General features: G+C 43.6%; 1 protein-coding gene across 2 annotated transcripts; it reads right to left on the bottom strand.

Moving 5' to 3' along the window:
* Positions 1–21276: 21276 nt before the first annotated feature.
* Positions 21277–63991, bottom strand: LOC147634108 (EH domain-containing protein 1-like). Of its 2 annotated transcripts, none has more exons than XR_015266975.1 (16): positions 63522–63989; positions 30258–30337; positions 28786–28854; positions 28616–28673; positions 28406–28458; positions 28216–28255; positions 27921–27982; positions 27552–27665; positions 23860–23962; positions 23681–23730; positions 23377–23505; positions 23022–23273; positions 22836–22915; positions 22492–22660; positions 22257–22400; positions 21277–22147 (listed from the first exon to the last, which is right to left on the bottom strand). XR_015266975.1 is itself a non-coding variant. In XM_086805217.1 (16 exons), the coding sequence occupies exons 1-16, from the start codon at positions 63604–63606 to the stop codon at positions 21962–21964; spliced, it is 1632 nt and encodes a 543-aa protein (XP_086661343.1). In that variant the 5' UTR covers positions 63607–63991; the 3' UTR covers positions 21277–21961. The 2 variants fall into 2 exon arrangements, 1 of the variants encoding a protein (XP_086661343.1); XM_086805217.1 differs by having other exon boundaries at positions 22534–22660; positions 63522–63991.
* Positions 63992–72089: the final 8098 nt, after the last annotated feature.

Genomic DNA, 72089 nt, shown 5'->3' with positions numbered 1-72089 from the left:
ATAAACATTAGAATCATTTAATCATCAATTATCTTTTTAAGGTATTTTAAACATTAAAATCAAGTATGAATGATTGTTTTTTTGAAATGAATATTACTTTTGTGTTTCTTGCAATGCATTTAAAGTATAATGCTAAAACTATGTAAAAAATAATAAGACAATGTTTTGAAAAAAAGAACAATGCAAAAACTGTGTCAAAAATAATAATACATAATGTTTAGAAAAAAGAACTTTTGTCACATTTTCACAATCAAAATCACAAAAGAAAATTAGATAACTTCAAGGGGGTAGTCTCCTTGTAATGTATGGACTTTTGGAAATGTATGTTGTGGAACAAGGATTTGATCTCCTTCAGTGTCAATGGAACCTCGTGTTTTCTTTAGGGCCTATGCAATATTGAGATAGGTCTTGTCACCAAAATCTTTAAAATCATCCTTCTAAATCCTATGTGCTTCACTCTAGTCTATGCCTTCTCAGCCTTCTTGGGTGATGACCTCTACTGGGTCATAGCATGTATTGGTGGTACCAAAAGACATTCCTTTTCACGTAGTGAATTCAATGGAAATAAAGAAAAGATTTTTTTTTTGGTCTGTAAATAATTGCAACTACATGCCCACGACCTCCTTGGTTAATGACCATCTTTCACTCTCCCTCCTCTCTCTCTCTCTCTCTCTCTCTCTCTCTCTCTCTCTCTCTCTCTCTCTCTCTCTCTCTCACACACACACACACAGGCAAGACATCTTCCATCATTATGCATATCTCTCTCTCTCTCTCTCTCTCTCTCTCTCTCTCTCTCTCTCTCTCTCTCTCCCTTCCTCTCTCCCATGCAGAGTCAAGACAAACAGTCAACTTCCTTCCTAGGGAGCTAGAGGATCTACATGGGTTACACCTAATGGTGATAGGCTCCCTAAGGTCGTTCCCCCATGAATGATTTGTGTTTTACCTTCTGATACCAAGGAGATTGGTTATAGTGAACTTAAGTCCACATGGGATGACTCAAGCTCTCAAGCATCAATAGTGGTGAGGGGTCTGAAACAAAAACTGAAAACGACACCAACTCCTCAGTCACATCACCACAAGAAAAATAGAACCCACAACATCTAAATAAACTGCAGGGAGTAGCTCTAAATTTGATACGGATTCCCAATCTGCAAAAAGGGATGGAGTTCATCACCACGATGCCAAGGAGCATCTTCGAAGATGGCAGAGACATAAACACTATGTAGTGAATCATCATAAAAGGTTGCAAGAAAGAACCACTACCGCCCAATGGCTCTAGTACATGGGTGCAGTTGACTTACATCATCCAAAGTTTATAGACAATTGGAGAGAAGAGTTACAAAAGGTCAAGTATTTTAGACCACCCCCACTTGATATAGCTAAGGTGGAAGTGTCTGATGAACAAAAACCAAGTCGCTCCACTAGAAGGAGACAAAATCGTGAACTTGCACAGAAGAAATGAGAGGTAAGGCTACAACTAAAGCAGTTGATGAAGGAAAGGAAAATGATCCTGATTTGTGCGTAGCACCTGAGCATCACAAGTCATACACCATAGGGGAATGCAAGTTAGTGTTTGATAATGCCAAACATGAGAGTGGAGGAGTCTATGATGGGCCTGCAAAAGGTCAAAGAAGTAGACTTGGCTGAACCAAGAGAAGATCCTAAGCCTATCTGCATAGCCAAGGACTTAAATAAGGCCGAGGAGGGTGAACTTGTAGCTCTCCTCAAGTATTATAGGTATTGGTTTATGTGGGCATACCATGATATGAAGGGAGTTCCCACAGAAGTGGTACAACACACCATCTCCATGGTACCCGAAGTTAAACTAGTCCAACAACAACCCTATCCAATGAATCCCAAATATGCAAGCATTGTTAAGGAAGATATCAATAAACTCATTAAGTGTGGATTCATCTATGAGATTGAACACTCAGAATGGGTCTCACCCATTATGGTTATGCCTAAGAAGAATGGAAAACTTAGAGTGTGTGTTGATCTCAGGAAGGTGAATGCTACCACGTGCAGGGATCACTACCCCTTGCCATATTCAAAACATGTGCTTGAACAAGTTGTAGGCAAGGAGGCTTCTAGCTTTTTGGATGGATACTCAGGCTATAATTAAATTTTTATCGCACCTGCAGACCAAGCAAAAACAACACTTTTCTCACTGAGCATGATGTATATGCTTATAGAGTTATGCCATTTGGTCTAACCAACGCACCAACCACGTTCCAAAGGCTTATGAATACTGCTTTTAAGGACTTCTTAAGAAAGTTTCTCAAAGCTTTCTTGGATGATTTTTGCATTCATTCATCTTGGAAAGAGCACCTAGTGTGCCTAAAAAAGGTGTTTGAAAGGTGTCAATTTTATCGCATATCCTTAAACCCTTATAAATGCCAATTTTGGTGAAACACGGACTTATTCTTGGGCATATAGTGTCCAAAAATGGGATTTCCACTTACAAGAGAAAAATCACTGAGTTATTCTTGGGCATATAGTGTCCAAAAATGGGATTTCCACTAACAAGAGAAAAATCAAGGTCATCTGGAATTACCCCCACCAACAAATTACAAGGGAGTCTAGAGATTCATGGGCCATGTTGGTAGCTACTACCGTCAATTTATTATTTTCTATGCAGAAATAGCTCGCCCTTTATACAAGCTATTGATTGTATTTATATGGACCGAGGAGTGTCAACAAGCTTATCATGCGTAGAAGCAAGCATTGGCCAGTGCTCCGATCTTACAAACACCTAAATAGGATCTCATTTTTCATGTGCACATTGATGCCTCTAATTTTGTAATTGGATGTGTCCTAGCATATCTAGGGGAGCACAAATTAGACTATCCTATAAGTTTTGCAAGTCGGCAACTAGATGAAGCCAAAATCAATGACACCACCACTGAGCATTAGGGGTTAGCAAGAAAGTTGCTAAAAGAGAGTGCACCTTACAAACTTATTGCTAAAAGAGAGTGCACCTTGCTCGAACTCTTTATAGAGATGAGGTAAGGATGACATACTAAGACACTGCCCCAGGGAGGATGAATACTTATACATCATCAAACAAGCACACCAAGGGGTAGTTGGTGGACACTTTGCAGCGATGTTACAGCAAGAAAAATACTCCAATCGAGGAATTGGCGGCCCACGATCTTCAAATATTGTTCACTATTTGCTAAGGGATATGACAAGTGCCAACATTGTGCAAAGCCACAAAATAAGGACATGGTGCCCCTGCATCCTATCAAAGTCAACCAAGCTTTTGAAAAATGGGGCTTCAATTTCATTGGCCCTATTAGTCCTGCTACATGTGGCACACAAGCACGCTTCATCATTGTTACCACAAATTATGTAACCAAATGGGCTAAATCAAGAGCTTCATGGAAAGCAGATGCCATGGCGACTACTAAGTTTCTATATGAGAACATCATTACACGCTTTGGATGTCCATTTGAGCTAATGAGGGATCAAGGTAAGCATTTTATCAATGATGTAATAAAAAATCGCACTAACACATTCATGATCGCTCACCGTAAGTCAACACTATATTACCCACAAGAAAATGGCCAAACAGAAAGCACCAAACAAGGTTCTTATTTCAATACTAACAAACAATGTTGAAGCTCGATGCACTGATTGGGAATCTAAGCTCACAGCAGCTTTATGGGCCTATCGCACATCATACAAAGTTGCTATTTGGTTGCATGCCTTTTACAATGGTGTGTGCACTTGAGGTGGTAATGCCTTGGGAGTTCATGATACCTGGCTTAAGGGTAACCATAAGTGAAAATTTGGATGGTAATGAATTGGCTAATCGATTATTTATTTTAGAACAACTAACCAAGGAGAGACAAATTGCAGTGCAAAACACGCTGACAAAAAAGGATTGAAGAAAGAAGTGGTTTGATAGAAATCTCAAGGACAAGGAGATCAAAGTAGAAGATCTTGTACTTATGTATGGGGTCTGTAGTAGTGAAAAGAAAAGGCTTAAATATACTGGAAAGGGACCATTTAGGGTTTGTGAAGTTACTCCACAAGGTACTATACGTGTTGAGACTATTGACGGAGTTGAAACTATTGGTTTCCTTAATTAAGTTTAAAAAATACTACGCACCTCTTACCGAAGAATCATTACATGCTTCTCATGACAAGAAAGCCGCCAAGTAAAGGGCTGTTCAAAAGAAGACCCAAGCCCAAGAGGAGGCAAGGGAAACATGAGCCAAACTGCAACAACGTCATGAAGGAAACCTTAGACATGCTGCAAACAAGCCTTTTTGGGAGAGGTTGTAGGGGACACATAGGATCACATAGCACCTCTACGAACAACCATTCAAGTGCCTAGCCCTTATGATAAAGTCCTTTATAATGCATTACTTGATATATGAGGGCTAGTCACAATCTAATTTCTTTCAATGTATGGAACCAATTGGGAAAACCCCAACTCGTAGATACCTCCTTAAAGATGAAAGGTATCCATGGTAGAAATACCAAGGTTCTTGGGCTATTACAAATAGAGATATAATGTGATGGCAGCAAGCAACTGGTGGGAGACTTCCTAGTTATGCCTGCCAAAACATTACCTGAACTAATAATACTTGGTCGTACATGAATGAAGGCTACAAGATGTATAATTGACTAGTCGATAGGCTGTGTCTCTGTGGGTGAATTCACAACTGAACAATCTACTCATAAACCCCTGCCACCTCTCACTATTATTGAGGGTCGCAAAGTGGAGAAAGCTTCAAAATCCACAAAATCTATGGAAACCCCCTCCACTTCAGCATCCAATATTAAAAAAAACTCTTGATTCTTCTACCTCCAAACAGATACGACGAGCGACAAAGTGGCAACCCAAATCTACCTTTGAATGGGTTCCCAAGATTTCTCAATCCATAACACCTCAACTAACCGAGGAAGGAGAACCTCAACACAAGAATCGGTGCAAGAAGTCCAGGTTACAAGCTACCCCAAAATGGATCCCCAAACACTTATTAAAAGCTCAAGGCTACTATAAGGGTAACCATGGTATTTAAATACCAAAACATAAAAGTAGTCTCACTGCTGCCACTTACGAATTCCCAAACCTCCTCATCAATGATGGAAAAAGGATTCAATAGCTTAAATGCCAACAAAGGAAAAGCTGTTGTAAAAGAACCTTCACCACCAACGCCAGAAAAATCTAGATCCAAAAGAGAAACCCTATCACATGAGACAGGGCGATCGATGGTGAAAGCCTCTACATCACAAAAGGTTACAAAACCATTGTTGGCTATCTTAGCCCTAACCCCATTGGTCTCCTTAGAGCGTCCCACTATGAAAGTGTCAACTCCATTGCTCATCTATAAGGGTGAACCCATAATCTCCATCTGGTCTTATGAGAGCCCTTTGCTGCCATTAAAGCTGGAATACCTTCCGCGAGGTCAAGATATGATAGAAAGCAAGAAGGGGGGACTTATGCTAATATCATTACTTTTACCCTCCACATGTCCATATCAAGAGGGAGCCTATTGGAAAAAATCTAACCCATGATAATATAGCTTGAACCAACAGTGTACAACAATATAGAGACTATAAACATACTAAAAATCTAACTAACCATACAATTATTTTTGTTTAAAGATGATGAGAAGGAGCACATATCAAATAGAAGAATGAAGTACAACTCTGTTGTTGTGACTACTACAGGCCGTGAGCATGGACTTTTTGTGGACCGACACGAGTGACCCTATCCTAGACCCGGATTGCCAGAAATGGTACTATCAAGAGCAGCTAAGTAGAGGCATCATATGTTGTACGCAACATCCTACTTATGTTGGCAGTGGAGATCTTATTTTAGGTGCTATGGAATAGGACTATTACAGTCGATGGTAGGAGAGACACCACAACGACACAATTACATGAGTGTACGTTACCCAGTGGGAGGACCCTATCAAAATAGAACTACATGAGAGCAGCTTGTAGATCAGTGGAGGAGGGCAAGAACTTATGGACAAACACCATCATTTTTTGGAATAAAATGTCCAACTCATTTTCCCTTCTGGAGGAGCATGGTGGGTGATTTCCGAGATAACTTAGCTCACGGTAGCTACTTGGATCACTGACCTATAGTACCCATGCCATTTCACAGTGAGAATGCACTCAGACTATTGCCTAGTATACCAGAGGACACAAATATATATAGAGCACGCCCAAGTGAGGAGAAAAATCAACCTATTGATGAAGAATTGGAGCATGCTTACACACTATGGCTGTCTAAGGATGAGCTTTCTAGATGAGTATTGAATTACAGGTTAGAGGTGCCGTCATGTAGACCAAGTCCAGAATTACAACATGAGGTGGATGTGCAACCTCAATATGGATAGGATTTTTTCTCATTGCTCAGGTGTATTTTAACACATTCTCACCTTTTTCTATTGTTTAAATATTTTTATGATTCTCCATTTATTGTTTTTTTGAGTGCTTGCTTGCATTGTTAGGTAACTCCTCTATCAATTTTCTAGTTATTACTTAGGTTTTAGTCCTAGTTCAATCTTCCTTGAGATCGATCTTAGAGTATGCCAAGTACTCCACCTTCCTTAGTGTGCCCTTTTTAGTTAGAATAGAGCCTCCTAAGTGAATTGTGAAAGTGAAACTAGATTATTCTTTAAAAAAAATAAAATACAAAAAAACCCATAAGAAGATAACCATCGCCATGTGCGATCTAGGTAGGACTTTTGGCTCTTAGTGATGGAGCCTTGGGACCATAACCTTGATCTCCACCATGGGATGGGACCTTGTGGCTCAAAATCTATCAATAAAGGGATTTTTAAAAAATCATCGTTGTAGAGGTACTTAGCGGCTCTTTGATACTCTTGTATGAGGTCTTTGGACCATTGCTTGGGTCTCTGCAGGATGGTGCCCTACTTTTCTATTTTTAGAATAAAAATGAAACCTTATAATAATCACTTAATAATTTCAATTATGAGGCTAGATAATAGCTAGAGATGGTTTCATCAAAAGATAGTGTGTCGAGACTAAGGTCATAACCTGAGGTATAATTTAGCTAGAGATGGTTTCACCAAAAGATAGTGTGTCGAGACTAAGGTCATAACACCTGAGGCATGCTTTTTACTCCATCTTAGTTTAGATTGAATTTGGACCAACCTTAATATTACCCTTGTCTTAACTAGATAATTTGACCAATCGTAAATATATTTCCTCACTCCTTGATTGGTGTTTGCATTATGCTTAAATGAACCTTACTCGTGGTACCATCTTGCCTTACAGACCTTCCAGGACCTTTGACATTTCATGCATCCAACAATAGCCTCAACCAATTTGCATCGATATATTCCAAGGATGGAATCTACATTAGGAAGGGGGGCATGTTAACCCTCATTGGACACCTCTCTAGCGTCATTGTATATTTACGTGTGTGATCTCCGCACTTGTCTATGAAGCCACAGGATTAATTATGGACATTGTATTCTTAAATTAAGTGTTTACACAAGCCTAGGTAGCTATGGATAGCCATGGGCCTATTTTTAAGTATGGTCACCCAAGGTGTGAAGGCGGGGGCCAAGATAAGGGTCATTTTGTAGTCTCACCACTCATTCTCTTATGCTAATTCAATAGAGTGCTCTTCTTATCTACTCTCCTATGCTATTTCTTTCTTGCTTGCCTCTTTCTTGTTTGAGCTCTTCTTTGCTTTCTTGCATGTATGTGAGAGAGTGAGTGTGTGTGATTAAGTGAAAGGAGGGTTGAGCTTCCATTGGAGTGAGGAGGCAGCATTGGAGTGAAGCTTAGAGTGTGGCTATGTGACAACATCATCTCCTACTATGGGAATCCGAGCACAAGCATTCACAAGGTGAGTGACACATCTTGCTTATGCAGTTGTGGGCTAGGTTATGGTAGATTAACTTCTCGATTTGAGCTATTTTATGCTCTCGACGAGTGTAGTGAGGCAAAGCCCCACAACATTGGCTAGTCCCTGCACTCTTTCTATGGTGCAAGGGCTTTCTAGGTAGATTGATTGTTCATTCTTGAACAACTTGAGGAAGAAAGATAGTTTTTTGTGCAAAACATGTTAATCAAAAAGGATCACTAGAAAAAATGGTTTGATAATAATCTTAAGAATAAATAAATTAAAATTGGAGATCTTGTACACTTATGTATGGGATTTGCCAAACAAGAAAAGAAAACTCAAATATACAGGAAAAGGACCATTTAGAGTTTGTGAAATAATGCCTCAAGGTACCATCCGTGTTGAAACTCTAGATGGAGTTGAAACAATAGGTTTCCTTTATGGGAGAAAATTCAAAAAGTACTATGGCCCTCTCACTGAAGAAGCCTTATGAGTTGCATATGATAAGAAAGCGGCCAAGGAAAAAGCCGACTTAAAAATATCCATGCTCGACAAGAAGAAGAGCAACAAATCCAATAGTAAAAACGATGAGAAGCTAGCCTCAAATGTGCAAAAGCCTTCATCGAAGATGATAGATGATCACATAGCACCTCTTCAAACATCCATAGAGTTGACTAGCCCTTGTGGTAAAGTTTTCTATAATGCATTGCTTGATACTAAAGCTAGTAATTTACTCTCTTTCAAAATATATGAACCACTCACCTTCATCCATCTACATGCTCATACACTCATGTTGCATTGAGCATAAGTGACACTCCACTTTCTCTTTCAAAATATATGAACCACTTATCTTCATCCATCTACATTCTCATACACTCATGTTGCATTTAGAATAAGTGATGCACCACTTTCTCTTACTTTGCTCACCTAAAGTAGATGCATAATTCCCTTGGTTGTATCTCCATTCTTTCATATCTCTATCCTTTTGATAATACTCTCTCAACTTGTGCACAATCTTCCCAAAATAATGACACAATAGCCACTTTGATCTTGACTTGCACCATTTGCATACTCTTCTTGATATTCACACCTTTAAAGCCTCTACCTCAAGCTCTTCTTCTAGAGTATCCACATTCTTTGTTCTCTCCTTGACCGTGAGACTCTCCATAGTCTCTTCAACATCTAGGTTCTCCTCTACCTCGTCCTCTTCCTAGAGATCCACTAAATTGATGATTTTCATCATATGTACCTCTTCCTTGTTGGCCACATGTTCTCCCACTTGGTCTTCTACTTCTCTACTTGTATATAATAGGTAGACTCATAGTAGGCATGTCTAGACAATGATGAAGAACCCTACATACTTGTATATAATAGGTAGACTCATAGTAGGCATGTCTAGACAATGATGAAGAACCCTACATACTAATCATTATTGGTACTAGATCCTTAACTGTTAGTAGCTCATCTCTTGTTCAAATTGATGTAGGAAAATTTCTATATGACCTTCCAAGACCCTATAAGCATGCTTACACTATTTTCTCTTCCGTCTCCAATGAGATATCCAATCAGTGCAAGTTGATCACACAAAGCTTTTTGGCCTTTGAAGCATTCTCATAAAGTTTGGCTAGGCCATCCCACAACTCTTTCATTGTTGCATAATCTTCCACATGTGGTATTATAGTAGAAGAAAAAGTCATAGTGATGAGATAAATTACCTTTTTATTATTGAGTTGCCAAATGTGCATCTCACACCATCCAAATGTGGCTTCCGAGGAAGCTGCATAAACTGACTCTGCAATCCAACAATATAGTTCAAATCCAGCTTGGTGATCATCATGTAAATTAAGCTACCCACTATCTTCCTGTACATAGTGGGGTTCTCCAAAATCTCACCCGCAACAACTGCACTCAACTTGCCATTTGAATCTAATGGCATAGAAATAGATTTATAACCAACCAGACCATATTTGGATAGCATGCCCAATGTATACTGCCTCTATGAGAGCCATATGTCCTTGGCCGTCCTAATGACCTCAATGCCACAAGGAAGTACCTCAGCTCACCCAAATCCTTCATGTCAAATTTTTGCTTGAGGAGACATTTCCCACTCGCAACTTCCTCTCCACTATCACTCCCAATAATCAAGTCATCCACATAGATTGTGATGACCATACAAGACCCTTAACACTCTTCCGCACATAGAGTGAATGATCAGCATCTTCCACATGAAAGACAATGGTGATAAGATATTGTGTTATCTTATCATGCCATGCTCTCAATGCCTATTTCAAGCCATATAAAGCTTTTCGTAACTTGCATACAAAATCAGGGTGACCCATATCTTCATAACCTGGTGGCTGATCCATATACACTTGTTGCAAATCACCATGCAAGAACGCATTCTTAACATCCATTTGTTGTAAAACACGTCCTTTTGATGCAACCATCGCAAATAATAGCTCTCACGGTTGCCATCTTGGTTGGCAATGGGGCTGAATGCCTCCTCTTAAAATCAATGCCATAAGTTTGAGCATAACCTTTGACAACCAATCTTTCTTTATACCTGCTAATATTTCCATCTGAGCTATGCTTTATTTTGTACATCCACTTGCATCCAATAGCCTTCTTGTCCCCTCAAGCAATGGCACCGATTCCCAAGTCTCATTTGCATGCAATGCAACCATTTCTTCATCCATGGCTTTTTTCCAATCTAGATTCCCAACAGCTTCTTCAAAACATGTGGGTTCAACATCTTGCATAACTTTAGCCATATATGCATAATGATGAGCAACATAATCATCATATGTCAACATGTCAACAAGTTTTCTAAATCTCCTTGACTTGCGTTGTCTATGATCACTACCTTGTATTTTTGCAACTTCTCTTACCTTTCTTACACCAAGTGCTCTAATAGCTAGAATCACAAGCTCATCATCAAGACTCTGCTCTGAGCCACTAGATTCTCCATCAACATAAGAATGCCCTGCAAAAATGTCAGGCATACCAAGCGGCTCACCATCCTTCTCTTTTCCTTTTTGTGATGTACCAACTGCATTCTCAAAACTGGTATTTTGACGCAGCCTACCACTCCATGGTCTATCAACAAACACAACATAAGAGGACTCTCCAAGTCCACTCAATGACTGTGATTGCTGACTTGCATTTTTTGTAACCACATTTCTAGTTACATCAACCCCAAGAGCATCTTTTTCAGTAACATACCAGCTGATTTCATCAAGCAGCACATCTCTGCTTACCCTCAACTCACGTGTAGTATTAGGGTTATAGTATCTATATCCCTTTTGTTCAAGGGAATATCCAATAAACACACATTTTTATGCCTTTGGATCCAGTTTTGTACGCAACTCAGAAGCTCATTCTTTTGTTCCTTGGTGTTAGTGTTATACAGCTTCACCAAGGTGTCCCATGCCCCTTCTTGGGTGACTTGGCATCCTATATATGCCCAATTATGGTGTCATGTATGCTAATAGAAAACCATTACATGCTTTCCTTGCTCCTTTATTCCAATCCTTGTATTCTTTTACATCTACAATAGTTGGATTAATCTCAAGTATCTCTGGTGCCTCTTCATGTTCACCTTTAATGTAGTCTCAGTAGCCTTTTCCCATCAAAAAATTTGTTAATCTAAACCTCCAAGCACGGAAGTTGTTCTTACAAAGCTTCTCTACAACAATCTAGTTAATTCTATCATTCGATATCTTGTTTGCAACACAAACTCACCAAAAATAGCACTTTGTTTGTCCTGCACAAATTGGTGTATTCTCTGCAAATGGTACTATACTACACCCAAACTATCATAACCAATGATCTCAATTTACATACATACACCCAATGGCAACTGTAAGACCTCTTTGCAAAACACAGTGTCTGCACAACAACCAATTTCCCTTCCTGTAGTTCAAAAACAGAAATCTGTAAAAAAATCGAAACGTACCCGCAGTGCACGGTGAACGCCTGCGAACTGAAAAATGAAGGTCCTTTCAAAGGACAGTGTAGTTGCCCTACAGCTCCTCTCCAGCAAATAAATCTCCTCAATCGGAGTTCGTTCCGGTGCCTCCCAAAGAGCTCCCCACAAGGGTGTAGTAGCCAACACAAAGGAGGGAAGAGTAGATGAAGCTCTTACCCTCGTACCGCTTCATGTGCTTCTCTTGCTTTCTGCTCAGCTTCTTAGCATGAACCAGGCTCTCATACCATGGAAAGATGTAGAGAGGAAGAGAGCTTGAGCTCTTTCAAGCACACAAACTCGCAAACCGTAGAAGAGGCTGAAAATTTACTTTTCTTCTTTACAACAAAAGAGTTCTAGCAAAAGATAAGGAAAATGCAACATAAGTACTAAAGTACTATGTACTGCGGTCCATAGGGTGAACACGTTAAGTGAGTGAGCTGGCAAGATAAGTATGCCATAACTCAATGGTGGACTAGTTTCTGGTGTAGTTCAGTTGTAGAATCACTATGGCAAAGATCTATCATGTCAGCATCCTACCAAACATGCCAGTGATGTAAGTGGCAGAAATGGCCACCCAGGCATATCATAAGTGTCAGCTCGTGTTGAGCTTGACATCTCAACATTTGCAACCCAAGTTACAATGGTCATTGACAAGTGAAGCAATCTCATACTAGCTTGGCAAAGATAAGTATCTACTGCACACTTATTCGAGAAGCAAGTCTCATAACAAAAAGCATAGAAGATAGTGTGTGATTGGTTAACCGTCTATTAAGTTAAATAAAGTTTGTACAATTTAAAAAGCATCTACATTAAGTGGTTAAATATAAAATTAATACCCCACATTCATCTTGTAACTACATGAATATTGGCTAGCTCTAGTTTTCTAAGGCCATTTGAAACCGGCCTCTAGTAGAAACCAAAGTGCGGTAGACTAGCAATCACCCAAACCAGTTGTAATCCAGCAAATAAAACAAATATATGGGAGCTAGAGTGCTCCAACACAAAAAGAAGAATGACATCTTTTGGCCCCAAAGCTTGGTACCCCTTTCGGTATTTGTTTATTCAAATTCAATGGAGAAGTTTAAATGAGTGCATCATGGCCATTCATGGCTTGTATGTTTGCATGTCCAATCTACCAATCCTCTGGACCTCTTAGCATAGAGGTTACACACAGCCTTGTGCCCCAAAAACACCACACTATTATCTCCTCTAATCAGCCAAGATAGTGCGCATCTAACTGGCCCATGAACATAACCACAAACTCAACCCTGAAATAGTCCACAAACTCTTCCAAATCAGTTCAAAAACTTTTCCTGTTTCCACCCTCCAAACTACCAAACCCTTCCTCTCACAAAGGGCCACTCTGAAATAGTCACGAGCCAATGAAAAGAGATACTAAGTTGTTAGACACTTCCTGCAGTCCCACCTGCTCATAAAGAGAGAGAGAAACTTATAGTCCTTGTGTCACTTTCCACTAGAGAAAGAAAGAGAGAGAAAGTACACAATGGCTGGATGTCCCTGCTCAGCAACACGCCTCTATGTCTCCTGCAGTCTGCTGCTTTTCACAAGAGAGAGGAGGTGTGAGAAAAACTATGTTCTGTCCTGCCCTCCTGTCTTGCAGCCGCCTGCAGTCTAGCACCTATTTCCACGTGAGAGAGAGAGAGAGAGAGAGAGAGAGAGAGAGAGAGAGAGAGAGAGAGAGAGAGAGAGAGAGAGAGAGAGAGAGAGAGAGAAATGCATGGGTGAACCTGTTGTTAGCCCTGCACTTCTTGCAGTCCAACCCGCCAGTTCACAAGGAGAGAGAAGGTGTGTCCCTGGTTGTAGCCCGACTCCAAAGAGAGAGAGAGAGAGAGAGAGATTCAGTCTGTGCCTCTCCTGCAGTCCACTTCTCTGTGTCCAAGCTCACCTGCGTGATGCACAAGAGAGTACACTTGTGCACCTGTGTGTGCTGCAGCACAGCCGCCAACCTCTTGCCAAAAGCAAGAGAGAGAGAGAGAGCAAGAGAGTGTGCTGGCCCAACTCCCTCTCCAAAAGAAGTGTAGGCCCCAAAATAGCCTAGGGGCCACGATGCTCCAAAAAGGGGAGTGTTCTTTTATTTTTTTTAAGGTTTTAAACCTTTGTTCCCTTTTGTCCCCTCCACACATGGGGTTATTTAAATAAAACATTTGCCCCAAGTATGAACCTTAAACATATATCTTGCTCACCGGCCACCATTCTCATACTTATGCTGCACAAATTCACAGGGTCATGACATACCCCCCTCTTGAAAAATGGCACGCATCCTCAATTGCATTCTAGTGATACAGCAAGACATCCAAAGCGGAACCACTGATAACGAAGGTTGCCCATATAGTAAGATATCAGCCATGTGATCCAACTAAAAGTGAAAAGTACAATATGGCAAGATCAGCGTCCCAATCTCTCTAAGCCATGTATATGTAGCAACATTCACTGCAAACCAATGGTGTAGTAATAGTCCAAGTTGTATACCACTATGAACCATACACAACCACAACATCAATGTGACTAGTACACATACATCATATAAGTCCCATAAGCAGATGTATTGTCAGCTATCAGTACCTTTGGGTGAGACAAAAGCTGCACCAAGCGACCTCTAGAGGACATCTGAGCCTGTCTGTAGTAGTATCAAGGGAGGGAGGTGCTACCCCCCTCTTAATAAGCATCAGGCAATGCTCCAAACCTATGCTCTACTGAACCTGAATGAGCCGTAGCAAGAGTCGGCTCCAACTCAAAGGCATCAAGATAAAACTGCAATACCTGAGGCGAATCTGCTAAGTCACCCTCGTCCGTCCACTTCGCATCCATCAGTGTGAGTGAGAATAGTTCTTGAACTTCACAAGATAGCGAGACGGGAAACTTTACCTCATACCTTTCTTTCCTTATGTGCCAGTATCTGCTCGAGAATAAGAACCTCATCAAGTTCCTCCACTTCCGATTGATCCTCATCTGATACATCCTCAGGCACATCCCCATGGAAAGGTCTAAGTAGCACATGAAATGCATTGTGAATCCTCTAGTGATCTGGTAGCTTCAAATGATAGGCTACCTCACCGATCTTTTTCAATATCTGAAAAGGTCCATAATAGCGCATGCTCAACTTAGGGAATAAGCGCTCTTTACCCTTCATCTTTTTGAGCCTAGCTTTCTCAAATCGCAAAAGAACCCAGTCACCCAATGCAAACTCTAATGCATGCTATGACGGTCTGCTGCCTTCTTTTGCTTTTGTTGAGTTTTTTGGAGTGCCAACTTAACTCTCCTATAAGCTTCATTCATGTTCACATACTCGTCAGCCTGAAAGATCTTATCCTTTGTGTGCAAAATGGGTGGTACCTTCTTCCCTCCTTCCACAATCTCAAAAGGCGCCTTGCCCGTCGAGGTATGGATGGTGTTGTTATAAGCAAACTCCACCAAAGGAATATACTTTTCTCATTGTTGCTTGTGCTCATAGCACTTGACAAGATCTAACACTGTGGAATTAGCTTCTTCCGAGACTGCCCATCTGTCTGTGCATGAAAACGATGATGAAAACTTGAGTCGTACCCATGTTGTCAAACAACCCTCTCCAAAATAAACTCGTCATCCAGGATCATGGTCACTAATGATTGAAATGAGCTTGCTTACTGAACCTGCATATGATAGTCCAAATGCCATCATTCCCTGTTTGTGTCCTCGGAAGATCAAATATGAAATCCATGGCAATACTCTCCCATGGTCTATCTAGAATAGGTAAAGGTTGAAGTAACCTTGGTGTCTTCTGATGGTCAAACTTCACCTTCTGACATATGATGCATTTCCTAACAAAAGCATCAACATCCCTTCTCAAGGTCGGCCGGTAAAAGAAAGCCTGAACTGACTTTACCGTGGCCTCAATGCCCCTATGACCTGCATACAATGGAGCATGACTTTCAATCATAACCTTGCCCGTTAACTGCCTGGTAACACACAGTCTACCATGCATCAACAAAAAGCCATCCCTGAGAGTATAATGATCATGCCGCTGACCGTCACACATTTGATCATAGACCCTGCCAAAATCCTCATCCTGGACATACTGCTCTTTCATCTCATTAAGCTCATGATGATAAGCAAGTGAAACTGCTAAGACATGTGGCTTGTGTGACAAAGCATTTGCCACAACATTCTTTTTGCCTTCCACATGTACAATCTGAAAGTGGAACATAAACAAAAAGTTGGCCCATCTCATATGCTTGAGGAAATAACGCAAGGTCTGGTGATCTGTCTGCACAGTGAAATCAGCCCCAAGCAAATAGTGTTTCCATGTAGAAAGAGCATGAATTACAGCCAACATCTCTTTCTCATAGACATGTAAATGCTTCTCGACATTCTGTAATATACGACTCTCATAGGCTATCACATGTCCTTCCTGCATGAGAATTGCCCCAATGCTATTCCCACATGCATCACACTGGATAATAAAAGCCTTTCGGAGATCCAGAAGTACTAATACGGGATCCAAAAAGTAAGCTTTTCTTTAAGCTTTTTAAAGGCTGTAATTTCTCGATTAGCCCATCAAAACAGAGTTCCCTTCTTTATTAAAGCATGAAGGGGCGAAGCAATCTCAACAAAATACCGTATGTACCGCCTATAATAGGAACACAATCCCAAAAAGCTGCGTACATCATGCACGATCTTTAAATCTGGCCAATTGAGAATTGCCTCCACTTTCGAAGAATCCATACAGACTCCATCTTTACACATGATACGCCCTAACAAGTGTATTTCTTCCAGGAAGAACTCACTGTTCTTGCCATTTATGACCAACCTATGCTTCCAAAGTTCTTCAAACACTATGGCCAAATGCTCCCTATGCTCCTACTCTAAGCATGAATGCACAATCATGTCATCAAAGAATGTGCCCAAAACGCTCTATGGGGCCGGAAAATCCTGTCCATCATCCTGTTAAAGGTGGCGGGAGCATTTGTCAAGGCAAAGGGCATGACCAAGAACTCATATAGCCCAAAGGTGGTCCGAAATGTTGTCTTATGCACATCCTCGAGTCTAATGCATATCTGATGATACCCACTTTTCAAGTCTATCCGACTAAAGACTATGGAGCCCTGTAAGCGGTCCAATATGTCATCGATCCTTGGAATAGGGAATCGATTCTTGATGGTGTTCTTGTTTAGCGCCCTGTAATCTATACACATGCGCCAAGAACCGTCTTTCTTTTGCACTAAGAGCACAGGCGAGTAAAAGGGTGATGAGCTAGGTTGAATCAACCCCTTTTTCAACAACTCTTGTACCTAGCTCATAATTTCCTTTTGTGGGCTCTGCACTAACGTGGTACGACAGCCTATTTGGTGGGGTACTCCCTGGAATTAGATCAATAGCATGATCATTGGCCTTTTCAGGGAGAGGAAGTTCTCTTGGCAATGACTCGAAAAAGAAATCTTGGTACTCACGTAGGAAATCAGTCATGTCTTTATCTAACATAGACAAATTAGATTGAGATTCATCATCTTTTGCATCCTTTACAAAAACCAAGTACGCGAAAAGATGCTTTTTCATTACTGATGAAATGGCTGAAGCCGATACAATAGGAACAGATTCTCCTTTAAGCTTTATATCCAAAAAAAGCTCTTTCCCTCTATGAGTCAAAGTAATCTTCCTGTTGTACGTATCCACCACCGCATGTACTCTATGACACCATGGTATATCCAACAAAACATCACACCCATCAAGTGTCATGATATAGAATTCCTCACTGTCCACATAACCCTGCACATGAAGCCTCAGCTTCCCAATAATAGGGGAAACGGGTTCTACATACCTAGGACAAGCCATATTTGCCTCATACAAAGGCCCCATCTCCTCTGCAGCATGGATCCCCAATCTGCCAACCAAATCTGGTGAGATAAAGTTGGCTCTAGCACCTGTGTCAAAGAAAATCAAAGCATTCAAATCTCTAACTTTGCCCCATGCCCTGCACAACCCAGTCTCCTCACCACCTGGTTGCTCCCCAACAAGATCAAGAACTAACCCTGCAGAAGGCTTTGTTTTCTTAGACTTGGGCTCTCCTTTAGTGTCAGATTCCTTGTTGGACTTACTCTCGAGACAATTGAAAGACATATGTCCCTCTTCAGTACATCCAAAATGTGCTCTTTCCCTCTATGAGTCAAAGTAATCTTCCTGTTGTACGTATCCACCACCGCATGTACTCTATGACACCATGGTATATCCAACAAAACATCACACCCATCAAGTGGCATGATATAGAATTCCTCACTGTCCACATAACCCTTCACATGAAGCCTCAGCTTCCCAATAATAGGGGTAACGGGTTCTGCATACCCAGGACAAGCCATATTTGCCTCATACAAAGGCCCCATCTCCTCTGCATGGATCCCTAATCTGCCAACCAAATCTGGTGAGATAAAGTTGGCTCTAGCACCTGTGTCAAAGAAAATCAAAGCATTCTGATCTCTAACTTTGCCCCATGCCCTGCACAACTCAGTCTCCTCACCACCTGGTTGTTCCCCAACAAGATCAGAAACTAACCCTGCAGAAGGCTTTGTTTTCTTAGACTTGGGCTCTCCTTTAGTGTCAAAGTCCTTGTTGGACTTACTCTCAGGACAATTGAAAGACATATGTCCCTCTTCGGTACAGAAAAAGAATTTCTTGGCATCCATCAAAGCCTATTTCTCCTCAGGAGTTCTCTTGGGCATTGATAACATCTTACGCCGCTTCTTGCAGGCACTGTTGCATCACGCGATGCATGCCCTGACTTCTCAGTTTTCTTGCCACTATTTTTGCTGCCCTTAAATCCAAATGAAAGCCCAGTGAGTAACGCATTTGCCGTCATGGCATTCTCTATCATCTGCAACATATTTGTTACTCGAGTCTTAATGCAATAGTCACGCACTTCCTTGGACAACCCACAACAATACTTCTCAACCTGCTCTAACAATGGCACTACACGATAAGAAGTAACTTGGAGTAAAGCTTCCCAAAACTTCTTGTTGTAATCCTCAAGATTCTCACATTTCGATGCATCCAACTTATGCCATGATGTCATTACATCCACCTCAAATCTAGATGTGAGCCACATAGAAGAGAACACCTGTTAAAATGGTACCCAAGTAGATGGTGCTATGCCCTACAAAAGAAGAGTGGACCACCACTGCAATGCGTTGCCCTTGTTGAGAAAAGTCACAGCCTTTCTCACTTTCAAGGATTCCATGTAATTTCCACCAAAAAAAGCAACATCAAACTGATGTAAAAAGGTTAGAGCCTTGAGCCTGTCTTTGGCCCCACTGAATGTGTCAAATTTCACCGCAGCTCCCCCTTCCTTATAATCCTTCGCCTTACCCATAGGCGTTAGATTATCGTAAGGAAGTGGCCTCACAAGATTGCTACCCCCTGCATTCATGCCCATAGTAGGGTCAACATTGCCAGTTCCCATACCTTGCATACCATGCACTTGCACTTGCAGCCGCCTACAATCCAGAACCTGTTTCCACGTGTGTGTGTGTGAGAGAGAGAGAGAGAGAGAGAGAGACGTGGGTGAACCTACTGTCCAGCCCTGCGCTCCTTGTAGTCCAACCCGCCAATTCACAAGGAGAGAGAAGGTGTGTCCCTGGCTGCAGCCCGACTCCACAGAGAGAGAGAGAGAGAGAGAGAGAGAGAGAGAGAGAGAGAGAGAGAGAGAGTCTACGCCTCCTGCACGATGCTCCAAAAAAGGGAGTGTTCTTTTATTTTTTAAAGGTTTTAAACCTTTGTTCCCTTTTGTCCCCTCCACACATGGGGTTCTCCACACATGGGATTAATAAAACATTTGCCCCAAGTATGAACCTTAAAAATATATCTTGCTCACTGACCAACATGCTCACACTTATGTTGCACAAATTCACAGGATCATGACACCATTTTTATGAGAAGAAAACTTTGTAAATCTGTTTTAGACACGAGATGATAGAGCCACTACTGGCCAACTAGTTTAAGACAGTTTGGATAGGTTTGATGCATTGTCAAAGAAGCTACATGCAAGTGTGAATTGATGCCATATTAAGATTGATAGAAATCTTCTCGAGACACTTTATCCTCCTATTGGAAGGCTTGAACAAATGCCTAGACAAGTTTCAATGCTATGATCTAACATCACTACAATTGGATGGTATGGTCAATTGGGTCTCATATGCCTTGACCAAAGATAACCAATGGCAACTGCAACCTTGTGTTGGGAAGGTGGAATAATCCATCGGTTTACACAAGCTTTCCCCGTCGTGTAGCTCACAAGCATCAAACCCGGGTCCCTATCCTGAAACCCCACCATATTCTACCAACTCGTCTACACGCCCAAGGGAAACCTCATCTACAACCTTCATTGGAGGTTATATTCAAACAAATAGCACAACCCTTCATTCATCAAACAATCAACTACCTTCAACATACAACCTACACCTCTACGATTTTTCGAGCACACTATCAAAGTTGTAATCATACTTTGGCAATTCAACACTATGTTCAATACCATGTTCATTTACACGTCTATAAAATCTTGCAATTACTGCTTGCGAGATACTATTGTGGCTCCTAATAGCTCCTTTCTTATTATTTAATTAGGAAGATTGGATGATTGATTTCAAAGTGCATACCTTGCTTTGATCATGTAGACCCCCCTTCTTAAGGCACATCTTCTTTCTTCAAGTTAGATTGATGCTTGCAATAAGCCAAGCTTTCTTAATTAAGCACCACTTTATTGGCATCAACAACGTTTTAATCAAACAAAACATCATGCTACCTGAAGTTCTTGTTTATTTATTTGGGATAAGCAAATGAATTTGTTGCACCACATAATCGAGAAGGCAAACACGCAAAGCAAATCATATATGCACAAACATGAGTCTGCTAGGGTGGTAATCACAAAGGCTGTCACTGCCACAGGCCGAGGAGTTACCGAAGTGGAACGTGCTTCAAGCCTAAAAGAAGAGTGAAGGGCATTACTCTTAACAATAGAAAGCACAACTAGTAACATTTCACAACAATTCAGAAGTTACTGAGTATGACACATGCAAACTTGGTACATCCATGCTTTGGAAGGGCTAGACGGAAGCCATGCAACAAGAGTACCAACTTCATTTTTACTCGTGAACAAACTGAAGACAGAAGCTAGTGACCTCAACTTTGAATGCTTGGATCAACAAGACGCAGCCTGCTATGGCTCTTTCCAAAATGGGACCCGAGCATAAGGAACTCTTCACACAAAGCATTCAATTCGAAGGGCTTCAAGATCACATGGAGTACAGAATGCAGTCTACAGAACCGCATTGCTACAAAACTAATGAGCAGCACACCCTTTCAACAAGCTTAAATTTAAATCTTATGGTTTAAACAATGCCTCAATAAATTGTGCTATATCTACTAAAGCCTTAATACAATCATCACTTCAGCTGTCAACAACCATATCATATACAGGCCTAAGAAACTAAAATTTAAAACTTATTTGAAGTTCTCCATTTAATAACAAAATATTATGCAGTCCATGGTACACAGCTTACACTAAACAATTATGGAAAATAACATCTTAATTTATGCCAAGCCATAGGTGTACAATACTGAATGTAAGTGGAAGGTCCAGGCTAGCACTTTTGGTGTTTTTATACTACCATACATTTGAATAGCCGACAAGATACCAGAGTTTGAAGTATGCTTTAAGGTCACTAGGCTGTCCAAAACCCAACTCGCAGGAAGCCAGAGATGCCATGGATCAGCATCAGTACCTAATCGATTCAACACTCTCACCCATATGGCAAAGCTTGCTCATGCCATGTCAACCTTGAAATGATCTTTCCTTGTTTGTAGTAGGACCATAGCCCCAAAATCTCTGTTCAGGAGACCTTCCAGCTCATATAACACACACCTTACTAGTGCAATGCCAAAGGAAAAATAGCACTGACCAAGGATACTCCCAGAATAACCAAATATGAGACAAGACAAAGACAGCTTTTCACACTCTTTGCATAAAGGCTTTCGCAACCATTGCCATAGCAGTAAAATCGAAGACATGGTGTAGCTAGAGTTGAATGCATCAGCTCCTGGCAAGCTGAACTAACCATACCCATATGAACAAGGATGATAGCAATAGATTACGATCACAGAACCATGATTCAATCATATGGGTTGCGGAACTTCTTCAGAAGATTTGGGATATCATAGCCAAGCATATCATCAACAGCCTGAATCATCTTGGTTTTCAGCTTCTCAAACTTGTCAAAATTGTAGCCAGAAAGAACATCCCTAAAGTGCTCAACATTAGGGAAATCTCCTGCTGGTAGATGATGCTCCCTTTGCACCTTCACATGGGCACAGAGAAACAGCTAATGATCAGTACATGTTTTTTAAGTTCATACTAGTACAGTAAATGGTGCCTCAAAAAGCTAGAATAAAGAAAGGAGTGCAGACCTTTGCAAACTCTTCCTCTAAGTTGTCAATGAGACGTTGCTGTGTCTTTGCTTTGCCCATCATAGCAGGCATTTCCTTCTTCAAATGGCTGATTAAATATGCATGGATTTTGGCTGCTCTAGCACGCTTAACAAACTCATTTATCTGCAACAATTCGAGAAGAGAGAAGAGTTTCCAACTATACAAATGGCAAGTAGTTAGACATACAAGAAGCTAAAGAGACTCTAAATCTTACCCGTTAGACATTACAAGAAGCTAAAGAAACTCTAAATCATACCCGTCGATCACAGGCTTTCCTGGGTATATCCTTCAGGTCTGCTAGTAGGTCTTCTTGCTCCCTCTCAAAAAGCTCTTTGCCAATTGGACCTACAGCGCTCTCATTTATGGGTTTATCATTAAATGATCTGCACAAAGCAAACAGATCCTTTAAAAACATCACTCCTGATTTGGAACATTGAAAACTAGGCCTGTTGCATGTGTCTGTTGTGCAAGCTCCTGATGCAAGCTTCAAGGTCAGTATTTGTAACAGAGATAACAATAAAACTCTTATGCAAATTCAGATTCAGAAGGTTGCCTGACCCGATATACACTCGCATAACTTCTGGAGTATTCAGAACTTTGCCAAGGGACCACATAAGCGCTCCATACACTCTCATCAACTGCAGAAGTAGCCAGCAAGAGTACGAGGTAAAGAACGCTGTAAGGAGAGACGGGTTCTGTAAGGAAGAAAGCCACTTTGAGACAAAGAAACAGGTGCCACCATACCTGTTGAGTGTCAACTTGATCTGCCTTATTCAAGACAACTCTTATTTTATCATCATGCCCACGAAGGGAACCAATGACCCGTTTGAATTCGTCACTGATATCCAACTTATGTGGGTCAAATAAGAGCAAGATAAGATCACATTTAGCCGCAAACCATGCAGTCACTCCAGTAAAATCATAGCTACGCTGCGTCCGTTGCTTTTCCCCAGAAAGCACCCCAGGTGAGTCCACAAAGGTGATGTGTTCCAAGAGCTAACCAAACATGAGAAAAAAGAAAAAGAAGAAAGATAAAGCCCCACAATGACAAGGAGGGGAGAGTAAGAAACATGTACATATACAGCTGGAAAACACTTACAGGGTGTGGCATCTGCGAGCATTCAAATTTTGACAAAAAAGCCGTTCCAAACTTTGTTAGCCCACTGAACGGCATATCAGCCTGAACAGCAATGGTATTTCCTGGGACACTTCGATGGTCCGTGCCTCCCTGCACAAAGATAGAGAATAAGGCCCAATAAAAAGAGATTCACCTGTCACAAAAAGAGCCAAATTTGGAGAGTTTTGCATTGAGAACTTTATTTTTCAGTGTCTAAAAGCAAACAAAAAGGCTTAAGGTTGACCCATATTCTGACAACATGACATCAGAAAAGAGTAGAATGTACCATGACAACAACAAAACGGTCAGTTGTAGGTTCTGGTCCAATATGAGCTCCTAAGAAACGCAAACCATAAGCTTGTAATCATTCAATAGAATATAAAATCATCCTAATACAGTCCTACACATTAGGAACTTAAAGAGAAAGAAATGGTGAGAGGGTGAGACATGCTTTCGAGTTTTCACCTGGGTAATTCCCTTTCAACAGATGCTTGATAAAGGTAGTTTTCCCAGTAGAGTATTGACCAAGTAGCATGATCATGGGCTTAGCATCAAACTCACTTTCAGTCTGTTTGGCAATCACATAAACTTATGAGCGTTATTGAAAAAAGACCAACACTATCTCCAGATTTGTCACAGCTGCAGACAGTGCCAACATTCTTACACTTTTTAACAAGAAAAGCACAATAAAAACAAACATAAATAATCAGATTCGTGACTTATTTTCAATATATACCTTCAAAAGATTGGAATATATCCAAGCTTACAGATTGAAAGGATATATTTGCTCTTATTTTATTACAACAAACTCAACACAAGCAAAGACAACACTAGAAAAAGTTCGTGAATAAAATAGAACACAGATATATCCTAAAACTTCCAAATCTTGAAACTCCAAAACCATAATTGTCACTAGCTTGGACATTTCCTGTGTACATGGGGGCAGGCTCTGGAGGACACCAAAGATGCCCAAACAACTCCAGCCAGACCCTGTGATGCTGTGAAAGGACAGGCACGTGAACAAAGGCTTAAAAAGGGCACTGATTTGGATTCTTACACATTTTATGAAAGGGTGGGCAAGTTACCATTCGGGGCACCCCGTGTTTTAAAGGATTCAGACTCATTTTAAATAATGCTGAACATTTTATTGAATGGACACCCTCTGAGTAGTATGTTTCAGACATTTGGGCTAGACATCTAGTTTTGGTCACAAGGGATGAGAAGAAAGGTAAAAAATAGACATGGGCTCTTTCACTTTTCAAATGCGTGGCTATAAGTGGTTATGCATGTAATAGCTTAATCTAAGGTTTATAAACATTAAAAGACTTCAGTTTCTCATGATCGCCATCTTCCATCTCTTGCACACTCTTGGCCGCCCTTCCATACTACTACACAACTGCCACATCTGATATGCGCATCTTTACGATGTGCTGTGGCTGCTGTCCGTACAACAGTCCCACCATGTTGATCTCACGTGCTGTACTGCTGTAGCTAGATTTGTACCTGCCGTATCACCTGTGCTTGGGTTTCTGTACCTGTTGCACCTTCTGTACCAGCTGTACCAGACTTTATACCAGCTGTCCTATCTGCTGCATCAGCAGCTGTTCCTCACATTATACCGACTAATGTGGGTACTCATACAGCAGGCTGATGGGCACCTCAGCTATGGTGTGGGCTGCATGTGGACCCTGTTCCTACAAGTATTTCGACTTTACTCATAGGAGTATCTGTGGCATTTTGATTATTTCTAGGTGTTGCAATTATTCTATATTTCAGCCATGTTTTTCTATTATATTTGAAGAATTGCTTGGTATTATGGATAGTGGTTGAAGCCCAATGGTTCATGATTGTATTTGGATAAACCTGATTGTCCCCGAGAGGGAAACCCCAGGGTGGGGGGTTGGCTCCTCTAATAGGGTCCTGATGCCTGTTTTGTTATGATTGCCCTTCGATCCTGATGCCAGACAAAAAAGTTGCAGGCATTCCCAAAGGTGTTTCATATTATTACGCATTGACGCTGTATAAAGAGTGTGCCAAGGCTCTAGTTTTCCAGGCACCTTCTACTTGACAATGGTATCAAAGCAAGGCTTTCTTCTCTCTACAAGGAAGAGAAAGATCACAAGTGGGGACCACACTTACCATCAATGCTATTAATCATGGCCAGCCAGTTCACAGTTTATGTTGCAATTGGACCTACAACATGCATCCTCGAGGTTGGATTTTGTATTTGTAATGTTTTCATATGTCATGTATATGAAAACCGTGTGCCAATCTAGGTACCCTCGTGCTTGTATTTGAGTGACTCTTTGGATAATAAAATATCTCACCAGGGGGGGGGGGGGGAGGGGGGTGGTTCAACTTTTTCTCTTGTTTATCTTTTGTTAAGGTGTTAAATCATATACAATGTGAATGGTCTTTAATTGGCACATGTGTTTAATGTGGTTTAAACATACTTAATAGCTAAGTAAGCTCCAAGATTCATGAACCTGAACCAGATTTCGATGCCTGACAAATGCCTAGTGAGGCCTGGAACCCAAGTACTAATTTACATCATACAAGTGAGCTGCAATGCCTCACCAGGACTTGCACGATGACTGTGCACGACTTGCAGAACGACTGTGTGGGACTAACACGACACAACCTGACCAACCCTAGCAGTGCACAACTCATCCTTAGACAAGGACTCACAAAATGCAGTGTCTGGGCTCAAGCTCTTGCAATTATCAGTCCAATACATCCACTTGGCATCGAAGTGTGGGCTTCATGTGACATCCCCTCCTGCTTAACTTGCTGACAAGGTTGACATTGCATTTCACAAACTGTAAACGTCGGGTCCAAGATAAAACTTCTTGTCTTGCCTTGGAGGTTCTGCTGCTTCAAGATCCCACACTGCTGCCTTCTTGAGGAACTGAGACTTGTCTTCATCACAATGGATTGCAGGCAACGACTCTGGTATTCATCGATACATGGCAGATTTGGTCAGTTTTGGTGGATGAGGAAGCTATCTAGGAGCATCCAAAAACTGGAAATCCCTATGTTGCTTGTGTCTGGTGATCTTCTTGAAGGACTGACTTCCTACTCTTGAAGGACTTCTTGAAGGAGGGACTTCCTACTCTTTTCGTCCTGCTTGGAACTGACTTTTTAATGTCCTGAGAAAAATCAATCCCATGATTAGCCACAGGTAAATGAGAACTAGCCAATAAAACCACAATTTCAAGATTACTAAGCCATAGTAATTGTGTTGGGAGGACAAAACTGAGCATAATAAACCCTCACTCGAACGTCCCATGTCACCAGCATATTAGAAATGAGAGGAGCCTGCGGGATACCAGGCTTGCCTATAATGATGATTGGAGTTCCCCCTCCAACCTAGCTTCCAGCTCCCCCCTGTTGCTTGTACCAACAAATGGAGCTAGTGGTGGAGGCCAAGGTTAGCTGGCCAACATTTGAGGCCCCCCACAATAGACGGTTTCAGATGGAAGTGTCAAAGCCTATAGACAGCTCCCACATACAACTCTCTAGGGGCAGTGTTCTCGATGGTCTGATTTCTCAGCACTTTCTCCATTCGTTGAACAAAATTTGATCAACCTTGGGCTACCAAGAGTGGCTAGTGGTGAAGGCCAAGGTTAGCTGGCTGACGTTTGAGGCCCCTTTACAATAGACGGTTTCAGATGGAAGTGCCAAAGCCTATAGACAGCTCCCACATACAACTCTCTAGGGACAGTGTTCTCGATGGTCTGATTTCTCAGCACTTTCTCCATTCGTTGAACAAAATTTGATCAACCTTGGGCTACCAAGAGTGGCTACTCCAAGTTGGACACTTGTACTCAATGACTGGTGTCATGTGAAGACTGGTTTTGCTCTTCAGCTGATGCAAGCTTGATTACCGTAAACAAAACCATGTAAAAGCTTGACTATGGGAGGATCTTGGGCCTAAGGCCAGTCGGAAAAAAACTTGACTGAGGCAACTGGTTATGATGTGAATTGTTGTCCACTAAAAAAATTGCTAAATTTAAGCTGCGAGTTCAATTTTGGAAAGCGCCCCCCCAACCACCCCCCCCCCCCCCCCCCCCCCCCTTCCAGCATGCATCCAACACTAAAGGCAAAAAGATTGCAAAAACACAAGAAAACGGCAGAGCGGCATTAACCAAACTTACCAAGAGGGATGAAACAAAGTCATTGAATAGATAAGTGACCTCCAATGGCTTAAGCTTTTCTACATAGAGCTTTTTGAGACCATCAATGACTGATGTCACATGTGACATTGGTATCTGCAAGAAGAAAATGAGCTGTTAATGTTTTATACTCTGATCAATGCTTAAAGTTGACACATGGGTATGTCCAAGGACGTGTGGCCCGGTCATAAAGGGATTCGCCTCCAAGGGTGAGGACCTGAGTTTGATAACCGCCAGCCTACACCCTCTGGACACAGTAAACACGCACACACACACACACACACACACACCCTAAAGCACAGGTGTAAAGTATCCAAAAATCTCGTTTTCAAGATTTAAAAAATAGCTAACCTTCTTGCTAGATTTTTGAGAGAACCATTGAGCTGTTGTTGATTGCAGTTGTGGTGAGGTTCCTGAAAAAGGTCCACAACAAAATTAAGCTGGCATCAAAACCCACCCAAATGCACTCTTTTGACAAAAACTGCACATACATACTGCTGAGATTGTGTCATGGATGAGGGCGGCCAGACCAACTGCCCAACGGGACAGTAAGCCCGGACAAGCAAAAGCTTTGTGAAGCCACCCTCAGCCTATAGAGCACAATGCTTTTACACACACTAAAACATTGACTTTCGGAAACGAGTACCATTCACATAAACCTCTGCTGCTGGTTGAAGCCGGTTTTTCTAGACCACATAAAATAAGCATATTTATTAAGAAAAGCACTTTACAGATTTTTTTTAAAGCAGTAATTTGATCTGAAAAGATTTTTACAAAAAACTAAGAGCAATTGTTTTTTAAATCGAAAATGTATTGAATAAACAAGTTTTACATACAGCCATTAGCTCATCCAACCCTTCCATCACTGGAGGACTGATGTTTTCTAAATCTGGAAAAATTGTAATAATAATAACTTGCATCGATTAGCAGGTCTGTAAGTTGGTTTTTGCAACTTCTGTAAACAGGGCTTTAAGACCTTCAAATATGACAATAACCAGCTGCCAAAGCAAATTAACAAGCAGATTAGTGCAAATTATCTGTAATACCAGAGTCCTTCAGCATGTCACTAAATATTGGGTTGCCAGTTTGTGCAAGAGAAATTATCTGCAGTTACAGAGGCCCCTTTTTCAGACTTCTTGCTATCTGGCTCAAACAAACCAACAAGCATGCCTCTTAAAAATCAAAATTTGACAGCCTTGAAAATATGGACTCCAACCTGCATTGCAGTAATAAACTCCTGAAACCCAAGAAATCCTTGGCGTTTGGAATCTGCCAAAGCCCAGACCTGCAGTCAAACCATTTTTGTTTTAAACATTAACAAATTTCTCAGATAGCATGTAAAGTCATCAATTACAAAGCACAACTAATTTAAGTATCAAGTCCCCCAACTTCTAGAATATCACGAAGACTGGAAAACAAAGTCAAGCAATTCAAAACTCCCAAAGATCCTCAAAACTCGTCCAAAGATCTAGCATCTTCATGAAAAAACAAGAAGTTGATGGTATTTGTTCCATGCATCAGTGGTCAGCCTGCGAGTTGGCACAAGGGAAATTCATATGGAAGTAAAAACAAGGTTGGCAATTCATGTGCTGAATGAACTTATGAATACAAGGACTCAACAACTTCCTAAAAGGGATAGGCAGGAAGGACTCGAAAGTCAAGGAGCAAACCTACCAAAGAGATGGGATCCAGATGCAATGTACGCAAGGCTGGCAATATGTATTCAGCCACCACATGGATCCTTTGTCTACACCAGTTAGCTCTAGTCTCGAGAATGTTTCATATGCTAATGATATGGTAAGAAATTGTAAGTTTGAATAATCAAAAATCGATTGATGCCCCTTGCATTGACACATACATCTCAAAGATGATGGCACATTGAAACCTATCACTTGATTAAGTTAAGTTGCAGCAGCATGTGTAACACATGTAAGGCTACTAGAGCACAAAACTAGAGTCTGATGGCAGTGGACGACTAGGAAAGACTATAACACCAATCCACTGACACACAAAAAATTAACTGGCCACATGGACAGTTTCAAAGTCAGCCAAATGGTGGAGATATTAGAAATCAGGTTGCCAGCTGGTACCCATCATGCACACTCCTTCCACATCTAAGTGCAGTAGACCTTCCCGGATCCTAAGGTCTTACATCAAGCCCATCATTAACTTGTTACAGAAAGCCACTGACAGTAGTGGTTAGCCTTCTAAGGCAGGATGTATGGACTTTGGGAAAGCCTTTCATCACTGTAGATGGTATATGAGCAGTCTTTGGGCAATAGCTTAAGTTCATTATCAGATTTGCAGCCATTCATGCCTAAGACTTTAAAACCATGCGTGTGCCTAATTCTGGGTCACATGCACAAGACCCAAACACCCAAAACTGAATCCCTACGATAGGACTCTGCAGCACCAGCAGCATGGTTTGCTAAGGCTTTTACACAGCCAGGGAAGGATATGTTGTACAGGTTTCTGCACTATTGAGAAGCTTTGAAAATATTACTTCAAGAGAGCTGCTTGAAAATGATGATTAAAACTACTACAGAGGTGTTGACTTATTTGATCTCCAAAAGTTGATAGAGATTGAAAACCAGTGCCAAATCATCTCGTTAAGTACAGCCAAACTAGCCAAGACTCTCGCCCATCAACAATGCATGTAGACCTTGTAAAAGTTCCTGCATGTCATACCTGCTTCAGGTCTGGCCTTGAAAGCTTTGAAAGGGAGAAAAAGTTGACCGCATCTGCACCTGTAATCCTTCCATCACCATCTATATCAAGGCAGTGATAGATAACATTAGCCAAACATAGAAAAGGTTGGTTTTTAAGGAGTACAATAAGCAAGTTCAAAAGTGTACTGATGACAAGAAACATGAATGGTAGCGTGCCAAATCAATCATATAGAGGCATCAAAAATGCATATATATATATATATATATAGAAGACTACTGCTAGTATTCGCTATTTGATTAGACAAGATCAAAATTTAATGCTGAAATTAGACCAGTGTTGAGCAAAAAGCACGGTGTGTTTGTATTGATGCCAAGGCTTTGTTAGCATTTATCTCCTGTCTGTACCATACTATACCATAGGGAGTGAGGGCCTATGATGTGGGTGTGCCCACCCGTGGGAGGAGTCCCTGATCATGTCCATATTTTCTTCCCATTTTTCCAGTTTTGGTAGGCGTGGAGTCACAGGGAGCTGTTTTTTCTCTCTGGTCGGCCTGTAGGAGTCGGCTGGCCGACCTGGTCATGGGGCCCATATTGGGGGCTGTCGGCCTGTATAAGAGCTCTTTTTTCTCTCTCTGGTCGGCCTGTAGGAGTCGGCTGGCCGACCTGGTCGTGGGGCCCATATTGGGGGCTGTCGGCCCTGTTTATACAGGCCGACTGGCTGCCCCAGCCCGTATATAGATGGGCACCTTGTCCCCCCACATTATTGTACCGGCTATAGAGCGTATATACCAGAGTTTTCAGCGCAAACCTCTTCTCCAGTACTTTTGCGTTTTCTGCTCTCTGTTTTCAGTCTCATTTCCGCTGCACATTCCGACATGGTATCAGAGCTCAAGGTTGCTTGAAGCTTTGGAGATGGTGAGAGCTTGCGGGGCTGCTGTGTTTGGTGCAGATTGGAGAGTGATCAGGCTGTACTCGACGTGGAGAAGCAGGTAGAAGGCGGGCATCACTGCTGGACAGCCACCTTGCAAGAAAGTGCAGCCTCTTCTTCAATTTTTTTTCCCACCCGCCCTCCCTCCACAAGACCACGTGAACCCCTGAGATGGCAGATCTGCTTGAGATGGTGGATATGTTAGCAGTCATCTCCTGTTTGTACATTACACACTAGGGCCTCTGTTGTGGGTCTGCCCGCCCATTAGGTGTTTCTCCATTTTTCCCCTATTTTTCCATGTATTTTCCCCTATTTTCTGGGTAGTGGGGCAGTAGTGTGCTGGCTGGCTGTTTTCAGACCTGGCCGACTAATAGATGTCCTGGCCGACTTGCTTTATTACGCAGTCATGGACATTCAGGTGCTGTCGGCTGCTTTTTTGCTGGCTGAGGGGTGATATAAATATCACCCCTGGCCACCACACCTATTGTATTGGGTATTGTGCCAGATCTTGTATATAGAGAAGAGTTCATACAGCTTCTCTCTCTCTCTCTCTCTCTCTCTCTCTCTCTCTCTCTCTCTCTCTCTCTCCTGCATTTGCTCTTCTCCACACACTTCCGCATTTTCTAGGCTGGTGGTTCTCTCTTGCATTTTCTCATCTTCATTGCTGGTGTCTTGCTACGTTGTGCTCTCAGCAGTTTGTCTCATATCCGCTCCGTATTCCGACATGGCATCAGAGCCCCGGGTGGCTTGAAGGTTGAAGACTTTGGAGAGCTTGCGGGATTGTTTCTTGAAGACCTTGGAGCTAACGGGAGATTTGAAGAGCTTGCGGGACTGCTTGTTTTTTGGCGCTGATTGGAGATCTCTTGGGCTGTTTGGGACTTGGAGATTGGGGGTAGAAGGCGGCCATCACCATTGGACAGCCACCTTGCATATTAGTTGCAGCCTCTTCTTCATTTTCTCCCACCCACCCTCCCTTCACAAGACCAAAGTAACCCCCCCGAGATGGCTGACTTGCTTGAGATGGCTGAGAAGCACGTGAAGATCCCTACTCTCCCCACATTCCCGGTGGATCAGACAAGACCAACTATGGCATCTAGAAGGTTATGATGGAGTCTGTATTGGAGTCTTATGACTTGGTTGATTTCATTATTGTAGGTGTTCCACAGCCAGAGTTGGAGGACGGGGAGCTGTTACCCTCTACTCGGAGAGAACGGGAGGCTCAGGCACAGTTGTGGGATCGTGTCAATGCCCGTGTGCGTTCTTTCATCTTCCTTAATTGCACACCACAGGTGATTAATCATATAAAACATATGATGCTGGCCATAGGAATTTGGTAACATTTGGCTTCTCTATATAATAGGGTATCACCCATGAAGCGGATATCCTTGGAAGCGCAGATGCGGGTGACGGATTTTGCAAAGTCTTCAACGATGCATGAACACATCAACAAGTTGCAATCTCTTCAGCAAGAGGTTCTTTAGGCTGGGAAGGAGATATCTTCAGAGGACATGGCCATCACTTTGCTATCTCATCTGACCTCTCAGTAATCAACTTTCTACTCCTCTTTGATCACCAGTGGCAAGCTCAACACCATCACATGGGGGGAGGAGCTTCTGCCCATGGTCTTGGACCAAGAATAGCGTTTTACGAACCCTCCACAGAGCGGAGGTTCTGAGGACTTGACTGGCTAGCGATCACAAGGCCACAATAAGGGCAAAGGGAAGTCTCAGGAGAAGCCTTCCGAGTAGGAGCCCGACATGAATCGTAACGCCTTGAAGGCAAAGAGGACATGTAACAATTGTGGCGAGAAAGGCCACTATTGGAAGAAATGTCCTAAGCCGAGCACCGAGCAAGGTGCAGATTCCTCAGCAGTAACCGTAAAGAAAATATAATGGATTCTTCTTTGTATACCGCTTTCCATTGTGTATTGATTTCACTTTCTTCATTTCTCATACCTTCCATGGATGTCAATGAATTAAGTGTATTTGAAAGCTAAGAATTACAGAAGATACTTGATTCGTTTCAAGATGTATTTCCTAAGGAACTGCCATCGGGTTTACCACCTGAAAGGGCAGTAGATCATCGTATTGACTTGATCCCTGGTGCCCATCCTGTCAGTATTCCACCTTACAGGATGAGTCAAGCTGAGGAAGATGAGTTGGCTAAACAACTCGAAGACTATTTGAGGATGGGCCAGATCTGTCCAAGTAAATCACCTTGGGGTGAACCTGAGGCTTAGGAGAAAGAAGGACAACACCTGTGTTGCTTGGGGTGCACCTGTGTTGCTTAGGAGAAAGAAGGACAACACCTGGAGAATGTGTATAGATTACAAGAGATTGAACAAGCTGACAATTAAGAACCGTTATCCTCTCCCTAGATCAGATGACTTGATTGACCAGTTCGCAGGAGCGAAATATTTCACGAAGATAGATTTACGTACTCACCAGATACGTATTCATGAAAGGCATGTCAAAAGAATCGCCTTTCGGACTAGGTATGGCCATTACGAGTTTCTCGTATTACCTTTTGGGTTAACCAATGCTCCAGTCACTTTCCAGCAAATGATGAACGATCTTTTTCGTGAACATTTGGGAAAATTTGTGGTTGTGTTCTTGGATGATATTTTGATATATAGTCGTACTCTTGAGGATCATGTTAGACACCTCACGATTGTCTTATCTATTTTAAGACAGAATCGACTATATGCTAAGTTAAGTAAATGTGAGTTTTTTATGACAGACATCATTTACTTGGGACACAAGATCACTAGAGATGGATTGAGCATTGACTATAACCGAGTTCAGAAGGTTCTGGACTGGCCTATACCGTGAACAGTGAAACAACTTCGTTCTTTTCTCGGTTTTGTTATTTTTCTTCGAAAATCTGTGCGAGAGTACTCTCAGCTCACTCTACCGATGATGACTGACTTATTGAAAGGTTGTGGACGTAAGTCAAATCAGCCTATCACTTGGAATAACGATTTGAATACGGCCTTCAGATTTTTGAAAGATAGTCAAGGAAGCACCTATCTTAGCATTATCCGATCCTAGTCGGCCTTATGTTCTTGAAACTGATGCCAGTGACTATGCCATCGGGGTTGCTCTATTTCAAGATGGTAGACCGGTTGCTTTTGGAAGTAAAAAGCTAGACGACACTCAATCTCGTTGGCCAACCCTTGAGAAGGAGCTTTATGATGTGATTCATGCTCTCAAGGTTTGGAGACATTATTTATATGGCTCCAAGTTTGTGGTATTGACTGATCATCAGTCAATCGAGTATGTGTGATGCGGATGATTCGAGAGGAAGTGGGCTGAGTTAATGCAAGATTTTGATTTTGAGATTCGTTATCGGAAAGAGTTCATGAATAGTGTTGCAGATGCGCTTAGTCGAATTAGAGAGGTGAATACTTTGTCGTTCACCGAGATTTCTACTGACTTATTTCAGTCATTGAGAGGGCTTTGTAGGACTGATAGTTATTTTGGTCCATTTTGGCAGAAGATCCAGGACGGGAGCTCATTGATTGACCAAGACTCGATGACTGAGCAGTCTACCATTCAGGCTACAGGAGGCCAGTGGATGATTCGAAATGGTTTACTATTCCGTAATGACAAAATTTGTGTACCACAGATCCCAGACATTAGGTCCAAGATTCTTAAGGAGTGTCACGACGGCCCTTCTGCTGGACACCCTGGGGTACACAGGACGCTATCATTAGTGAAACACACTTTTTATTGGCTAAAGATGAAAGGGTATGTAGAAGATTATGTTCTCAAGTGTCAAATTTATCAAGCAAATAAAGCTGAACGCTTTCGACAGGTTGGGTTGTTGCATCCTTTGCAAATCCCAGGTAATAAATGGGAAAGTATTTCCATGGATTTTATTACCGAATTGCCAAGAACACATCAAGGCTACGATTCTATTTGGGTTGTGGTAGATCGCTTGACAAAAATGGCTAGATTTTTACCGGCCCGGAAGACTATTACAGCTACGCAATTAGCACGGCAGTTTATCGAGCAATTGTTTAGATTGTACGGGTTACCGCAAGACATAGTCAGTGATAGGAACTCTAAGTTTACGAGTGATTTTTGGAAACTTGTTTTTGAGAAGTTGGAAACAACTTTGAATTTGAGTTCCTCAGATCATCCTCAATTTGATGGCCAGACAGAAAGAGTGAATCAAATTTTGGAGGATATGCTTCGAGCATATGTATCCAAAAGACAGAGTTCATGGGAGGATTATCCTCCTATGTTAGAATTTACATATAACAGTACTAAGCATACGAGTACAGGTTTTAGTCCTTTCATGCTTATGTATGGTTTTCAACCTAGATCACCTGTTACAGTGGGATTCTCAGGACTTCAGCATGATGCAGCACGTAATTTTTTGCAAGATATGCAAGAAATGTTACAAGTTGCGAAGGAATCTATTAGAAGTGCTCAAGACCGAGACAGATTTTATTCTAATAGACATCGTTCACCCAGAGAGTTCTCTGAAGGAACGATGGTGTATTTGCGAGTTCCGAAAGATTCCGAGACTTTACGGATAGGTCGATCTCTGAAATTATTCCCTAGATACTGTGGACCATTTCGTATTACACGAAGGATTGGTTTAGTTGCATATGAATTGGATTTGCCTTCTCATGTGAAAGTTCATCTTGTATTTCATGTCAGTAGACTTAAGGAAGTACTGGGTAGAACAGACCGGTTAGTTACTCCTCAATAAATCATAGATGTCGAGGACATGACATTTGTTCCACAAGAACCTGAAAAGATTCTTGGATTTCGTGAAAGAAGATTGCGTAAGACGCTTATCACGGAATACAAGATCAAGTGGAAAGATCGTGTTGAGGAGGATGCTACATGGGAGACATTGACTACTCTTCAGAGATTACCCTGGCTTTTTAGTGAGCTCAGGAGTGAGCTCTTAGAGGAAGGGGAGTATGTCATGTGCACAGTGTGTATCTACCGTGTGCTACACACACACAAGACTAGCTTTGAGGTTTGGGGAAGCTTGGAGCTAGGCAGACTGATTGGCGAGTTGAGTTAAAGGATAGACTAACGGGCGGGTACCCAAGTATGGACGGGCGGGCGCCCAAGTGTGGACACCCGATGACCGGCCAAGAGCCTATAAAAGGGTGGCCAAGGTTAGTCATTAGTCATATAGAGTCTCGCGTGATTTGTGAGAGCTCTATGGTCTGGAGCCTGGATCTAGTGCAGACGTGCACCTGCTTTACACAACCGAGGCCGACAGCAGTCTCAAGGCCCGCGAGGGTAGCTTCGTGGCGGTATGGGACGTCGCGAGGTAGAGATTGGTCGGTACGTCAACCTAGTTAGCTCTGCTCGTGGCTCGGTGGGGACAGCCAAGATTGTGGGCTTGCCCACGGTTGTCATGGATGGGAGGTGAGTCAGGCCTGCACCCCCTTCTTGTTTATTTGTTTGTTTGCAGGTTTCGAGTCTCGAACCAAAAAAACTCGAACCAAGAGCGTTCTACGAGGAGATCCGGTGGGGTTTTTACACCTACGCGCACTAGACTAGGTCTAGGAGTCAGTATCCAGGAGGATGCATGTGTGTCAACCCATCTCGAGGATGGCAGCTAGCAACGTGTGGAAGGGGAAGATGGCGTGCTGAGAGCCATGGGCTGTGGACAGTCCTTTGGCCAGGCCCATGCATGTGAATAGGACCTATAGGGGTGCCCATCCTTAAGGGCATGCATGTGTGAATTTACAAGTCGTGAGCCTTTATGTGCAAGGCGGCTATCATATTCAGCCCAAGTCTCTCCCCCATATAAGGGTTGCTCCTGCCCATGAATTAGGCATTTAACTTTCTACAAGGTGTTGAGGCTTGTGCATAGCTAAACACAAGGGGGAGGTCTTGATCCAAGGTGGCCAACAGTGTTTCCAGAAACACACCAAGTAGAAGGTTTCCACGTCCGCAAACGCAAGTGCCAGGGTTCTGGCACAGATAGCCCACTTCCGGGTACTTTGCCACGTCAGTATTGGAGGGCTGATTCTCAGCATTCAGTCAGTCCTTATCATTCAACAATACAAGCAAATATACCATCCATGGTGGGGGCCCTTCAAAGGGTATTTGGGGCCCCAATACTGTGCATTCTCTTCTTCTCTCTGTGCAATCTATCCGCTTCTCTCTTGCACTCTATCCTCTTCACATTGTGCTTGTCACAAAATTCTTTACAACTTCTATTTTTCTACTGTTCATGTGTGGTATGTGGAGCCTGACATCACATACGTGTATGGCTGGTGTAGCCTGACATGGTGTGTCTGTGTGGCATATGGAGCCTGACATGACAGTACATGTATGGTTGGTGTAGCTTGACATGATAGTTAATGTGTGGCTTGTGGGGCTTGACATCTGAAGCATCATGAGCCCTAGACATTTTATCATATACAACTGAGCAGATGGGTGTTTCTTCTAGTCTAGCTGCACTCATGTGTGTGCATGACTTTGATTTTTTCTTTGGATGACTTGTATTGTTTGCTTGGAGAATGCTTGAGATTTTTGCGTGCGTTGTCCATGGGGCCGAGGACGCCTGGGCACCCTGTGGATGTGTATGTGCACACCTGTTTGGGATTGATAGGTGGTCTACATGTGTTTTGCAGGTGGTAAGTTGGCTACATAGGTGGCCAGAGAGTCGTCGTCTTGTTTGACAGCAGCAGCACGGAGGATGTGGTCACGGAACAGGCCGCTAGGCGTGCCCATTTCGTGCTGACTTCGGTGGACAAACAGGTTGAGGGTTTTAGCACAGGCATGACAACGAGCGTCAAGTATGAAGCTCTAGGTGCTAAGTTAGTTATTCAGGTCATCCAGTAGCTTCCATGTCTCGTAAGTTACTGCCCACAGAGAAAAATTACTCACTCTACGATCGTGAACTCCTAGCAGTTATACAGGCCTTGAAACATTGGAAACATTTTCTTTATGGCCGCGACTTTGAGGTTCGTACTGACCATCAGGCATTACGCTGGATTCAGACAATGCCAAGTGCATAGTGGAGTGATCGACAACACCGCTCGAGTCAGATATTCCAGTAATTCGGTGGTATGATTGAGTACCTTCTAGGAAAGGCCAATCCAATGGCCGATGCTTTGAGCAGGAAGGGACAAGTGACTTCGATTCAGACCTTTTGACTCGATCTTGTTGGTACAGGACTAGATGACATGAAGCACACGTACGCGGATTTCGAGGAATTCGGTACACAGTGGGAACAAGCATTGGATGCCACAAGACCATGCCACTTTCTGATACGCGATGGTTGGCTTTTCTACAAGGGCCGATTGTGTGTCATGAAGTCGTTCAAGGCAGCTCTTCTCCATGACGCCATTACTGGTGGTCATAGGGGCATGAATTCAACTCTGGAGAAATTGGAACGGCAATATTATTGGCCAAAGATGAGGCGAGATGTGTTTACATATGTACAGCGCTGTGATATTTGTCAAAAGGTGAAAGCTCCTCGTGGAAAGAAGATAGGGTTGTTACAACCCTTGCCAAGTCTTGAGGGTCCTTTCCAAGATATTTCAATGGACTTTGTCATGAATTTGCCTCCCAGTCCGAGTAAGCGTAATAAGCAGTGCTTAACTATTGTTGATAGATTTAGCAAATTTGTTATACTTATTCCTTGCAGGGCCAATGTGACCGCCGAGGGTATGTTGCTCAGTTGTTCATTCGGCATTGGTACCCGATTGGCGGGATTCCTAGGACCATAGTGTCAGACCGAGATGCAAGTTTACCAGTCATTTTTGGAGGGCATTGTTTGATAACTTTGGTACTAAATTGAATTTTTCCAGTGCATTCCACCCATAGACAGACGGCCAGACAGAGGTATACAACCAGTTGGCCTTTGATGTATTGAAGTGTTATGTCCACGATCAGCAAGGTAAGTGGGAATCTTATTTGCCTTTAGTTCAAGCTATTTTGAATGATTCTTTTCTTCAGCTATTGGTAGGACTCCATATGAGACAACATTTGGAAGACCTTTCCAGTCATTGTTGACCAGGACCTCGTCTTCAGTACCTGAAGCGAACAGAGTGACGGAGTCTTACTAGGAGATTTTAGAGTCAGTAAAAGACAGATTGGCTAAAGTGCAAGAGGCCTACACTCGACAGGCCAGTAAAGACTGAAGGGATATGAAGTTTTTGGAAGGGGATTGGGTTTATCTTCGGATTATGAAGCAAAGGTTGAAACAGGTGGGCAAGCGATGCCCAAAGTTGTCTTTCAGGAGCTTCGGACCTTTTCCCATCAGGAAGAAGATTAATGAGGTGTCTATGCAATTAAAGTTACCTCCGAGTTGGACTATGCACGATGTGTTTCACGTCAATTGGTTAAAGCTATATGTAGGTCCAATCCCTTTAGAAGTCAAAGACGAGGCGGAACCAGATATTGTTGATGAAGCAGAAGTTATGGTTCCAGAACAGATCCTTCTGCACCGTTTCAAGCATGGCTCAGGCCGAAGACAAAGACAGTTCCTTACGAAGTTTCAGGACCAAGGGACCCACGAAGCGGTATGGCTTGACAGAGACTTTTTCGAAGACTATCTGGCGTTATTGACGAATTATTTGGAGGCTATGCAACTTCCGTCAAGCTGGACAGATGATAAAAACAGAGAGGGAGAGCTGGTCATGGGCATCTGGACAGTTTTCCTTCTGATCGGGGGCTTGTAGGCTTGTGTACTGCTGCTGGTTCTGAGGCTACTGAGGGCTGGTTGACTGCTGTAAATAGACTTTGAGGGCTGGTCGACTTGCTCTATTAGCCAGACAGAAGACGATGATGTTGAGTTGTCCCGGGCTGATGTGGGAGTGCTATGGGCTGTCCATAGTTGTCCTGCATGTGCTTGATGCCGGGAATGCTCACTTGTTGAGAATTGTCAGCAAATTCAGTTTATGTTATGATTTCTTGTTTTCATATTGTATTGGAAGAAACAGGTGCAGCCAGTGGTGAACCCTAGGCACCCACAGAGTTGTATTGGAAGCAGACTCCCTTTTGGTAATCTAACCATAAGGGGGGGGGGGGGAGGGGGGGTCAACCCATCTTCTGGCCCCTAGTGTGGTGTACTGTGCAGATTTTTCATCTTGTTTTATCTGGCATGCTTATGTGTATTTTCAGACTTCATGATTGATAAGATTTTCTGTGTACAGTTGTCCTTCCGTTTACAATGCTATTCATTGTCAAGATTGAAGGTGCTGAATCTTGCATGCCATATTTATTTATCGATCCACGTCAATCTAGACCTCATCTTGCTAGTGCCCTTAGCCTATGTGTGAACCCTCTAGCTCCGCACGCCTTGGTAAGTCTTAACCCCAAATCTTGAGTTAACCCTAACCCTAATCCTTGTGTGAACCCTCCAGGTTCCCACGCCTTGCTAAGACTTAACCCTAATCTTGGGTCTAGGTCCACCATGCTTTGCTAGGCCTTAGCCTACGTGTGAACCCTCCAGGTCTCGACGCCTTGCTAAGCTTGAACCCTAATCTTGGGTTAACCCTAACCCTAGTCCTAGGTTAGCACACATCCCTATCTTCGGATTAACCTAACTCTAGGCCGGTTAGGACGTAACATTATCTCCCCCTTCTATTAGATTCATGTCCTTGTGCATCCATAAGGAGACACACCACTGTAAGCGACTCTTGGATCTTGACAATCATTCATAGCATCTACTTAAGCCTCTTGGTTCTTACCTAAGCTAGTATGAAACTCCTCTTGTAGATCCTCCTATAATGATCCAACTGCGTATTGCCAATGCAATCCAACTCTACTCTAAGAGTTCAAAGGTTCAATGTAATCCAACTCCAATCCAAGAGTGGAAGTACAAGTTCAAATTGTACTCTAATCCAAGAGTCGAGGTTCGGTCACGAAATGCAACAAGTTTTACCAGAACAAGTCTGGCACGAATCAATGTCCATGCATGTGAAACAATTGTTCACGTGAGAGAAGTTTTTTGAGCACATGTTATGTACTCAAAGGCATAATATACCAAACACAAGATCTCCCTTGTTCAAAACTAGATCAGAAGATCTCCTTTGTCTAACCCTCACCTAAGACTGAACCGAGTAATTGTATTCGATTTGGCAAAGGCACAACTGCCAACTCTCCTCTACCCTAACTCCACACTTTCATCAGAGTCTGTTTTACTCTTAGACCCCTAACTTCTTGGAAGTCTCTTGTGGATGTCAATAGAAAGGTTGTCTAAATCCACTAGAAAACATCCTAAAATCACTCATAGCATCTACTTAAGTCTCCTAGCTCTTACCTTAGCCGGTATGAAACTCCCCTTGTAGATGCTCCTAGAATGATCCAATTGCATATTGCGAATACAATCCAGCTCTACTCTAAGAGTTGAAAGGTTCAATGTAATCCAACTCCAATCCAAGAGTGGAAGTACCTGTTCAAATTGCACTCTAATCCAAGAGTCAAGGTAGGACACCCGGTCACGAAATGCAACAAGATTTACCACAACAAGTCTAGCACGAATCCACGCCACAACTCAACTATCATACCAAATGGCATCTTGCATTGGTTGTTGGCAAACAATAACCCTCTTGGTGCAAATCAGTTCTAGTATGTCATTTCTCCCATCACAAGTCCAACAACTTATGCTCAGATAACAAATTGTATCAATTTTTCCACCTCACGCATGCCCATGCATGTGAAACAATTGTTCACGTGAGAGAAGTCCTTTGAGTACGTGCTATGTACTCAAAGGCACAATATACCAAACACAAGGTTTCCTCTGTTCAAAACTGGAGGAGCTTGTGTTCAATCATAAGATCTCCTTTGTCCAACCCTCACCTAAGACTAAACCCAATAATTGTATTTGATTTGGCAAAGGCACAACTGCCAACTCTCCTCTATCCTAACTCCACATTTTCATCGGAGTTTGTTTTACTCTTTGACCAATCATTCGACCTCCCCATGCTATCCGAGTGGATGCACCTCACCCTTCCACTGGGACAACGGGGACTGGACCAATGTGATCTCGCCCTTAACTTCTTGGAAGTCTCGTGTGGATGTCAATAGAAAGGTTGTCTAAATCCACTAGAAGCGAGAGATCATGCTTCAATCACTGAGCTTCTTGCTCGGAAAAGATTACCAACTGAAGTAACTTGTTCTCGAAGACCCAATCATTCTCCCGAGTCACCTTCAATTCTTGGCCTAAAAAGGTCCCGTTCCTTGAGGCATTCCGACTTCCTCGAGTCATCTTGCATTCCCCGAGCCATCCACTAGAAAGGCAATAAGCTCTTCCAGATATTACGTGCTCTCTGAATGCAAGTAGCTTGTCATGAACCAGCAACCATCGCAAATTCGATTCCAACGACTCTTTCACCCCACCAAATTAGGCAAAAACTAAAGATTAGCTTTTCAAAAAGCTACCAAATGTCCCAACAATCTCAATCATGTAGGGAGATTCTATAGGATAATTTTCAAAGTGTCTAGAACAAGAGAGGTTCTATTGATCAACTATCACACTAGTCCCTTGAAGACTCCATTGTTTTTGAACCTCAACATTCACAAGGATGAAATATTTTGACTAATTAACAAAACTGATCAAAGTTTCGACTGTTAGTCTACCTTTTGGGCAAGCAAAAACTTCCCAACTGGTATTCTATGTGTCCTTTGTCCTCGTAAATCTTTAAGAGACAACACACAACCGCCTCAAACTAGAGGTTTACTTCGAGAAACTAGGAAGTACAACCTTCTTGACTTGAGATTCACTTCCAAAAACTAGGAAGTATAATCCTCACCTAACCTGTCCATGGTCTGCAGTCATTGGATAGGTGGATGATGTCAAATTCTTAGAACTGACATGATTCCACATACTGTGAGGATTATGTTGTTAATCCTTCATATTGTGTACTAATTACTACTTAAGTATTTAACTTAGAACAAGAACCTTCAGGAGAACACTTGAGATAAGATTGAATTGACTTGTTGTATTAAACTGAGTACAATAGGTCTCTTATATAGGAGATGAAGAGACACATTTGAAGAGGCATGTCCTTTGACGAAAGGACATGACCTTAGACGAAAGGGTACAACTTTAGGCTAAGGGATGTGTCTATTCGATGTAGAGGCACAACCATTCATCAAGGGATACAACCATTCGTCGAAGGGATGTGACTATTTGATGAAGAGGTACATCCTTTGGCGAAGAGTCGCAACCAGTTGAGGGTAGGGGGTTCCCTTTGGCTGGTTACTCTTTGCATCTGCCAACAGGAATCAGCAATGAAGAGAGAATCTGATACATAAATACGTCACAATCGTGACATTCTCTCCCATTTAAAATAAAACCCATGTGTCAAATGATAGACATCCGTTTGTCAAAGAACTCCTGAAGAAGGTTAGGATACTGCTGCATTTCTTCATCTGTTTGCCAAGTGGAATCAGACTCATCCAAGTCCATCCACTTCACAAGAAATTCTGTAGTCAACTTTCTTCTTGTTTCCTTCTGTCGTACGTCAAGTATTACTTCTGTAACAAGGATAATATGGTCATCTTCAATTTATGGTACATATGAAGATAAGTCTGGAACAGGCGAATCTCCTTGAACATACTGTTTGAGCCAAGAAATGTGAAAAGTCGGATGAATCTTTCCCCATGAAGGTGGAAGTTCCAACTTATAACTGACAACTGAATTTTTCTTAAGAATCTTGAAAGGCCCATAGAAGCGAGGTCGCAACTTTGGAAAAACTGACTTCACTGTTTTGTAGCGGTGAGGTGCCACATATAACAAGACCAAATCTCCTTCTTGGAAATCTGCATGTCGACGATGCTTGTTGGCTTGTTTTTGATATTTTTGTTGCACATGGACCAATTTATCTCGAACTTGCACAAGCACATCTTGCATCTCTTGAACCAACTGATCTGCCAACGCCACTTTGTGTTGTAAAACAAAGTTTGTAGGCACAAGAGGAGTATGCCCATATGTTGCTTGAAATGGAGTTAATCCAATTGCTGAATGATGGGAATTATTATAAGCAAATTCCACGAGTGGCAAATAATCTTCCCATGATGCCAGACGGAATTGAATGTAATGTCGAATCATTTCTTCCAAAATCTAATTGACTCTTTCAGTCTGTCCATCTGTTTGAGGATGATAGGCTGAACTGAATAACAAATTTGTGCCAAGAGATTTGAACAAAGACGTCCAAAAATGTCCAGTGAACTTTGGATCTCTGTCAGAGATGATGGTCTTTGGCAAACCATGCAATTTGAAGACAGTTGCACGAACAATGACGCCACATCTGGGGCTGAAGCCGCTTTCTTGCAAGGAATGAAATGCGCCATTTTGGAAAATTGATCAACCACCACAAGAATCTGAGCATTGCCTTTGGATGAACGAGGCAAGGTGGTGATAAAATCCATACTGATACTTTCCCATCTCTCATTAGGAACTGACAATGGTTGAAGTAACCCTTGAGGAAGTTGTCGAGAGGCTTTCATTATCTGACATGAATGACAAGCTTTGACAAATTTGATAACATCTTGCTGCATCTGAGGCCAGAAGTATGTAGCATACAAAAGCCGATATGTCTTGTTGATACCAGGGTGAGCAGCATAAGGAACTTCATGATGCTCTTGAATAAGAATCTTCCGTAATGAAGTATTGTGAGGCACACAAATGCGATCAGAAAAGAACAGCAACTCATCCATGATAATGTAGGCTGCAAACATGTTCATTTCTGCAGGTCTGGGATTAGAAGATTTGAGAGCACGGAATGCATCTCCAAAATCTCTATCAGTCAAATACTCATTTTTGAAACAAGCAGGGATTTCCATTTGCACATCTGTGATGGCAAAATTAATGGCTCGAGGCATGCGGCTCAAAGCATCTGCAACCACATTCTGAAGACCAGGAACATACTGAATAATCATGTGGAAATTAGCCAAGAATTCAACCCATCTGCCTTGTCGAGAGTTCATAACAGGCTGAGTGAAAATGTACGTCAGAGATTGATGATCTATACGTACAACTGAATCTGCTCCAAGAAGATAATGTCTCCAAGTTCGATAAGCATGCACGATTGCCAAAAACTCCTTATCATACACAGGATACCTGCTTTGAATGGCTGAAAACTTCCTGCTGGCAAAAGCAATGACACGATCATTCTGCATCAAAACTCCACCAGAAGCACGATCTGAGGCATCTGTCATTACATCAAAGGGCTGAGTGGGATCTGCAATGGCCAAGACCGGGGTTGTCGTCAAGGCATGCTTGAGATCATTGAAGGATTGCTCAGCTTCCGAAGACCACTGAAGTTTGTCCAACTTTATCAATTCTGTCAAAGGGGCAGCAATCTCTGAAAATCTATGCACCTTGTTGTGATAAAAGTTAGCAAGTCCCAAGAAAGATCGAATATCTGAAATGGTGAGAGGCAAAGGTCAATCCACAATCGCCTGAATCTTCTTAGGATCTACTGCAATCCCATTAGCAGAAATGATGTGACCAAGATATTCCACATGGTTCTTGAAAAATTCGCTCTTCTTTTTGTTGATGTACAGCACATTGGTGCGTAGTACTTCAAAGACAATCTGTAAATGCTCTTTGTGATCGACCATAGATCGGCTAAAAACGAGAATATCATCAAGGTTAACGATCACGAACTTGTCCAAGTACGGCCCAAAAATTTCATTCATGAGGGTCATGAAAGTGGCCGGGGCATTGGTTAACCCAAAAGGTATGACCAAGAATTCATAATGGCCATATTTTGTCTGAAAGGCCATCTTGTATTCATCACCATTACGGATACGAATTTGATGATAGCCGGACTTTAAATCAATCTTGGAAAACACCTTAGCACCAAGCAGTTGGTCGAACAACTCATCGATGCGAGGCAAAGGAAATTTGTTCTTGATTGTCAGCTTGTTGAGAGCATGGTAATCAATGCAAAGCCGCATTGATCCATTCTTCTTTTTGACAAGCAAAACCGGGGCTCAGAAGGGACTTTTGCTGGGACGGATGTGACCTTTGTCCAGCAACTCCTGCAATTGCTTTTGTATCTCCTGAGATTCAAAGTAAGAAACACGGTATGGAGCTCAGATAAGATCAATCGGGTGATCCACAGGACGAGGAGGAGGTAATGTCGTCGGAAGATCATTCGGAAACAAATCCTGAAAAGGCCTAAAGAAGGGTTGTTCCAAGTAAGCAGTTGTTGATGACGAGGCTTGAGATTGCTCACTAGTTTCTGCTTCAATCTCCCGTAACATGACCATGGATGTTGTACAGTCACGTTTGCGGACGAGGCGTTTGACTTGCAGGGCAGAAACAACAGTGATAGGTTTGGCATTGAAAAGGCCATGAAGTTCCAGCTCTCGACCATTATGATATAATTGGATTGAATGAGAACGAAAGCTGATCACCGGATCATATCGATACAGCCAAGATTGTCCCAATATCATGTCATAATGTGACAACAGCATTACTGAAAAATTAAGGTGATCTTGGTAATCTTGAATCTGGAACTGAAGCTGTTGCACCTTTTTGTTACAATCAAGGAAGGAACCATCAGCAAGCTCGACTTGAAAAGCATCCACAAAATGTCGGGTCTGTAGGCAAAGCTTGTGAACCAAAGAAGTGCCCACAAAATTAGTGGAACAGCCACTGTCCACCAGCACATTGATGGGATGGTCGCCAATGAAGCCAAGAAGACTAAGGACCTGCTTGGAAAGATTCACCGGAACAGGGTTGGTACTTTGGCCATTAAGCATCAGAGTACTGACAAACTCAGAAACGCGAACAGAACAAGCCATCTGTTTGTTCTTGTCTTTCACAGGAGGCGGGTCATGATCAGCATGGTGGCAACTGTCCACCTGAGAATTGCGCCGAGTGTTGGAGGGTTTAGGACGCTGAGGACATTCATACCACCGGTGATCGCCAGAACAAATCGTGCAGAGGCCTGGGCGACTAGGTTGGGATGAAGTGGCAGTTGATGAAGAGGTTTGCTGTCCTGAAGAGGTTTCTCGCTTGAAGTAGCGCCGATCATTGTTGCGACGGTCCTGTCGAGACCGATCTCGGTTTCTGCTGCTGCCAGAGGATTCGGTCTGAGAGGATCCTGCATTTGACGCGGTGATGTTGGTGCCGTTGTTGCGTGTCGTCCATTTGTGATCTCATTGATGCCATACCGTGGAAAAAGGCCTTTTGCAAGTCCATCTGTTGTTGAAGAGTGGTCATCTGCAAGGCCTCCATCTGAGGATCGGCGAGTGGCACGTTGTCGTGCGAAGTCGACATCTGGAGAACTCAGAGAGAGTACTGTGGTGAAGCAGGAAAGGTCCACCTGAAATGTAGAATGGAAGGAATAGCTGCTGGAGAGGCAGTAACAGGATCCTCGTACGCGAAGTCGGGGTCTTCCACTTCTTCGCGATCGTCCTCGGAGGTTACTGCGTCGGCTTCCGCCAAAGAACTGGGCACCGGAGATAATGGAGTATAGTCGGGGACGGAGATGTCACAGGAGGGCGCGTGGAGGAGATATTGCGGAGGCCATCCACACTGCACTCTGCAAGAAAGTGTGCCAACTGCGGGTACCGTGTGACAGAAAATACTCGAAATGAGTAAGATGCAGTGGCTCGCAGGTGAGGAAAATAGTCCAAATCGCCCAGGTGTCGGGTTCGGTCACATGCGGGCTGCTGACATGTATGCGGTACACCTGAGAGGCCGGGGATGCTGGGATAGGAGAGGCCGGAAGACTTGGAATCCACCCAGCATCGGCGGGAAGTGGCACTGATTCCGGAGTGAGGGCACGAGGAGGGCTGTGTTCGGGAAGAAGAGCCTCGGGGATCTGGTCGATGTAACTTAGGTAAGAGATGTGCATGTCGGGTTCCTCCGGAAAGTTGTCCATGAAGCATGCACGTAGAGGGCGAGAGCACACAGAGTATGTGGTGTGGGCAAAGCCAGGAAAACCCACGAACAGCCAGGAGGAAGGTCGCCTAATCGCTGGGAAGAGGGAGGCGAACAAGAACAAGGCGGCATCCTGACAGCCGGGGGGGGGGGGGGGGGCGGGTGGTGGTTGCCGAATCGCCCAGGGTGGCGGTTCACACCAGCGCACTCCCAACGCACGCCCAGCGCACGCCCGGTGGGTTGTCATGTTGTTTTGTTTTGTTTTTTTTTTTAAAAACCCACGTGGCAATGCACGTATTAAATGTTTTGTATTGTTTTTGAAGGTGCAAAGGTGACGCTTCGAAGGCCGTCGCCGACTAGGAGGTGCGTCGCTTCGAAGGGCTGGATCACGTCGCCGACTGGAGGGTGTGCCACCAGCAAAGTGGAGAGGCGGGCAGCCGCTAGTCGGCGGGTGAACTCAGGGTCGGCTGCTGCATGTATCAACGAGGGCTCACGACCGGCAGCTGCTCCCAGCAAGCAAGGGCTCACGCTGGCAGCGAACGAGGCGAAGAGTCCTGAATCCGGATTGGTAGCATCTCCACCTTTCGATCCCATACTTGCCTTTCCGCAGGTAGGCGTACCTCATAGATATGATCGTTGGGTGTCGTGTCAAGACTCAATTTCTGCACAAGTTTGTAGTTAACAAAATTGTGTGAGGTGCCAGGGTCTAGAAGAATGTGGATTCTATGGCCATTCACTTCTCCATAAACTCCGAGAAGATCATGCAAGCCAAAAACTTTAGAGTTGAACAGACAATCAGAACATGTACCAGGGCGAGAAATTACAGTAACTGACGTACCTGTCAAAGACAACTGGTTAGCTGCCTTTGGCTTAGGTCCTACGTTGGTCTTGGCACCCTTTTGCTTCGGGCACTCATTACACATGTGTCCTTTTTCTTCGCAGATAAAACAACGGCCCTCCTTCTTGAGCTTTAAAGCCTTAAGGAGTCGTTTCTTCTTCGCTGGTGTCGAACTTGAATTCTTCGAAGGTTGGTCCGAAGACTTTCCTTCAGTCGTGTTAGCCATAGGTGCGGAGAACTTTCTTTTATGCTTGTTCCCCTGCTCGGTAATGGGTTTAGACTTGGAAGAGACCATTGTATCATCATAGATACCAGCTAAATGAATGGCTTCGTCCAATGTTTTGCATTTGTTATTTTTAACCTATAAACGGTATGAGTCTGGTAAACCAGCTACGAAGAACCCCAAAAGAGTAGTGGGATCCATCTTTGTAGCTTTCATCTGCAAGTCCCTAAACTTCTGGAGGTAGACCTCATAAGTGAGGTGCTGCGAGGTCATGGTCAAAGCGGTAAACCGGGCAACAACATCATAATCATCCTCTTTCTTGAGGAATTCCTTCCTGAAGACGTCTTCAAATTGTACCCGAGTTGTTGGCTTAGGGTTGAGTTCCTTCCACCAAAGCAAAGCTTTGCCTGAGAGGAAACCTGCTGCTAACTGGATCTTTTTTCCATCATCATATGGATAAAACTGAAAATGGACCTGCCACTTATGTAGCCAAGTGTCCACGATCTCCTTGGTACGTTGCTTTTGCTCGCCCCCGGACGGTTCTGGAGTAATGTTGGAGCCTAAAGCAGAGGCCAAGGTATCCATACCCGAAAGAGTAGAGAGGATAGTGGTTAAGAGAGAGATGGAGTTCTGCAAAGCTTGATTCTGGGCGGCGATTTATGCCTGACGTTCCGAAGAAGAAGCTTCGAGAGCTACTTTGAACTCTTGGAAATCTGATTTTGACACACAATCGTCAAAAAGATCGGGCATCGGTATCTTCCGTAGCCGGCAAGCCTTCGCATTCGACAAGGGGCTCCAACTCGGATTCTTGGGTCGACATCTTGAAGAGGGCAAGCGGAGAGAAAATTCGATCTTGCACAAGAATAGTGCGAGAGAACTTGAGCGCTTGAGAGCTTGAAAACTTGAGAGATGTGTGGCAAGAAGCCCACTTAAGGGGTTTATATAACCTTCCCCAAAAGCAACTTGAGCTTTTGCTTTTGTGTTTATATATATATATATATATATATATATTCTGTTTTCTGGAAAAAAAACACCTTTTAAACCTTAGAGGGGGCCTTTAAACTCTTTAAAAAAAGTTTAATCTAAAAAAAACGAAACAGTCCAAATCGACGTTTCAATGCTTTTCTGGTTTTTTTTTCTCTTCCCTCTTAGATTTATCGTTGCCGGCCTGTCTGCTGTCGTCACCTGCGCTGCTGCCGTTGCCGACCGTACTGCCAGCGCTTTCGTATCTGCCGGCGCCGCCTGCGCTCAGGTGACCATGGCTGCCGGCGCTTTCGTGTCCGCCTGCGCCTGCGCCTACGCCAGCCTACGTAGGCGTGGTCCCTGCATAGGCCTGGCCGGCTGCCGACACGCCTTCGCCTACAACAGCCGGTAGCAACGCGTGTATCCGGCCAGCAGTACTCGACCAGCCCCCGCAATCAACATCGCCAACAATCGCTTCTTGCGCTCTCTCTCTCTCTCTCGTTCAAACAAAAAACGAACATGCTTTTTTTTCTCTGTTTTCTCTCACAACTTGTTCATGCGACTGCACAAACATCTTCAGCCTTCTTCTTGCAAAGCAAAACAACCCTACCATCTACCTACACCCTCATCACGGGTTTCTTTGATGGAAAAAGCAACATACTATCTGAAAAAACAACAGCATGCATAAACAAAACAGCAAGCTTCTTGAACACATACCTTTCTTCGACCTCATCTTCTCTACCTACCAACTTGCTCGTTCACGAGGCATGCTCTGATACCACTGTCAAATCCCCAAAGGATCTCCTCGTAGAACGCTCCTGGTTTGAGACTCGAAACCTGCAAACAAACAAATAAACAAGGGGTGGCAGACCTGACTCACCTCCCAACCATGACAGCCGTGGGCAAGCCCACAGTCTTGGCTGTCCCCACCGAGCCACGAGTTGAGCTAATTAGGTTGACGTACTGACCAATATCTACCTCGCGATGTCCCATACCGCCACGAAGCTACCCTCGTGGGCCTCGATACTGCTGCCAACCTCGGCTGCGTAAAGCAGGTGCACGTTGTCGTGACGTGGGCGGTGTCGCTGGGAAAGTGCGAGACTTCTGGCTGTGAGAGTATGTGGTTGAACTTCAAGAGACTTCACCAGCAGAAGCCTTCAAAGTACGGACAACCACCGTTTATCTTTCCTTTGCAAGTTTCCAGATGAAGACCAGCTTGTAGTGTTTTCCTTTAACCCAGTTCTTCTTGGTTCACAGCCTTGATTACCCGAATATGTGCCAAAATTGTTCTACAATCTTTACGAGACCAGGCCTTCCGAAGCATTTGGAATCCTCTGTAATATCCTTGCGATCTTTCTCATCTATACACTGATTTCACACATGCAGCACCAGGTCTGCATGCTCTTTTGGATCAGAACCTGATGCCTTATTTTCTGGATTTATTGCTGATGAGCTCCCACTTTCTGATTTAACATGCACAGCCGTTGGATCAATAAAAGATGATTTGGAAACACCCGAGTTGCTGTCAATTGTATTTGTCACCGTAGAGGATGCCCTGGTATCATTCACAAAACCCCTTTCAACTATACACACCCTTTTTCCTGTCAAACAGAGCGCTGCCTTCTGAAAGCTCTGTTTATTTGCAAAATATCAATATACACATTCTATGTACATTCTGCAGAGAGTACACCCTCCTCCTTCCTACTAATTCAAAGCGCACACCCCTCACTTACCAGCCCGATTTGTTTTCCAAGCTTCTTGTTCAATAAGAGGGCATCTGAGTAAGATTTACAAGCTCTTTCCTCGCCCGTAAAGGACTGGACTGTCCTAATTTGAGCAGTCACCTACTGGTTGAGCATGTCTTTTTACAGAGAAGCGATTTCCATTTTCCCAGCCTGCAAGACTGCGCTGCTTCTAGTTCTCTCTCCCCCGAATGCTTTCTGCACCCACCTCTGTACATAAAAAAGAAACGAAGCCTCCTCCTCAAAAACTACTCAAACCCCTTTTTACAAAACAAAGCGTTCAGCTCCCTTCTCTTTTTTAATTTGTTTACATGCCGAAGTGCCCTCTTGGCACTTTGCCGAGAGTACACCCCTCTTCAATATATTTTCTCAGAATAGCACGCCTCCTGGATATCCAGAATTTCCCGCAGGTAAGGCGGGGATTTCCTCTTTTGCAGCAAAATTTCTGGGTTTTCCCATTTTGGAATTACACGCCCTCCATTTTCCTTGCATTTTTCAAAGAGTTGATAAGCATCAACACTTAAGGCTCTTTACACCTCATTCTTCCCAAGGGGCTGTTCCCACACAAAGCATCCCAAGCTCGACAACATTGTATAGCCTCCCTTCTGACAGCTTGTTTAGGGTCATCCAGTGCATCCATAAAGCTCGTAAAACCCGACTCTCCAAAGAGGAAATACACGTGCATATGGTAGCCCTACAACTGCACCTGGATTTGTATTTTATGGCCTCACTTCCATGGTTTCACACCATAGACGTGCCATAGCACGACATCCACCCCCTCTAAACCTGCACATCCTCCGGTATGTGCCACCAAGTTGCTATGTAGGCTAATCTTCTTCAAATCTATACTGATTTGAATGTCACCCTCATCTTCATCAAATTTTGACACGTTATCTTCAGCTTCTTCATCCTCTGAACCCACATTCTCATCCAAATCATTCTCTAGATCAGCCTCCCTTTTCTTGGCTTCTTCCAACTTCTTTCGTAGCTCTATTTCTGTTTGCTCCTTGTCAGCAAGGGCAGCCTCCAAACATGTCTTCCTCCTTGTCGCATTTGATGCTGTGGGCAATGTGTTGATGCCTGTCAAGCACTCAATGTGCCTGTAAATCAAGGAGCTTTCATGTATTGGATGTATATGTGGCCAGGGGGAAGCATTGTGAAGACTCTGGATGCCTTCATGTGCGTCAATGTACCATGTATGATCAGAAATTGATCTTAAATCAAGGGGCTTTTCAAGATTTTATGCTTGTTGAGCTTGGCAAAGCAGCAGGCAAGACTTTTATGCCTTGAATCCTCAAAAATCAGCTTGCAGTCAAGGGGCTTTTGCCCAATTTCTGTTCGGGACTGTTGTATGCAATGGTCGGGACTGTAAAAGTCTGATTTTCACTCATTTGGACAGCCAGGAGAGCATTTATTGCTACTGTACCTGCTGGTACAGCTTTGTACAAGTTTTGTCATGGCTGCATATTGATTTGAGTGAGCAAAAATCTCAATTTCAGCTACTGTACTTGCCGGTATAGGTTTGGTACATCATTGGTGAGCACTTAGTACTGCTGTACAGTACTTTGGAAGGGGAACAGAGCACATTTAAGGTGCTGTCCTAAATCTGCAGCAACCAGATTTTGGTGATTTCATCACATACAGTGGGAGTAGAGTTGCATTCGTGCTTCCGCAGTGGGAGATAAACTTTGGGAGAACAACTGTGAGCACTTTGTGTGCTTTTGGTGCAGTGTTTGCACATTTTGCAGGGAGTCAGGCATTGACTGTGACAAGTTGCATATTGCTATGGCAACCACAGGTGAGAGCTCTTCATTGCTTCACATCAAGAAGCTTGAAGGCTCACATAACTATGATATTTGGCAAACCCAGTGCTATAATGTGTTGCTCCAGAAGAAGCAGCACAAGCCTATCAAAGAAAGGGGTGTAATGCCCGCTTCTCTTACTGCTGAAGAGTGGGAAGATATGGATGAGCTGGCAAGATCTACTATCATGTTGTCTGTGTCAGACTCTTTACTTTTCAGCATTCGTGAAGAGAAGACAGCTTGGGGAATGTGGCAGAGATTGCAGGACTTGTATGCCCAGCAAAGTGCCTCAAGCAAAGTGTATTGGTTGAAGAAACTCATAGGTCTTCAGATGAAGGAAGGGGCGTCTATGGCAGCCCATCTAAATGAGTTTAATGGTATTGTCAACCAAGTTATAAATCAAAAGTTGGCAATGGACGATGAGTTCAAAGCCACCTTTCTCTTATGCACTTTGCCAGAGAGTTGGGACACATTCAGAACAGCCACTAGCAATTCGAATGCTATGCTGTCATATGCAGATGTGGAGGGTGCTCTTCTTCAAGAAGAGATGAACAGGAAGAACAATTCTGTTGGAAAGTCCAATGCAATGAATGCACGTGGGAGATCCCAGCAAAGGGGTAAAAGCCAAGAACGGGGAAGGAGCAAGTCCCGCTCCAAAAAGGACTTGGAATGCCATTATTGTGGCAAGAAGGGACACATCAAAAAGCAATGCTACAAATGGAAGAATGATCAAAAGGAAAAGGGCAAAGAAAAAGGGCAAAGAAAAAGACAAAGACAAAGGTGAAGCCAAAGATGTAAAGCCAAAGGGCAAAAGTGGAGTCAAGATTGAAGAAGTCAATGTGTCACATGCAGGTGACAGTGAGGATGAGGTCCTATTCACGTCTTCGCTTGATGCCCATTCACTTCTTACAGGAGATAGTCATGGTATGCACTCATGGATCATTGATTCAGGTGCCTCCTTTCATGTCACAGGTTGCAGAGACTTGTTTGTCAGGTATACTGCTGGCAATGAAGGAGTAGTTTATTTGGGTGACAACCATGCATGCAAGATTCTTGGTAGAGGTGATGTGAGGCTTGTGTTTTCAGATGGCTCACAGCTTATGCTCCATGATGTCAGGCATGTGCCTGAGATCAAGAAGAACCTGCTTTCTACTGGACAGCTTGATGATGCTGATTATGTTACCACATTTGGTCGTGGAAAGTGGAAGATTAGTACGGGCTCACTGGTTGTTGCCAGAGGCTCTAAGGTGGACACTCTTTACTTCATGCATGCAGGTGTTTGTCACCATGCTAATGTAAATGCAACCGAGCTGCCGGAAATCTCTATGTGGCATAGCCGGTTGGGACACATGAGTGTCAAAGGAATGGAGCAATTGTCTCGTTTGGTTTACTTGCCTTCTCTAAAGTTTTCAAGTTTTTAGTTTTGTGAGCATTGTATATATGGCAGGCAACTCCAGTGCCCCCACAAGAAAGCTCTTGGACAGAAAGATGCTCAGTTAGAGCTTGTGCATACAGATGTATGTGAGATGCCTCAGCTTTCTTTGGGAGGGACAAAATATTTTGTGTCTTTTATAGATGATGCCACACGCAAGGTGTGGGTTTATCCTCTTCGTTTGAAGAGTGATACATTCTCAGTGTTTGAGAAGTTTGTTGCTCTTGTTGAGAATCAAACTGGCAAAACACTGAAGGCTTTGCGTTCCGACAATGGTGGAGAGTATATGTCCAAACAGTTTCAGGACTTTTGTGATGCTAAAGGCATCAAGAGGGAGCTCTCTACTCCTTATGATCCTCCACAAAACGGGACAGCAGAGAGGATGAACAGGACCGTACAGGAGAAGGTCCGTTCTATGTTGTCACATGCTGCATTACCTCATGGTTTTTGGGCTGAAGCTGTTATGACAGCCGTTCATCTTATAAACAGGTCACCTAACACGAGGCTTGGTGGTAAAGTGCCAGAAGAAGTATGGACAGGGAAGCCTCCGTCATACAAACACTTGAGAGTGTTTGGTTGCGTTGCGTACGTGCACATACGCAGGGAAGCGCACCAAACTTGACCCTAAGTCTCATAAATGCATATTCCTAGGATATGGTGACAGAGGTGAAATGGGGTATAGACTTTGGGATCCAGTGAATAGAAAGATTATACGCAGCAATGATGTCATTTTTGATGAAACATGCATGTATAAGGAGGCTGCAAGGCAACAGGAGCCTGGCAGAGTCATCTTTGATGATGATGGACATCATGGACAACAACCAAGGGCTGTAAATCAGCCATTACAGCAGCAAAACCAGCCCTTAAATGGTGCTGAAAATGGTCCAAATGGACAGCCAGAGATGGCAAAAGATATCCCTATGGATATACCACAGTTAGAGGAGATACCGGGCATGATATTTCAGCCTTATGGCATGGAACAGGAGCCACCAATGGGTGATATGCAGGCTGGACAGCAACCTGCAAATGATGGTCATTGGGTACGGAGGTCCACTAGACCCTCCAGAGCCCCTGACAGGTTTGTTCCAGGGGTTGACTACTTGATGCTCACTGACTGTGGGGAGCCCTCATGTTATAAGAAGGCTTTACAGAGAGCAGACAAGGCTCTTTGGGAGCGTGCCATGAAGTCAGAGATGGATTCTCTGCACAAAAATGGAACATGGAAGTTGGTGCATTTACCTACAGGCAAGAAGGTTTTGCCATGCAAGTGGGTTTACAGGCTCAAAGTTGCACCTGATGCAAAGCCAAGATACAAAGCCAGGTTAGTGGCTAAGGGCTTCAAGCAGGAATATGGTGTGGACTTTGATGAGATCTTCTCTCCAGTGGTCAAAATGACCACACTTAGAGCTGTATTAGCTTTGGTTGCTCATGATGATCTGGATTTGATTCAGATGGATGTGAAGACTGCTTTTCTTCACGGTGATCTCCATGAGGAGATATATATGCAACAGCCAGAGGGTTATGCAGTAAATGGAAAGGAGAAGCTTGTATGCAAGCTGAAAAAGAGTGGTTCTGGACTGGCCTATACCACAAACAGTGAAACAACTTCGTTCTTTTCTCGGTTTTGTTGTTTTTCTTCGGAAATCTGTACGGGAGTACTCTCAGCTCACACTACCGATGACCGACTTATAAGGTCGTGGACATAAGTCAAATCAGCCTATCTCTTGGAATAACGATTTGGATATAGCCTTCAGACTTTTGAAAGATAAAGTCAAGGAAGCACCTATCTTAACATTACCTGATCCTATTCGGCCTTATGTTCTTGAAACTGATGCCAGTGACTATGCTATCGGGGCTGCTCTATTTCAAGATGGTAGACCGGTTGCTTTTGAAAGTAAAAAGCTAGACGACACTCAATCTCGTTGGCTGACCCTTGAGAAGGAGCTTTATGCTGTGCTTCATGCTCTCAAGGTTTGGAGACATTATTTATATGGCTCCAAGTTTGTGGTATTGACTGATCATCAATCAATCAAATATGTGTGTGATGTGGATGATTTGAGAGGAAGGAAAGCTCGTTGGGTGGAGTTAATGCAAGATTTTTATTTTGAGATACCGTTATCCGAAAGGGTCCATGAATAGTATTGCAGATGCGCTTAGTCGAGTCAAGTCATTATCATCTTGATGCCTAATAAAGCACCTAGTCCACTTGCTACATTTGCTCCACCTTTCCATTCGAAAGGTGAATACTTTGTCGTTCACCAAGATTTCTACTGACTTATTTCAGTCATTGAGAGGGCTTTGCAGGACTGATAGTTATTTTGGTCCATTTTGGCAGAAGATCCAAAACGGGAGCTCATTGATTGACCAAGACTCGATGACTGCGCAGTCTACCATTCAGGCTGCACGAGGCCAGTGGATGATTCGGAATGGTTTACTATTCCGTAATGACAAAATTTGTGTACCACAGATCCCGGACATTAGGTCCAAGATTCTTAAGGAGTGTCACGACGCCCCTTCTGCTGGACACCCTGGGGTACACAGAACACTATCGTTAGTGAAACACACTTTTTATTGGCCAAAGATGAAAGGGTATGTAGAAGATTATGTTCTCAAGTGTCAAATTTGTCAGGCAAATAAAGCTGAACGCTTTAGACAGGCTGGGTTGTTGCATCCTTTGCAAATCCCAAGTAATAAATGGGAAAGTATTTCCATGGATTTTATTACCGGATTGCCAAGAACACATCAAGGCCACGATTCTATTTGGATTGTGATAGATCGCTTGACAAAAATGGCTAGATTTTTACCGACCCGGAAGACTATTACAGCTACGCAATTAGCTCGGCAGTTTATCGAGCAATTGTTTAGACTGTACGGGTTACCGCAGGACATAGTCAGTGATAGGGACTCTAAGTTTACGAGTGATTTTTGGAAACTTGTTTTTGAGAAGTTGGAAACAACTTTGAATTTGAGTTATTCTGATCATCCTCAATCTGATGGCCAGACTGAAAGAGTGAATCAAATTTTTGAGGATATGCTTCGAGCATATGTATCCAAAAGACAGAGTTCATGGGAGGATTATCTTCCTATGTTAGAATTTGCATATAACAATACTAAGCATACGAGTACAAGGTTTAGTCCTTTCATGCTTATGTATGGTTTTCAACCTCGATCACCTGTTACAGTAGGATTCTCAGGACTTCAGCATGATGCAGCACGTAATTTTTTGCAAGATATGCAGGAAATGTTACAAGTTGCGAAGGAATCTATTAGAAGTGCTCAAGACCGAGACAGGTTTTATTCTAATAGACATCGTTCACCCAGAGAGTTCTCTGAAGGAACGATGGTGTATTTGCGAGTTCCGAAAGATTCCGAGACTTTACGGACACGTAGATCTCCGAAATTATCCCCTAGATACTGTGGACCGGTTCAGTTGCATATGAATTGGATTTGCCTTCTCATGTGAAAGTTCATCCTGTATTTCATGTCAGTAGACTTAAGAAAGTACTGGTGGAGCAGATCAGTTAGTTACTCCTCAAGAAATTATAGATGTCGAGGACATGACATTTGTTCCGCACGAACCTGAAATAATTCTTGGATTTCGTGTTGCGTAAGACGCTTATCACGGAATACAAGATCAAGTGGAAGGATCGTGTTGAGGAGGACGCTACATGGGAGACATTGACTACTCTTCAAAGAGATTACCCTGGCGTTTCAGTGAGCTCGTAGAGGAAGGGGAGTATGTCATGTGCACAGTGTGTATCTACCGTGTGCTACACGCACGCAAGACTAGTTTCGAGGCTTGGGGAAGCTTGGAACTAGGCATGCTGATTGACGAGCTGAGTTAGGGAAATACTAACGGGCGGCACCCAAGTATGGACGAGCGGGCGCCCAAGTGTGGACGCCCGATGACCGGCCAAGAGCCTATAAAAGGGTGGCCAAGGTTAGTTATTGGGATATAGAGAGTCTCGCGAGTTTGTGAGAGCTCTATGGTCTTGGAGCCTAGATCTAGTGCAGACGTGCACTTGCTTTACGCAACCGAGGCCGGCAGCAATCTCAAGGCCCGCGAGGGCAGCTTCGTGGCGGTATGGGACGTCGCGAGGAGGAGATTGGTCAGTACGTCAACCTAGTTCGCTCAGCTCGTGGCTCGGTGGGGACAGCCAAGACTGTGGGCTTGCCCACGGCTGTCATGGTTGGGAGGTGAGTCAGGCCTGCACCCCCTTGTTTGTTTATTCGTTTGTTTGCAGGCCTAATACACAAGCATAAACAAGATTAATACAAACAAAGAAGGGTGCAGGCAAGCTCACCACCCCACCGCAAACCTCCCCCAACCCAAGGGCTAAGGTTCCACTCCCACGAGTCCATGCCAATCAACCCTAGCATTCCATACCACCAATGCCTGCCCACAAGGACCCTCGGCAAGACTAACCATGATCCGCCATGTCAATGGCAGGAGTAAGCTCTTGGCCCAAGTCCAGACCACAATGAATCGACAATAACCCAAGACTCACTTATATAGTGCTCATTGTTGCTATAAACAACAGTCCAATCATAAATAGCCAATAGCCTTGGATTAATAAAATCTGAACCTTAGCCACCTGAATTCGCCTGCTTTTTCTAATTACAAGGCTCCCCTATCCCTATTGGATTAGTCCCTAACCCCAAGGGTTAGTGCTAGATATGTAACATAATCTGGCTGACTGGCACATAAAGGCTCACGACTTGTAAATAGGCCATATATTCACACATGCGAGTCCCTAAGACTAGGAGCCCCTATAGGTTCTATTCACACGCGTGGGCCTGGCCAAAGTGTTGGAATGGATTCTTGCTCCTCCGCTTCTCACGCTGCCACATGGCAAGTCTGTTATCCCACATAGTAGATTGGGATTAAATTAACCCTATATATAGGGCAAAAATGTCCTTGGTCTCCCCTCATCCCCCACCTTTATTGGTGGTCTCATGGGATGTTTGGGTGGGGGGGTACAGACCCAACCGGTTCATGGCCGTCTTTTGCGTTGCTGCGCCTCCATTCGCTTGGTGCTCCCGTCTTCCGCATGTTGTGCCTCTGTTTGCTTGGTGCTCTGTGCTCTGCATTCTTTCATGGTATCAGAGCCTCGTAGGCTCTTGCTGGCTTCGCATCCAAGGGGGGTGTTGGAATGGATTCTTGCTCCTCCACTTCACACTGCCACATCGCAGTCTATGTTGGAAAGGGTAGTCTCCTCAGCTCCCACATGTAAGGGAATTATCCCACATGCATTGAAAAGGGTTAAAAACCCTTAGTATAAGGGTCAAAAGACCCTTAGGCCTCCCTCATCCCTCCACCACCCTTTATAGGTGAGTGGGTTGAGGGATGGGAGGGCCCTAAGGGAAGGCCGGCCCGGCAGTGGCCTTTCAACATGCATACTTGCTCTCTCAACATGGTATCAAGGCGGATCGCTCTCCTCGCCTTGCTCTACTCGTCGTTTGCTCCCGCTTGTGTGTACACATTGTTGGGCTGAGCCAAGCCAAGCTCTTCGTAAAGCCTCTATGCCCAAGATCGCCATCTCCCATGATCGTCGTGGAGCCGAGTTCGACGCCAAGGGAGGCGTTCGAAAGAGCCGTCGCCTCAACTGCCACGTGTAAGGAAATTATCCCACATGCATTGAAAAGGGTTAAAAACCCTTAGTATAAGGGTCAAAAGACCCTTAGGGCCCCCTCATCCCTCCACCACCCCTTCCAGGTGAGTGGGTTGACGGATGGGAGTGCCCTAAGGGAAGGCCAACCGGCAACAGCCTTTCAAAATGCATTTTTGCTCTCTCAATAGTCTATTATCCCACATAGCGGGTTGGGGTTAAATTAACCCCTCTATATAGGGCGAAAATGCCCTTGGTCTCCCCACATCCCCCACCTTTATTGATGGTCTCATGGGATGTTTGGGTGGGGGAGGGACCTGGCTGGTTGATGGCCGTCTTCTGCATGCTGCACCTCTGTTCGCTTGGTGCTCTCGTCTTCCACGTGTTGCGCCTCTATTCGCTTGGTGCTCTGTGCTCCGTGTTCTTTCACAAAGGACTGTCCACAACCCATGGCCATCAACACGCCATCTTCCCCTTCCACAAGTTGCTATTTGCCATCCCCAGGATGGGTTCACCGTTCACATACATGCACGCTCCTGGATACTGACTCCTAGACCTAGAGTATAGTTAAGTGCCCAGAACACCTCTATATCATTCCAAAGGGTTACCAAGACGTGCAAGACATGCACTCAAATCATGTGTGGGACATGCACCCTTGACCATGACCATGTACGGGACTTGTACACCTGACCATGATGCTTTACAATGGAACCTTGGTTGACTCGTCCCTAGACAAGGACTCACTACAGATATGCCCACGTGGCATCCAAGTGCACAATGCATGTGACAATAATAGCAAGAGGATAGTTATAGCTAAAAGCTTAGAAATAAAGAAGGGCCAATCATAGCTGGGTTATTGCTATATAAGTGACGTTGGGGGAACTTATGAGTTATGAGAGGTATCCATGCAGTGAACAGGAGAGTTGCCAAGGGTATGCAAGGACCTCATGGCCATGCAACTGCTGCAACAAGCGGGTGGCTCGGCTTGGTGGTATGAGACACCAAGTTGGGGTCATCTCGGCTTGGCAAGCTCGCAGCAATCAGACCTCTGGCTCAAGGATAGTTCCGAGGCACTAGAACTACAGCTGGGTGGTGAGTTCCTACACAATTTTTGGCAGTCATGAGATGTGTACAACACTGGATCCACAAAAACCCTGTTAGGGTTTCTTTGGTATGTGGGTCTAACCCTAGTCCCCTATGGTTCTATGTCAGATAATCCTTGGTTAGGTCTATGGAGACCTTACAACTTGCATGAAGATAGGTGGTAACTTGATCTATGATATCCAAGAGATTCACTATGGGCTGGACCTGCCTTAATATATGTTTCCGCAACGATCTAGCTCCACGTTAGTCATGCCCGACCACACACATCCGGCTGTACTTTAAGTAAACTCATGAAGCAAATTAATATCAGGATAGAAACACAGTAAACTTACATGTAGCCTATTTGGATGTGTGCCAAACCTATCCAAGCCATCTCTTGTCGGCTGCCATCTAGCCACACTCGACCAACATCTGATGTACAAGCCCAAACATGCCGGGTGTCTGAGCTGCCAAACACAAAGCAGCTTCTCCTCATAAAGGAAGCCTTACGTAATAGAGCTAGCTGGTAGCTGCACAAGGGGGAAGCTTTGATTTCCAACAGTGAACCACCTTTAAAGAGGGGTATAAGATGCATTTACCGTATTAATACTGTTGATTTGGCTCTAAGGGACACAATGCCCAAAACAAACTGACCAGACCTCTATCTCCAGAAGAAGTTGAAAACCACAAGAAGAAAAATAGATGTTTTCACTGCTGTGAGGTGGCACATTCTAATCGGAACTGCCCCATGCATGCAGATATCTTTGAGCTACATCAGCAATCAGAATGTCAACACCATTCTTTCCCCATTTTTCTTGTGATGTTGCAAAAGCCATGTTTTGTGTGGCCAGGGCTTCATTGAGGCCCTTGATTGCTTGAAGTGCATTTTAGAAGATCAACCAGAGCTTACAGCCTATAACGTTAATTGAGTACCCAAGCTTCGCTAGAACTTCAATTTTCCCATGAATCTAAGGGATTGTGTGCCTTCTGTGACCAATCATTCACGTCCTCTCTCTTATCAATCTATGGTATGGCATATAGCAGAAAAACGATACTACTCCCCATGCTTCTCCTTAGTATCATAGATTATTTTAAAAAATGCTAATGAACCGTTGCCCACTATTATCAACTTGTCTCAGTGCATTGATTTGATAACACCCACCCGTCCCTATAGTTGCATCCACATACATACCTACAGATACATGCAGGAACATACCTGCATACATAAGCATTCATATACACATGCATGCATGTATACGTACATACATACATGCATACAGCAGTTTAGACCGTCCACCCCAATCAAGAGAAAGGCCATTTCTGCAGGACAGGATGTGTGAAACGTTATTGCTTGATCGATGCAAAAGATCTAATGCTTAGTACAGACTAGACTCCAGAAGGCAGGAGATGTGTGAAACGTTATTGCTTGATCGATGCAAAAGATCTAATGCTTAGTACAGGATGTGTGAAACGTTAATGCTTGATCGATGCAAAAGATGTAATGCTTAGAACAGACTAGACTCCAGAAGGCAGGAGATCCTCCATTTCCGAGAAATCAAGGCGAAAACCCACCACCTTCGATATAATGCTGAGAGTTATAACAGTCCAGATCTGGTATATAGCAGCTGGACAAGCCAACGTCAAATTTTTACATATCCAGGGAACCCATAGCTGATCTTCTTCAATTCTTGGAATCACAGGGAAACGCTAGGCTTCTGAGAGTGCCATTGCAGCAGGGGTACCGCAACAAAGAGAAAACCCTCATTCTTGAAAAAACCTAGGCTTCTGAGGCGCCGCTGCAACAAGTGTAAAGAGAAGCGGGCATACCTGAATCTGCATAGTCGAACCACTGCTTGAATAGCTGCTCGTCTCGCTTGGCATAATTGATATGCCGAACAGCAAGGATATCCATCTCTCCCCTCTCTTTCTCTGCCTGTGGTGATCTTTCTTTCTGAACGTCGAAGGTTAACTAAGCTACAGATCAGAGGTACTACTACTTTGAGGCCTCCCTCGTTGGCCTCTCATTCCTTTCCTTTCGGCGCGCGCGAGTCGGCCATGCGTAAAAGTTTTAATTGTTGTAGCTAGACTCGTCCTCTATTTTGTCCTACACCTTCGCAAGCTTCCTATGGTATTGGGCCATTGTCCTGGCCCCTCTCCTGAACCCTTGGACAATGAACACGAGCTAAAATGTCTACTCCATTAAAAGCACATAGGAGGAGTACAACATGCACCAAGAATGTGTGATTTACAAGCTAGGAATTTAAAAAGCAACAAAATAAATCAGACCAGTTCTCCATTCGAGTTTCAAATAAAGGATGCTTATATTAAGAGATTAGAGAAAGAAGTTACAACATATAAAGAGCAATGCTAGTCCACGTGTTTATAGTCCACTAGTATTATCTTAAGGAAGAGTTTCACAAACCTACCACGTGAGAAGAATTTGGAGGTTCGGGAAGGGGAGGAGGTCTTTAGCTTTGCTGTGAAGTTTCCCTAATTGAGAGTCCAGATCCTTCAGCCTCCTTTGTATGTATCTTTCACCTGTATGAACCAAATTCTCTTTCAACCAGATGTTGTTAGTAGGATTGCTGTTAAACATGACCTCAAGTCTATGCAACCAAATACACCACAACATTTCATTTCTCAAAATTGCCCATAACTCCATGGTGCACCCAATGCTATCTCCTAGTAACCAATTTTTCTAGCCTAATGAGTAACCATTCCAATTTTGAATACATCTGGCCAAGGCATTAAAGCACATTTTTGCAAGGGGACATTTCCCGTGTAAGGCCCCCCGTCCCGTAGGGCGGGGGAATCCTTTTGATAGGCAGTTAAGTCTCGTATTATTTTCCGATTGACGACACCTCGATCTCGTAGAAATACGAGGTTACGAGCAAACGGACGGACCTAATTCTATCTCGCAGGGGAAGCGTAGTCATCCTAAAGGAAATTCTAATCCCCAGCACGAAATGTGCGTGGAGATGGAACAAGACCCACACTTGGTTCAAGGAAGCCAACGCCTTTTTCCCCCGTATTTCAAGAGGCACGGCCGCTGGCTCGGTCCCCTAAAACAAGTCTTGTTCGTGACTCTATTATTCCCTAAGTATCGTAAGTTACGACTAGTAGAAAGTTACCCGACTGATCGGGTCCACCCATCCTTAGAATGGTACCGTCAGGGCATCCATTCTCCCACTTTCCACACACTCACCCGTTCAATTGTTTCCTAATTAAGTCCTACCACACTGTGAAACACTTAAAAACAAATTCCTTTGTTAATTAATTACACTTGATTCCTTAAAGGAAATCTTCCTTAGCATAACATTGAAATCAACGAACATACTTACAGTGAAAAAATATTTACAAAGACCCTGAAACCGGGCCGATATTCCAATCCAAACTCATGTCCAAACCATAACCATAACCACAACTACATCGATAATCTAGAATTCGATCTTCCAGCCTCAACCAGCTGGGTAAACCTCACGGACCGTCTCCCCTCGTCGTCAGCCAGCCGATGAGGGCCAAGCCGTCCTGTCACCCCCTCAGGTACTGACGCTTGTACCAAACCCTCTCGCTCTTCGGAGGGGACGTCTCCTCATGAGGTGGGGGTTAAGTCACCGCACTAGCCTGGACCCACAGAACTAGGCAGCATATATACATCACCCTGGTGGTGAAAACCAATCCCCAGTGGCATAGGAGGGGATTGCCCTGGGCCGACTCCCGGCCTCGCTATATCCTCCGCCCGTCTACACAGGCAAGCACGGAGTTAGCTAAGGGGAGGAGAAGCTGTACCTGCATGTTAGCAATAAACCAGCAGTATATCCAATAGAAAGAAAGACATAGCCTTTGTTCAATGAATTCACACATTAACAAAAACCATCGTTTTGGAAAGATAATGATTCAAAAGCAAGATTATTTTCCTATAACTTTACTTAAGAGTAACCATAAGGTACTTTAGGCCATCTATACTAGGGTTTAACCTTGGTTCCTTTCCTATTATTTCGAATCTTTGCATTAAACTACATAAGAGAGAATTTTTAGTTAAACTTATTAAATGACCAACCTGGTTATCATTTTCATGCCTATTCGCTTCAAGAGGGGCGAAGTCGATTACAGGGACGCGATTCGCCTCGTTCCCTCCTTGGGCAGCGCGCGGTTCTTCAATTCGGCGGCGTTTCGGCGCCATAGGAGCACTAGAGTTTTAAGAGGATAGAGAGAAAACGAGGTGAATATAAGAGGTTGGGAGCGTGGAGAGAAAAGAGAGAATTCTATTGGTTCAAACGGATTCGAAAACGGAGTCCGTTTGGGGTAGGAAAAGCTTGTTGGGCTTATGGGCAGGAACGACCTCTTAGCCTAAGTTTAAGTCGCCGCATATGGGGGGGGGGGGAATTGAGAGGGGTGTCCTTAACTGGGAGAGCTCTTGAGAAGAGTGTACGTCTAGGGAGGCCTAGGGAAAAGTAAGGCAAGGGTTGAAGGAGAGGCACACTTAAAGTCTATTCACACGGGGGGGGGAAAGAAGAGTGTAGGACATGTCCTAGAGCTTGAGAGAGAGCTTGCGCGTAGAGGCTTGCTGGGGCTTGTCTGGAGAAGGGGGCTGGGAGGGTCCTTTTATAGGTGCTGGAGGGTGGACGTCCGGGTACGGGAGGGTGACACCTGGGTGGTGTAGGTGTCCGGGAGAGGGTGTGGGCGTGAGACACCTGGGGGTGGAGGTGTCTCGAGGAGAGAGAAAGTGTGACACATGGGGGTGGAGGTGTCCCCAAGAGAGAGAGAGCGCGACACCTGTGGATAGAGGGTTCTGGGAGGAGGGGGTACGTGTAGGGGTGTGCTGGAGGGTGCGTCTAGGTCGTGTACACGCTTGGGTGTCCCGGGTGGATTGTCGGTTTTTTTCACGGGCGGCGCCCGTGTGGGGCCCACGCCGGCCGCCCGCCGCCCCGGGGGGGTCAAAAAATTTTATTTGACGAAAATGTCCGGCCTTGCTCCGTGACCATGGGGGCGTGTTCCGTTCGTTGATTAGACGCCTGGATAGTTACTATTTTTGGTCGGAAGTTCGCAGATTTAAGGGCTTAAAAGCTTAATTAAACCCATTCCGGGTACCCGTTTTTAGTTCAGAAAAAACTATTTTAAGCGTAAAATTACACGTAGATTCCAAATTTGGATTCAGAATTACAAATTTCTAAGCAAAAATGGCTCATTTTCCAAAAATAGAAGTTTTTTGATCGGAAAAATGACAAGCTAAGATATATTTTTCAACTCTGAAGCAAGTACAGTGTTATTTACAATGGGTATGTTACATCCTTCCCTACTAAAAGAACTCGAGATGTCCTCATCTCGGCACGAACTCTGGGTAATTCTTTTGGAGGGTTGACTCTTCCTCCCAAGTGGCATCCTCCTCAGGGTAATCTTTCCATTCCACTAAATGTTCCCTAAGGATTCTATTGCGAAGCACTCTTTCTCTAGAGTCGATGATTCTATTAGGTCTCATTTCAAGGACTCCCTGAGTTGGCATTACAATTTGTTCATCATCAAGAACATGATCAGGATGAGGCACATATGGCTTTAGTAAGCTAACATGGAATACATCATGGATCTTGAGGTGGGTTGGGAGGCGAAGTTTGTAGGCATGTTTTCCCAAACATTTGATGACTTCATAAGGCCCACAATACCTTGGACTCAGTTTCCTAAATTTTCCAAGAGATAAAGAACTTCTCTTTGGCCGCACTCGAAGAAAAACTTTGTCTCCTTGCTGAAAAATTCTGTCAGATCTTTTGGTATCAGCATAATGCTTCTGTCGATCCTGGGCGGCTTTAATATCCTTACGAATAGCTTTGGTTTGTTCTTCCATTTCTTCAAGCATTATCCTGGAGGCTTCAACCTTTAGTGTGGGGTCAGAGAAATTTAAGGGAGATAAACACTCCTGACCATAAAGAGCTTTGAATGGTGACATCCCTATGCTTTGGTGATAGGATGTATTGTAAGAGAATTCCACTAGAGGGAGATACTGAATCCACTTCTTTGGTTCACGCCCACAATAGGCTCTCAGGATGTCTTCTATAACCTGATTAACTCTCTCAGTTTGACCATCTGTTTCTGGGTGGTAAGCTGTACTGAAACAAAGTTGTGTTCCAATAGCCTGGAATAATGATGTCCAGAACTTTGAAGTGAAGTCAGAGTCCCGGTCACTGACTATTCTTTTTGGCAATCCATGAAGCCTAAAGATTTCCTTGATGAAAAGGCGGGCAATATCAGAAGATTTAAATGTCTTCTTTACTGGGATAATATGAGTGACTTTGGTAAGCATATCCACAACTACTAATATAGAATCATACCCTCCTTGTGTTGTGGGAAGACTTGTGACAAAATCCATACTGATACATTCCCACTTCATCTGAGGAATGTCCAGAGGTTGGAGTTTCCCGGGCATTTTGATTCTTTCAGCTTTAATCCTTTGACATGAAAGGCATTGTCTGATGTATTGAAGGATATCTCTCTTCATTCCAGGCCAAAAATAACTTCTCCTTAAGGCATTCAAGGTTTTTGCATAACCTGGATGTCCTGCTACTGGGCTATCATGAGCTTCATACAAGATCATCTTCTTTAGTGCAAGATCTTTGGGGATACATAACCTATGCATGAAGTAGAGGCATTCATCATCGAGGGTGTATCCCTTGATCAATATATTTTCCTTTTCTGTGGGTGCCTCCTTGTGAACCAGACTTACTAGCTTTTGGTAATCAGGGTCATGAAGTGAAACCTGCTTTACCTTCTCTAGGATGGGGTTATTTGGCATAGAGATTGCACTTAGGAAGGATTTGCGACTGAGGGCATCTGCTACAACATTGTCCTTTCCAGGACGAAATTTGATATCAAAATCAAACTCTTGCAGAATCTCAATCCACCTCCTTTGCCTCATGTTGAGATTGGGCTGGGTGAAGATCCACTTTAAGCTCTGGTGGTCAGTTACAAGCAGAAACTTACGGCCTAAGAGATAGTGTCTCCATAACTTGGAACAATGAACAACTGCAAGGAGTTCCAAATCATGGGTGGCATAATTGACTTCATAGGATTTAAGCTTACGAGAAGTGTAAGCCACAGGCCTTCCTTCTTGAATTAAGACACCACCAAGTGCAAGGCCACTAGCATCAGTGACAACCTCAAACTCTTTGGTGAAGTCAGGGAGCTTCAGAACTGGTGCTGAGGTGAGGATAGCTTTAAGTTGGCTAAAACTGATTTGGTGGATTGGTAACCATACTATCTTGCATTCCTTCTTGAGGAGATCAGTTAAGGGTGCGGCTATCTTGGCATAATCCTTGATGAAGATCCTATACCATCCTGTGATGCCTAGAAACCCACGGATTTCTTTGACTGTCCTAGGGGGTGGCCATTCCAATATATCCTTGACTTTGGCAGGGTCTACTGAGATGCCCTTTGAGGAGACAATGAACCCTAGATATTCAATTTGGGAAGTGAAGAAGGTACATTTGCTTTTCTTGGCATAGAGCTTATGTTCGCGCAGTATTTGCAATACTTTGCGTACATGCTCCTCATGTTCCTCTTTTGACTGAGAATAGACCAAGATGTCATCGAAGAAGACAAGGACAAATTCATCCAAGTAGGGTCGGAAGATATCCTGCATCAGGCGGTTGAAGGTGGCGGGAGCATTGGTTAATCCGAATGGCATGACTGTAAATTCATAGTGGCCATAGCGGGTATTGAAAGCGGTTTTAGAGATATCTGATTCCTTGATCCTAATTTGATAGTAGCCAGACCTTAAATCCATCTTGGAGAAAACTTTGGATCCATAAAGTCTGTCAAGAAGTTCGTCGATGCGAGGAATGGGGTATTTGTTTTTGACAGTGACCTTGTTTAGGCCTCGGTAGTCAATACAAAGCCGAAGCGAGCCATCCTTCTTTCTCTGGAAAAGAACAGGCGCTCCCCATGGGGAATTACTAGGGCGAATGAATCCTTGATCAATGAGCTGCCTAAGTTGTTCCTTGAGCTCTATGGCTTCGGGAAGAGACATTTTGTAAGGTCTCCTTGAAACTGATTCAGCACCAGGGATTAACTCAATCCCATGATCTACTTCTCGAGATGGGGGTAGTTTTGTAAGTTCCTCTGGAAAGATATCTGAAAACTCCTGGAGCCAAGAGGGTTCTAAATCTGGGTTGCTTTCTTCTACCTTGTTGAGTTTGACAAGGAAGATCTGTTGGCCCTTGCGCACTCCCTTAAGAAGTCGATTAGCTTTGACCAAATGAAATTTGGGTTTACCTGTTTTTCCCTGGGCTGATACTACCTGTCCTTGACTATTCTTAAAAGTGATGCTTCCTTCAGCACAGTGAATGTCAGCATTGTTTGCAATTAACCAATCCATACCAAGGATTCCATCATAAATCCCTAATGGTAAGCTTCTAAAATACCCATGGGTTGATTCACCATCCAATTCAAATTCAAGATCTCCCACACAATGTCGGGATACTTCTTCTTTTCCACTAGCTAACTCAACAATCATTGCTTGGGCTGGTTTTTGATCTAACTGTAACTTACGCAAGCATTTTGGAGAAAGAAATGAATGCGTACTACCACAATCAACCAAAAGCTGGAAAGATCTACCTTGATAAGTGGCCGGAGCTTGGATAACAGAAAACTGCTGATTAGGTCCTTGATGTTCTATAGCTGCATGAATGGTGGCTTGCTCTTCTTCTTCCATCTCTAAAGTCGGTTCACCAATCATAGAGCAGACACGGGCAGTCACTCCACGACCTCTACCACGTCCACCACCACCTCGTCCAGCCTGGCGGTTATTAGGAGTCCCACGACCTTGAACTCCCCGGCCGCCTTGTGGAGCAGGAATGACATTAGGATTGAGAGAGGATCTTGCAAGTTTGGGGCATTCATTCCGGAAGTGGCCAACCTCATTGCAATAAAAGCACCTTTGGTCCCCATAGGATTCTGAAGTGGAATTAGCATAACTGCGGGGGACAAAATTATTGGGGTACTGACCAATAGTGTTGTGGCGGAAATTCGATTGGTAATTCCTCTGAAGGCGCCCCCTTGGGTTAGACTCAGGATAGACTCTCTTCTTTGCTTGACCACTCTTTACTTCTTTAGCCAGAGGTTTGGCTCGAGTAAGAGCATCTTGTAAGGTAGTTGGCCTCATTGCTTCAAGGCGAGAATCCAAAGGTTCATTCAGCCCTTGGCAAAATCGGGCCACTTGTTGAGTGATCGACATAGGTGGAGCATATTTGCCAAGTGTGACAAATTTTGAGTAGTATTCCTCCAAGGTTAAGCTAAGCTGCTTGAGGCTGAAGAACTCGTTCATCTTAATAGATTCATGAGATGGGGGAAGATAACGGCCCTTCACAGCTTGCTTAATGTCACTCCAGGTTTGGGTATCTTCAGTGACGCCCTTATCTCGGCACCATTGCTTCCACCAAAGTTTGGCGTCCCCGGTAAGACGGAATCTAGCAAGCATGGATTGATTCCCAATTCCTGTACCAGCAGCCGAAAAGTAATCGTCCATGGCTTCTATCCAAACTTCTGCATCCCTTTCAATCTTTGAACCTGCCCCATTAAATGAGGGAGGTTGCATTTGTTTGAGGAGAAGCTTCTTCTCCTGTGTATCTGTATATAATGCATTGGGAGCAAGAAGTTGACGATCCTGGTTATCAATAAGAAGCTAAATTTAGAATTATGACGCTTAGGCGGTTTAATACACATAAGACAATGAGTGTGAAAATCAAAACTTTTTATTCCAAGCTTTAATATTTACAAGTAAACCAAGCCATTTACAAGTAAACCAAGCCATTTACAAGGATTGGACTAAATCCAATCTTATTTATTTACATGGTAGTCCTCTAGGAAACCTAATAAAGATCTGCGGTGGTAGCATTGAAAAAGTAGGGGGGTTCTCCCATGGTTTCAAGAACTCGATAAGTCTCTGGTAGGGGAGGTAAACCTCGTCTAGAAAGACGGGTAACGGCTACTCTATCAGGGGATACAACTTGAGTCACCCTATCATAAACCCATCGATTCTGCAACATGCGATTCCCATCGATAGTGACATAGGTGTTACGAGGAGTGCCAATAAACCAGAACAGGCGAACCATCCGCAACATCTCGGCATATCGGATCCGCCTCAAGTCGTTGGTGAGATTGCCGACGTGCTCAGCTCGAATGATGAAGTAGGTAGATCGACGATGCCAATACTCAGTTCTGTTCCATCCTCTTTCGATGCGAGTGTAAAGAGGAAGGGTTAGCTTGTCTACAATGTGCATCATAGTGTCACGGAACTCGAATTCGGAAGAGCGACAAGCAGTCATGAACATGCATTGGAATACCAGGAAGCGAGAATAGGGATCCATCTCGTCCTCCTGCATCCAGCCGTAACTAGATTAGTTTAAC

The sequence above is a fragment of the Cibotium barometz genome, chromosome 11, assembly GCF_041138505.1.
Source record: "Cibotium barometz isolate CiBa-2024 chromosome 11, ASM4113850v1, whole genome shotgun sequence".
In the NCBI taxonomy this organism is placed as follows: domain Eukaryota; kingdom Viridiplantae; phylum Streptophyta; class Polypodiopsida; order Cyatheales; family Cibotiaceae; genus Cibotium; species Cibotium barometz.
This window is presented reverse-complemented; position numbering and strand designations above follow the sequence as displayed.

Excerpts from the sequence above, each read along its gene's own strand:
- LOC147634108 (XM_086805217.1), bottom strand. The coding sequence starts at position 63,606 with ATGGATATCCTTGCTGTTCGGCATATCAATTATGCCAAGCGAGACGAG. Across the intron at positions 30,338-63,521 it reads GTTCGACTATGCAGATTCAG|ATGGTGATGGAAGGATTACA; the intron begins GTATGCCCGCTT and ends GCCTTGATATAG. Across the intron at positions 28,855-30,257 it reads CAAGGCCAGACCTGAAGCAG|GTCTGGGCTTTGGCAGATTC; the intron begins GTATGACATGCA and ends GTTTGACTGCAG.